The following is a 72,089-nucleotide window of genomic DNA, read 5'->3' as shown; positions in this document are numbered from 1 at the left end:
TGCAAGCTAGGTACCATTCCTAGAGAATTGACTAAGCAGTACTCCTCGCTGCTTTCTAAGATAATAAAAAAAAAGTCAAGACATTCCACTATGAAAATAATTTTAATCTTATAAATGGTAACACCAAGAAAACATGGAACACTATTTCCCATATATTTGGGTCAAATAAGAACTTGCATAATAAATTTCCTAGCTGAAAATTGTGGAATGTTATCAGCCGCTGACACGGCTACAAAGTTCAATAGTTTCATTTCTTCCTTTGGCACCTCCCTTGTAAAGGAGGTCCCAACATCCCAAGTACATGTAAGCGACTACGTCTCCTCAGATAATATAGACATAATCCTCTCACTTAAAACTAAATCCTCTAACTCTTCTGAGATACCAACCCTAATCTAAGAAAAGGCCTCAAGGTCTTTAGCTGCTGCAATAGCGTTGTTAGACAATAAATTACTGGAGCTGCAAGCCTTCCCAGATGCTCCTTAAATGGCCAACGTCATTACAGTCCATAAGAGTGGAGATCTCACTGAAATCCACAACTTTAGACCAATATTAATCCTTCTCACCTTGTCCAAGATCATTGAGAAACTCATAAACAAACAGCTCTATTATTTCTCGATAAGCACAATATATACTCAATTTAAACCAGTATGACTGCAGGCCCTATAAAAGCACCAATAATGCTCTTATAAGTACCCCCATAGGTCTGTTTGTTGACCTATGTAAGGCTTTTGACCCTGTTAACCTCAATAACCTTTTTCTCAAACTCCAACACTATGGGGTCAGGTCACTTCCTTCAGTACTTGCAATCTTACCTCAGTGACAGGCAACAGTATGTTTCAGTGGACGATGCTATTCCTCCCACTTAACATTGACATTCCGCAGGGTAGTATACTTAGTCCACTCCTCATTCTGATATAGATATATATATATATATATATTATATTATATATATATATATATAATTATATTATATTATATATTATATATATATATATAATTATATTATATTATATATTATATATATATATATATATATATATATATATATATATATATATATATATATATATATATATATATATATATATATATATATATATATATATATATATATATATATATATATATATAACTAATGATGGTCGTGATGGTCAAGTGGATTAAGGCGTCTTGTACATACCAGTTGCGTTGCTCCTGGGAGTATGGGTTCGAGTCACTTCTGGGGTGTGAGTTTTCAGTTGCATATTGTCCTGGGGACCATTCAGGCTTGTTTGCATATATATATATATATATATATATATATATATATATATATATATATATATATATATATATATATATATATATATATGATCATCCAAATTCCACAAAGCATTTGAAGTGAATTCTATTTCCTCTTGATTCAATCATCATTTTTTTTCACATGTTAACCCACTTATTCTATATGACACGGTGAAAACTTAATTAAGTCCATTTGTGGTTGACTTCTAACAGTCTTACCTTTAACATCGACAAGACATTTCACATTTTGTTTGGTAACAAGTCCATCACTCAAATTAATCTAAGCATTAACAATACCCAAACAGCGAGCTAACGTAGATGGGAAGTTCTTTGGTGTTCACATTGACAGCAAATTAAATTTCCATTCCCATTTACAAAATAATAATAAAATGAGTTCTAAAACAGTAGGCATTCTCTCCAAAGTCAGATACTATGTTCCTCGCCCTGCCCTAGTTACTCTGTATTATTCACTCATTTATCCATATCTCGTCTATGATATCTGTGCCCCACTCTTAACTTCCTCCGACCCTTAAATTACTGAACAAAAATCAGCAATTAGAACAATCACACATTCCAGTCCCAAACACCACTATGCTCCCTTACTAAAATCCTTGAACATGTTAAATATCAAGTCTCTGCACATACTATCACGTGTTCTCCAAATTTATAAAACCCTGATTTGTATTGCCACTCCTGGCCTTAAGCGCTTCATAGAAGGCTATAATAGAACTCACGGTCACCACATGAGAAACAAATATCTCTTTGATATTCCTGGAGTGAGACTCAACAAAGCAGAAATGCAATCCAAATCAAGGGTCCCAAAGTATGGAATGACCTCCCAAATGTAATTAAACACTGTATGTCTCCCAACCAGTTTAAAAGAGAGACTAAGAAATATTTTCTTGATAGCCTGTAATTATTATCTTATAATCAATACCACGTAACTAGTTTCACTCAAAATTTCCCTGTAGTAAGTTATTTTAGTGGTATTATTCTCTTACATTTTTATTTACTAAGTATAATGTACTCTCTACATTTTGTTGTCATCTACTTTTTTACATTTCTTTCTTAAAATGTTTACTCATGTGCTTTATGTCCCTTGTTAATTTTAGTGTTGGCCTTATTAACATTAAATTACTACTCTGTTTTTTGTAATGTTCCAAACAAAATGTTATGAGAAAGAGACCAGTTCCTGTTTTAAACTACACCGTGTATTTCCATCCTGTTATTAATGTAAATAAACTACTGTACTATTGCTAGAACTACTGACTCCATATTGTTAAAGTCTATGACTGTCACCCCTCAAGTATCACGTTTTTAGCATTCATTTGTTATTTTCCCATGATCGTTCTCATTTTGTAACTCACTTCTTAATATTAAGTGTTTTTCCCCTTCCAACATTTAGTTAAGTTTCTTTTGTCTATGTTTATGTTTTGCAGGAAACGCTTTCTATAATAGTGGCTTCATTAGTATGTGTAACTCTTGTCCCTACAATTGTACATTACTCTTATGTTCTTTGTACACACATTATTTTGATTAAACATTAAATTTAATTTAATTGAATTTCTGTTAACGTCTCCATCTCTCCGTTTTTATTCGTTTCTCATAATATTAATACTTTGGCCACAACTATAATAACTTTTTCTCCTATTATAAAATTGCATATAAATATAAGTAAAAGGCAAGGTACGAAAGCACCATAACAAAGTTATACACCACAGGATACATCACCTCCAACACAGCACTAATTCAATGCAAAAACAAACACTAATAAATACATAAATACAATAACAACATGGAAATACAAGTACACGAATGAGAGCATCGAGCAAATGCGCACTTAAAGAGGAACAGAACTACACCAGGGAAACTCTGGTAAGGCACTGCAAAGTCAGAACCCGGACCACACGACACGTAAATACAAAATACACAAAAGAAAATTAAACACATAGAGAAAGGCCCTCAACAAACAGAGTCTGGCGCCTCCAAAATACACGGAAAAATATAACACAATAAGTCCCAACAAGGGAATGCAAAAAAAAAAAAAAATAGCATTACAAGGATAAATAAAATAAAACAACTGACTGAGGTCATAGGATAGAGGCACATACAAGAACGGAATGAGCAAATTCCAAAGTCAGAACTGCACCATGCACACCACATATGTACAGCTTTGTCGAAGCCAGCAAGAGTGGTAGACACTTCCGACCCTCACAACAGGACACACTCATACGAAATATAACAATAAACCACACACTTCCAGCTCTCATAACATACAAGCAAGCAACAGATAGAACACCATGCTAGTTCAACCTGAGCCACACCTCCAGCACACAAGCCAGTAGAACCCCAACTAAACATGCGGCGGTAGCCCCTATCAGTACCAGAACATCACCTCAGAAAACACTGCAAAATCCTAAACAGCAGGGGGAGGGGGGGATTCTGTGTTGAAGGAGGATAATCCCCCAGAGGAGGGGGTGACAGACCCCTGCAGCAACACCATCCGTGCAGCAGCCACTCCAGTACAGGACCATCACCTATTTAAACGCTCGCAAAACCCTGAATTGCAAGGAAATGGTTGAAAAAGGGGAATCCCCCTAGAGGGACGACGAGATCCCTCTTCAACACTAACTTCAAATCATGGCTATCGCGACCACTGCTACCAGGTTCAAGAACCCTCCCCCACCCCGACCCACCCTCACAGGGAGCTCTACAGGCCAGACCAGTGAGGGAAGGAGGGAGCTACCTCACCCTGCTCTGCTACATTCACAGCCTCAACCACCACATCCTGCTCATCCTCCATTTGCTCCACCACATCCAATTATTAGATATAAATTAAACAATCTTAACCACATAATCCCACAATGCGTTAGGTCTGGAAGCAACGAGAGGAGGGGACACTAGTACGTACTTAGCACACAGTACTTACATAACAATGTCTACGTGGAAGTGAGGTCTAGTTCTTTATACCAAGAATACTAGCCTTGTTGTATGTGTTGTGTTACTAGTTAACAATATTGTCGTTCAAATTCTTATTTGCATCTGGTCATAAAGTTGTGGATGGAGGTGGCTTCCACAGATTCTACTTCGTTACGGCCACTTTGGGCCTGTAACCGGGCTCTTGCTGTTAATGAATCTTATAACCTCTTCCGCTGTAGCCTAACCCAAGTTGTGGCAAGTTTTCAAAAACCGGCTGTGGTAAGTAATAGTGCAAAGGACAAAGGGGGGCATAAATAATACACAATTACACATTCACCGATATATTAACACCTTCATCACTATATATACTATAATAAAGTATTGCTACACCTTTTTAAACAGTGTCACTTTCACTCAGGACACTTTATAGATCAGAAATGTTCATCAAATCCCGGCAAGTCCACTACTTCCAGGTACCCGTCGTCCACACTTAATGGCAATCGCCGGCCAGTTCACCTCCCTCAACATTGGCCAGTTCACACGCACACCGTATCGTCACGATGTGCCTCACCCAACCTCCGCTCTCCAGATATACACAAGCAGAGGGTTTCAGCACCACGCTGACAGGGGTCTCAAACACTCACATACAGGGGTAGCAAAACACCCTGGCAGAAGTCTCTAGCAGCTCACTAGTATCACTTCTCAACAGACGCACCACCGTTGTCGCGTTACTCTTTCTGGCCAAATCCCGGGTACGTCGGTCCATACAACACTGCATAAATCCAGCAGCTAACACACTGCTATAACCGATGGCAGCCACTTTGTCCTCTCACAGAACCAAGTCAAGAGTTCTGGACTGCCCAAGGTGAACTTCCCTCCACAGCGTAATCGCCTCTTTACGTCATCTGTGTGAACATAAAACGTCGTTAGCTAGACGGACAGTATACTGGGTGACCTTAGGATAACACTCTTCCACCGGGGACCTGAAATTGTAATTGTAATCGCAACATAGATGGCATTGATCTAAATGCGCCACCCACCAAAGGTCATCATCATCGACCTCACCTTCTAACTGAGGCAGGAAACCAGAACCTTTCACCGATGCCCCGCCACCACCAACAGATGGTGTTGTCCCAATACCTGGGGGTTGGAGTGCAGGTCCATAGATGGCGCTGAAATCGCCACTCCACACTCCAGCGATGGTGTCGATACTGTAACATACTTTTAGTGAATTCCACTTGTTGACCACCCCTGTCCACCTTATCTATTACCTTCACAATGTAGTATGTTGTAATCATATCCTCTCTGTTCCTTCTATCCTCTTGGGTTGTGAGATTCAGTTCCATAAGCCTGTTATCATAGCTTAACCCTCTTAGCTCTGGCACCAATTTTCCTGCAAATGTTGTGGGCCCGTATGCACAATTCGGACAGCTATTTATAAGCAGTTACTAGCAATTAGTATTTAGTTCACTTAATTCTTGGTAGATGTCACAAGGGATTTTCCTTTGGCCATTCGGAGAGAAGGTAACATTATTCGTCTTATTGTTAAGCCAGTCACATTGCCGGCTCATCTGGGGAAGCGACCAATCGTATATGTGTGTCCGGCAGCCCGTCCTCTTAAAAACAATGTCGCTTTTTGCTTGTATGATCGCTATGGCCAAAAATGGGCATAATTTTAATTGAAATCCGCTCACGAAAGTGATGTATTGTCCCGTTTTCTGTTTGAGTGCTCTGGCTTACTTGGAAAGGTTAGGAGAGGAAACTTTCAATTAACATTTTTTATGACGTTTTGAAAATTAAGGAGAATTTCCTACCACCTAACCTACCAGAGGGCCATTATCTTACTGTTTTGAAAAAAAAAATCCAACATTTATTTTCAATTTTCAAATTACGTCCATATTCGGCAATACGGGCAAATGGCCAATTCAGCCGTAATTTGTAAAAGGAAAGCTGTGCAGCGGTGCAGCTGTGCAGCCGCTGCACAGCTGCACAGCTGCACAGCTGCACCGCTGCACAGCTGCACCGCTGCACAGCTGCACCGCAACTGTACTCTCACCTGTCACCTATTAACGTCGAATTTTCTTATAAAATGAGTTTATTTCGAAGTAAAATCATTGTGTTTTCATGTTCTTCATCCAGCACCTACAATGTAACCCGACCACCTGGACTAGATGGTAGAGCGACGGTCTCGATTCATGCAGGTCGGTGTTCAATCCCCGACCGTCCAAGTGGTTGGGCATCATTTCTCTCCCCCTCATCCCATCCCAAAACCTTATCCTGACCCTTTCCAAGTGCTATATAGTCATAATGGCTTGGCGCTTTTCAATAATAATTCCTTTCCGTCACATTACACACACACACACCTACATTGTAGTAAACAAATATTTGTTCTTTACCTTAATAATTTTAAGAGATATCGTGTGGCTGTCAATGGCTTCGTGTAGATGAACAGACGCGAAGAAACCCCTCATCAAAACGAGTATCTTTGCTCTCTGATAAGTTATATTCCCAATGTTGGATTAATAATTGTTATAACTCTGTCGTCCTGGTGGCATGTAAAACTTTTAGTATTATTAGCAGATCTCTGTTCGTTGCAGAATATATCGGAGAATGTGTAGGGTACGGCCCAATGAGGGTTGCGACGGGTAGCGCTCATAATCACTTTATATATTTACCTGAATTTACCCGATGGCCACTAACACTAGTAGCCTCGACGGGGACAGGAAGCCGACGGTTTGTTAAAGGTCCCCACCATTTGACGTGATGATCTTTTCAAGGAAGATTTTAAAGTTCAACAGTGTTTTGGCATTTATGACTTCAGCTGGAATTCGGTTCCATGGGTTTATAATCCTGTGGCTGGTAAAGCTTTCTTTTGCTTTCAGTCCTACTTGAGATAGTTGGCATCCATGAGTCTCAGGAGACTATGAACTTGCGCTCTGGTTGTCGGTCTGGAGTGACCTCTCCAGGGCGCAAAGCCAGGGTAGGTTGATACGGAGGAAAAGCTGTTACCCATGCAGCAGGTTTCCCCCTCTCCACGGCGCCGAAAGTCTCCAATGGAAAGGCAAACGCCAATACGATTGGTTCCAGCGCCGTCGCAGGAACTGTGAGTTCCGGGGTTGACCTCGAAGTTGGTGAAGGAAGGCACAAGGACTCCAACCCCGGAGACCGCCGTGGTCGGGGCCGGAGAAGAACCACCCCATCAAGGGCAAGAACATCCCAGCCTCCCTAAATATTACTTTATTACCTTAGTAATAAAGCTTTTAAATTGCAGCTTGTATTTCTGTCTTTCTTAAGACATAAAACATATATATTTTTAATGTCTAGAACATAAATTTATATGACAAATATTATAAATTATTCGGTTATATCATTCAGATTAATTTAATATCAATTTAATTCAATGGTTTGAGCAAATTATCAAATTAAATTCACCTTCAAATAGACAGTGTTAATAAAACATTAAAAATGAAGGAAAGTTTCTTGGCCTATACATAGACAGGAGACTAATTGTCAACACCCACATTCAACACACAGCCCAAAATATCTCAGAAACTGTTGGTATACTTTCTTATATCAGATATTATGTTTCCAACTCTGCTCTTCTTTCACTGTAATACTCGCTAACCTATCCCTATCTAACATATAATATATGTGCATGAGGTTCAACCACTGCAAATTGCCTCAAGCACATCAACGCCCAGCTAAAATCTGCTGTCAGAACTATATCTAACTGTCTCCAGACAACACACAACCCGCTCTGTTTAAATCTCTAAACATACACTCACTACACACATTCTCTTGTGCTATTTACACATACAAAATCATTTTCCTAAATGTTAATCCTGATCTAAAACTCTATCTTGATAGATATAACCCATGAGCATCACAACAGAAATAAATATCTTTTTGAAATTCTTAGAGTCAGACTGAATCTCTGCAAACACTCTATTCAAATAAAATGACCCAGAATATGGAATTTATTCCATAAAGAATTAAAAAAATAATCCTATATTTTATTCTAAAGTAAAACAAAAAAGTACCTAATTTCGTCCTAATAGTTTTCCACCAACTGTGGTATCCACTCATCCAATTTTGTACTTAAGACACTCACGTTCTATCACCCTTATTACTTAGCTGAAGGAGTTGCAGGAAATGCTACGTGTGTTACTGACTTTGCAAGAATGGTACACTCATGCCCCCATTGTAAGTACTTTCTCAACCCAATGGACCTTCCTGTATCTAAATAAATATAGTAATAATAAATATAATATAGTCAAGGTGTGAATATTATTGGTAACTGTAGGAGCTACACAACATTAGCTACTTTAAGTACAGTACTTTATATATCTCTTACAGAAAGTATTTTACCACATTAAAATCTGCAGTGTACATTGGTCCGGATGAGGTTAGGTAAAGTTTTAGTCCTTATCACTTAGTGTTTTGTATTTTTTACACATTATATTATTAAGCGATTTAAATTATAAACTGTATATGTATGCAACAACTAAGTTAGATAAGACTAAATCTGATTCAAATTCTTTGTCATTGAATCAGAATTCATTCTCGATCAAATTCAAATTTAAATTCAATGTTTAATTTTGTCATGAATAATTCCATATGTAGGACTCCAATTACTAGCATACTTTACAGTTTAAATTATGGGTGTACAATTTCCATTAGAAAAACAAAATGGGTTTGTCGAAAAAACTCATTTAACTAATGCTTCTCTTAGTTTAAATGAACAGCAGTTAATATTGAAAATTACTAAATATTTATTTAATAACTTGATATGGTAATTATTATTTGCTCTTCATAAAATACATATTTAACACAAGTTACGGACACACAAAGAATATATTGCTGGCAGGACGGGAACCGACCGTCATCATCCATGTATTTTGTTGCCTACGCTTGTACTCTCGAGACAAACTTATCTTATATACGGTTTACGAAAAGCTACGACTGGTCTGTAGGCGTCGTACAGTGAGGCGAGGTTATTAGGGAGATTGTCGCTCGTAAATAGCTTAGTGAATCTCGACGGATGTGCCACGACGAGGGTAAGAGCGAAAAGTTTCCTAAGTACTTGCTCAGTCGGTTCGAGAATCCGGCCCCAGGTTGCTTGAGGTCCAGGGTAGTCAGACGAGGAGCGGACGTCTGACGTCCAGAGAGGCCAGAGGGCTTCTGACGTCCAGAGGGGACCAGAGGACGTCTGACGTCCTGAGGGACCAAAGGACGTCTGGTCCAGAGGGACCAGAGGACGTCTGACGTCCAGAGAGGCCAGAGGAGTCAGATGACGGCAGACGTCCAGAGGGGCCAGAGGACATCTGACGTCCAGAGGGACCAGAGAACATCTGACGTCCAGAGGGGCCAGAGGACGTCTGACGTCCAGAGGGACCAGAGGACGTCTGACGTCCAGAGAGGACGTCTGACGTCCAGAGAGACCGGATGACGTCTGAAATCCAGCGGGACCAGAGGACCCCTGACGTACAGAGTGACCAGAGGACGTCTGACGTCCAGAGAGACCAGAGGATGTCGGACGTCTGACGTTCTGAGGGACCAGAGTACGTCTGACGTACAGTGGAGTCAGATGACGTCTGACGTCAAGAGGGGACCTGAGGACGCCTGACGTCCGGAGGGGACCTGAAGACGTCTGACGTCCAGATGGACCAGAGGACGTCTGACGTCCAGAGGGACTAGAGGACGTCTGCCGTCCAGAGAGGACAGAGGACGCCTGACGTCCAGAGGGACCAGAGGACGCCTGAAGTCCAGAGGGGCCAGAGGACATCTGACGTCCAGAGGGGACCAGAGGACGTCTGACGTCCAGAGATCTTCTTGGTCTAGAAGTGTGGGGGGGGGGGGTCAGAAGAGGGGAGTGAATGTTGCTATAAGAGTTAAGGGCTCAAAGTGAGCAAAGGGTTCAAAGTGACTGTTCAAGATCAAACACTTCCATAACTGGGAGTTCAGCTCACTTTTGAGGCACTTAATTCGTAGGGTTGTCCCCCTCTGGTCGTAAGCGAGAGGGTCGTCCCAGGCGCAGGAGGGTCGTTCCTTACAAATGTGGACTTTGACAGTTCCCGATCTGTGCACTTCCCCCTTTATATGGGCCATCTGCGGAATCCATCTAAACGGGGATTGGGATATCTGTCGCTATCCTGGAGGACGCCCTCCGTTTATGTGGCACACTCATGCACACATACGCACACACGCGCACACACACACACATACACACACACACGCGCACACACACACATACACACACACACACACACACACACACACACACACACACACACACACACACACACACACACACACACACACACACACACACACACACACACACACACACAGATTTAGATATTAGAAAGAACTTTTTTAGTGTCAGAGTGGTTGACAAATGGAATGCACTAGGAAGTGATGTGGTGGAGGCTGACTCCATACACAGTTTCAAGTGTAGATATGATAGAGCCAATAGGCTCAGGAACCTGTACACCTGTTGATTGACGGTTGAGAGACGGTACCAAAGAACCAGAGCTCAACCCCCGCAAACACAACTAATTGAGTACAACTAGGTGAGTACACACACACACACACACACACACACAATCCTCTTTCCAATCATCTTTTTAATTTACGTAAATGATATGTTTACAGGAGTGGAATCCTACATGTCAATGTTTGTGGATGTCGCAAAATTAATGAGAAGAGTTGTGACAGATGAGGATTGTAGGATCCTCCAAGAGGACTTAAACAGGTTGCAGAGATGGTCAGGGAAATGGCTACTGGAGTTTAACACGAGTAAATGTAAAGTTATGGAAATGGGATCAGGTGATAGGCGACCAAAGGGACAGTACACAATGAAGAGGAACTGCCTACCTGTAACGAATCGAGATAGAGACCTGGGAGTGGACGTAACACCTAATCTAACTCCTGAGGCACATATAAATAGGATAACGACAGCAGCGTACTCTACACTGGCGAAAATTAGAACTTCATTCAGAAAAACCTAAGTACCTAAGTGAGGAGACTTTTAGGGCACTTTACACTACCTACGTGAGACCAGTCTTAGAGTATGCCGCCCCATCATGGAGTCCCCATCTGAAGAAACACATAAAGAAACTGGAGAAGGTTCAGACGTTTGCGATGAGGCTTTTCCCAGAGTTACGAGGGATGGGATATGAAGAGCGTCTGAAGGAACAGAACCTTACGACACTAGAGAAAAGAAGGGAAAGAGGAGATATGATAGGGACATATAAAATACTCAGGGGAATTGACAAAGTGGAAATAGATAAAATGTTCACACGTAATAATAACAGAACGAGGGGACATGGGTGGAAACTGGAAACTCAGATGAGTCACAGAGATGTTAGGAAGTTTTCTTTTAGCGTGAGAGTAGTGGAAAAATGGAATGCACTTAAGGAGCAGGTTGTGGAAGCAAACTCTGTTCATAATTTTAAAATTAGGCATGATAGGGAAATGGGACAGGAGTCATTGCTGTAAACAACCGATGGCTGGAAAGGCGAGATCCAAGAGTCAATGCTCGATCCTGCAAGCACAAATAGGTGAGTACAAATAGATGAATACAGTCATCACAACACAGCCATCACAACACACACACAGTCATCACAACACACACAGTCATCACAACACAGTCATCACAACCCAGCCATCACAACAGTGATCACAACACAGAGTCATCACAAAACACAGTCATCACAACCCATCCATCACAACACACAGTCATCACAACAGAGCCATCACAACACATAGTTATCACAACACAGCCATTACTTGCCACTATTACTGGCATAACAATCTTCCTTTAGATTTTCAATGAATCTGTTAATAAACCCATTTAAAGCCAGGTGGTGTTTCGTCACATTCCAGCATCAAAACATCGACTAAGTGCTTATCTTGCTTCATGAGTTCGTAACACATTGCAGTAACTGTTTCGCAATTTTAATGTAATTGGGAATAAATCAGCCAAACACTGGCAGGGCTCCCATTGACCTGGTCGCCGACTCACAGGTGGTGGCGTACCAGCATTACTAGAAGAAGCACTCAGTACTTATTTGTACCTGCAGTACAAATGTACCAAAACAGTACTATTTGAAGCTACAATATTATAAGGCACAGTTTAAACAATCTTGTAGATCAACATGTTAGGATGACAGCTCGCGAACTTCTCGAAGTTGACATTTCAGTCTTTATACCGTAACGACATAAGACTTAGTATTAAAATTTTACCACCTTGCTAGATTTTAAGTTTACCTTTGATAATGCTAACCAACATGTTATCTTGAGTGAGCTTACGAGAATGAATATTGGTGGTCGGCTTCTTTGTTGGATCACAGGTTATTTATTGGCGTCATCTGTATTATTCCAAGGGCATGGGAGTGTACCAAGAGACGTCGAACTAGGCACTCCACAAGGAGGTCTCCTCAGTCGTATCTTAATAAATATCTTTAACACATTAACACCAAGGGTAGTCTAGTTCCGACCAACACACCAGACGCTACAGCCGGCTACAGACCAGACAGCCAACCCACGCCTCCCTCAAGCTCTCCACCCCGGCTACTACGTATGTCCTACCGCCCGTAAACTCCTCTCCCCAAGCTATCACGACACATCCCACTGCTGTAACCTAACTATATTAAATAAGCATTAACAACACCATACTCATTTACTTTTCTCACCCAAAATCGAATACGTTAAAAATCATTACACATTTCGACTGCAAAACTAATAACCATACTGTGACACTATGTTGTTATGGCATGTTAAACACTATAACATCCAAATTTGTCTTTAAGTTTTCTTGAAAGTTATAAAAGTAAAAAGTGATAATAAAAGTTATGACATTGTTCTTGTTCATAACAATAACGCAGGAATTCGCAGAGTTTTCCTGACTGACTTCACTTTCAACGGTATTTTATCGTGGAATGGTAAATGTTTACATACTGCATTTACTTTTGCCTTAAACGTATTACCTCCAGATGGCGTCTACTCCTCACAGGGTGGAGTACTGTGGAGGAGTCTGTGGACCACAGACGAGCGGACCACACGAGTCTGTGGACCACAGACGAGCGGACCACACGAGTCTGTGGACCACAGACGAGCGGATCACACGAGTCTGTGGACCACAGACGAGCGGACCACACGAGTCTGTGGACCACAGACGAGCGGACCACACGAGTCTGTGGACCACAGACGAGCGGACCACACGAGTCTGTGGACCACAGACGAGCGGACCACATACCACTCGTCTGTTGTCGAGTTACGTGTTAAACTTAACACCTTTAGCATCGCTGAGGACACAATCTGCCTTAGAAATGCCACAAGTTTGTCAAGAACAATGAAGATTCAGGCCTAAATATGAAGGCCTTTCAGGAAACGTAATATTATTAGGTAATTATAAAAATCATTAAATGGCTTCAGCGCAGAAAATTCTTGATCCCCATTGGTTGAGTTTTGAAGATGAGAGTTGCCAGGTGATGAGACACGTGAAGATGATGTATTTCGTGCACTAGGCTTCGGCTGTCTCTGAGTATACTCACCTGGTTGTGCTTGCGGAGGTTGAGCTTCGGCTCTTTGGTCCCGCCTCTCAACCGTCAATCAACTGATGTACAGATTCCTGAGCCTACTGGGCTCTATCATATATACATTTGAAACTGTGTATGGAGTCAGCCTCCACTACATCACTGTCTAATGCTTTCTAGTTGTGAATTATACTGATACTGAAAAAGTTTGTACTAATGTTTCTGTGGCTCATTAAGTACTAAGTTTTCACCTGTGTCCCCTTGTTCGTGGTCCGCCCATGATAAATAGTTTGTCTTTGTCTACACTATCAATTCCTTTGAGATTTTGTAGGTGGTGATCATGTCTTCCCTACTTCTTCTGTCTTACAGGGATGTGAGTTTTAATTTCCGTAGCCATTCCTATTGACTCATACCTCTCAGCTCTGGCACTAGTCTGTTGGCATACTTCTGAATAGTCTCTATCTGTCTTGTATTTAACTCCTGGCTTGAGTTCCATACTCCATAACTAGGCCGACATATGTGACATACAAGGTTCTGAATGACTCCTTATACATGTTTTTAAAATCAGTTCTAATGTTGGTCAACCTTGCATATGCCGCTGATAATATCCTTTTGATGTGAGCTTCTGGGGACAGGTTCAGTGTGAAATCAACCCCCCCCCCCCAGATCTTTCTCTCTATTTGACGCTTGCAGTATTTCACCTCCCAGATGGTACGTTGACCAGACCACACACTAGAAAGTGAAGGGACGACGACGTTTCGGTCCGTCAGCCACGTTATTGTGACTCATCGCCTGCATATGGATACTCCCAGATGGTAACTTGTGTTCAGCCTTCCCTTCACCTAATTTCAATTCTTTACATTTACTTGAGTTAAACTTTAGTAACCATTTTCAAGACCATTCCTGCAGTTTGTCCAGGTCGTTCTCTAGTCTCTGTCTATCTTCATCTGTCTTGATTCTTCTCATAATTTTTGCATCATCAGCAAACATTGAGAGCAATGAGTCAATAGCCCTCTGGAAGATCGTTGACATTTAACAGAAAGAGGATGGGTCCCAGTACAGAGCCCTGTGGGACTCCGCTGGTGACATCTCGCCACTCTGAGGTCTTCCCCCCTCACAGTTACTCGCTTTGTTGTTTGTTGTTTTAGATTTAGGTACTCGGAACTCATATTTTTAAGTTACACTGGCTATGGTAAACCCATAAGTTACTCGCTGTTTCCTGTTGCTTGGATACTCCCTTATACACTGCAGCACCTTACCTTTTATTCCTGCCCGTTTCTCCAACTTTTGTAACAGCCTCTTATGGGTAACTATGTCAAAGGATTTCTGTCAGTCACAGAAAATGTAGTCTTCCCACCATGCGAGCCACGCTGACATTCGTAGCAGAGTGAATGATGAGAACAGGATATATATATATATATATATATATATATATATATATATATATATATATATATATATATATATATATATATATATATGTGTGTGTGTGTATATATATATACCGAGAAAAGTATTTTGTAATAAGTGCATATGTGGCCTAATGCTTTGGTTGAAGGGAGATATTTAACCTAAGCTTTGGCTACTCTATATTTTATATGTAGTGAGAGAGAGCTCCTTCCCCTTATGTGTGCTCGATAATAAAAGGGGCTTGGAGGGTGATAAGTACTTGTTTACAATTAATTCTACCACTATGAAGTCTGAAACTGTGAAGGAGGTAATGATCAATTGTCTCTGGAACATGACAGTCGAAGTTCATATACATCTACACTGTATTTGTAGCCGTGTGATGCTAGTTTGGAGTGTCAGTCAACTTTGGCGTATTTGCAAGTAAATCAGATCAAACTTTTTAATGGTTCCATAGTATACTAATGTTTTCCATTCAGCTGCAAATTCATGGGTGATGGTAGATTTTAGTGTTCTTTTCCATGCAATATGGGGATCTGCATATGGAACCATGCAAACATTATATTGTCAGTTGCAGTAACCGAGCACCACGCTGGCAGGGATATTACAGCCACAACAATACCCTATTGACCAAGCTGCAGGAATAATTTTCTCTTGGACATAGTCCAGGGCCAAAATATACTTTCAGTATTTACACTGAGAAGTAGAGTAATGTTCAGAGAATATATATACAGAATACTTTGTGATTCATAGTTTTCTTGCCACACGCAAACCTTTTCTCACACTATCACCTTTCCAAATGTTATATTTACGGTCATTTTTTTTACATTTACAATTACTAGCTGATACTGTCTGCAAATAATTGTACGTGTTTTAATGTGTATGTTTAATTGTATTTGTAATCATACCTTTGGATCTGTAATATTTGTATTTTATATTTTTGTTATTTATCTATACAAAAGTTCTTACATTCTTGTAAAGCCACGAGCACGTATAGTGTCTGCTTCACGCTCGTGCTCTGCTTGTTCCCCTGAGTCTGCTCCACGCTCGTGCTCTGCTTGTTCCCTGAGTCTGCTTCACGCTCGTGCTCTGCTTGTTCCCCTGAGTCTGCTTCACGCTCGTGCTCTGCTTGTTCCCTGAGTCTGCTCCACGCTCGTGCTCTGCTTGTTCCCTGAGTCTGCTTCACGCTCGTGCTCTGCTTGTTCCCTGAGTCTGCTTCACGCTCGTGCTCTGCTTGTTCCCTGAGTCTGCTTCACGCTCGTGCTCTGCTTGTTCCCTGAGTCTGCTTCACGCTCGTGCTCTGCTTGTTCCCTGAGTCTGCTTTACGCTCGTGCTCTGCTTGTTCCCTGAGTCTGCTCCACGCTCGTGCTCTGCTTGTTCCCTGAGTCTGCTTCACGCTCGTGCTCTGCTTGTTCCCCTGAGTCTGCTTCACGCTCGTGCTCTGCTTGTTCCCCTGAGTCTGCTTCACGCTCGTGCTCTGCTTGTTCCCCTGAGTCTGCTTCACGCTCGTGCTCTGCTTGTTCCCTGAGTCTGCTTCACGCTCGTGCTCTGCTTGTTCCCCTGAGTCTGCTTCACGCTCGTGCTCTGCTTGTTCCCCTGAGTCTGCTTCACGCTCGTGCTCTGCTTGTTCCCTGAGTCTGCTTCACGCTCGTGCTCTGCTTGTTCCCCTGAGTCTGCTTCACGCTCGTGCTCTGCTTGTTCCCCTGAGTCTGCTTCACGCTCGTGCTCTGCTTGTCCCCCTGAGTCTGCTTCACGCTCGTGCTCTGCTTGTTCCCTGAGTCTGCTTCACGCTCGTGCTCTGCTTGTTCCCTGAGTCTGCTTCACGCTCGTGCTCTGCTTGTCCCCCTGAGTCTACTTCACGCTCGTGCTCTGCTTGTTCCCTGAGTCTGCTCCACGCTCGTGCTCTGCTTGTTCCCTGAGTCTGCTCCACGCTCGTGCTCTGCTTGTCCCCCTGAGTCTGCTCCACGCTCGTGCTCTGCTTGTTCCCTGAGTCTGCTTCACGCTCGTGCTCTGCTTGTCCCCCTGAGTCTGCTTCACGCTCGTGCTCTGCTTGCCCCCTGAGTCTGCTTCACGCTCGTGCTCTGCTTGTTCCCCTGAGTCTGCTCCACGCTCGTGCTCTGCTTGCCCCCTGAGTCTGCTTCACGCTCGTGCTCTGCTTGTTCCCCTGAGTCTGCTTCACGCTCGTGCTCTGCTTGCCCCCTGAGTCTGCTTCACGCTCGTGCTCTGCTTGTCCCCTGAGTCTGCTTCACGCTCGTGCTCTGCTTGCCCCCTGAGTCTGGTTCACGCTCGTGCTCTGCTTGTCCCCTGAGTCTGCTTCACGTTGTCTCCTGACGCTGAGTGAAGCAGCCTCATTTGAAACAGCATCAGGAGTGAAGCAGTGTGTGTGGGGGTGAAGGGTGAAGAAGAGGCAGGAGTGAAGCAGTGTGTGTGGGGGTGAAGGGTGAAGAAGAGGCAGGAGTGAAGCAGTGTGTGTGGGGGTGAAGGGTGAAGAAGAGGCAGGAGTGAAGCAGTGTGTGTGGGGGTGAAGGGTGAAGAAGAGGCAGGAGTGAAGCAGTGTGTGGGGGTGAAGGGTGAGGGAAGAGGCAGGGTGAGGAGCAATGTGATTGGTTAAACACTTCTACCAGAGGACCAGAGTCACAGGGAGGACAAGCACGTGCGTGTTACACCACTAATATCTTTATTTAATACTAGCTGTACCCGCCCATGCGTTGTTGTGGCTGAGCAACGAATGCGCGTTGCTGAGCCATAGTAACCATTTTCCTATCCCCTCGTTATCCCCACCATTCCCTCCTCCCCCATCCCCTCGTCCTCTCCACCATTCTCCCCTCCCCGTCCCTTCATCCTCCCAACCATCCCCCACTCCCCTGCCTTCTTATCCTCCCCTTCATTCTCTACTCCCCTGTCCCCTCGTCCTCCCCACTAACCCCCATTCCCCCGTCCTCTCGTCCACCCCAACATTACCTCCTCCCCCGTCCCCTCGTCCTCCCCGCTATCCACCACTCCCTTCCCCTTGTCCTTCCTACCATTCCCCACTCCCTCGTCTGACCATTCCCAAATGATCAGATGTTCCCTTCTATAAAATGGGAAACTCAAATGATCTAATGATCCCATCATTGAAAAATAACAAGAACAGCTAAAAAACAAAATGAAAAAAATAACAAATAAAAAATAAACTATACTCATGAAATAAACGGTATGGTAAACAACACAGCTCAATTCCAATGCAATGTCACACAAAATAATTAAGTCAAAATGAAAATAAATCTAAATATATGAAAATTCAATTTATCAGTGCTATAAAAAACAATGGAATCAATGGAGTTTCAATGGAATCGTAACATATTTAGTATAGCGTATGTTGCTATTACATCCAACAGATGACGCTGTTTTTTAAAAAAAAACTTATTTTTACCTGTCACAGATGTGGCATGTATATAGTAGGTATATAAAAACACGTGCTTATTCAAATGCATTCAAGTGCAACGTTGTGTCAAAATTTCCAAGCAATCGGCGAAGAACTTGCGGAGATTAGCGGGTTGGAACAAACTTACATATACATTTTTATTTATATAGATATTCACTGATACAAGTAGAGTCACTTCACACTGGGTGGCGGGAGGAGGTCGGCCCTTGACAATACCAAAGTTCACACCTCACAAGTGTTAATGTCCTCAGGTCAGGTAGAGGTCAGGTAGAGGTCAGGCAGTGGTCAGGTAGAGGTCAGGTAGAGGTCAGGTAGAGGTCAGGTAGTGGTCAGGTAGAGGTCAGGTAGAGGTCAGGTAGAGGTCAGGTAGAGGTCAGGTAGTGGTCAGGTAGAGGTCAGGTAGAGGTCAGGCAGAGGTCAGGTAGTGGTCAGGTAGAGGTCAGGTAGAGGTCAGGCAGAGGTCAGGTAGAGGTCAGGTAGAGGTCCGGCAGAGGTCAGGTAGAGGTCAGGTAGAGGTCAGGCAGAGGTCCGGCAGAGGTCAGGTAGAGGTCAGGTAGAGGTCAGGTAGAGGTCAGGTAGAGGTCAGGCAGAGGTCAGGTAGAGGTCAGGTAGAGGTCAGGGAGAGGTCAGGCAGAGGCCAGGTAGAGGTCAGGTAGAGGTCAGGCAGAGGTCAGGTAGAGGTCAGGTAGAGGTCAGGTAGAGGTCAGGCAGAGGTCAGGCAGAGGTCAGGTAGAGGTCAGGCAAAGGTCAGGTAGAGGTCAGGCAAAGGTCAGGTAGAGGTCAGGCAGAGGTCAGGTAGAGGTCAGGTAGAGGTCAGGCAGTGGTCAGGTAGAGGTCAGGTAGAGGTCAGGCAGAGGTCAGGTAGAGGTCAGGTAGAGGTCAGGCAGAGGTCAGGTAGAGGTCAGGCAGAGGTCAGGTAGAGGTCAGGTAGAGGTCAGGTAGAGGTCAGGCAGTGGTCAGGTAGAGGTCAGGTAGAGGTCAGGCAGAGGTCAGGTAGAGGTCAGGTAGAGGTCAGGTAGAGGTCAGGCACTGGTCAGGTAGAGGTCAGGTAGAGGTCAGGCAGTGGTCAGGTAGAGGTCAGGTAGAGGTCAGGTAGAGGTCAGGCAGAGGTCAGGTAGAGGTCAGGAAGAGGTCAGGTAGAGGTCAGGTAGAGGTCAGGTAGGGGTCAGGTAGAGGTCAGGCAGAGGTCAGGCAGTGGTCAGGTAGAGGTCAGGTAGAGGTCAGGTAGAGGTCAGGCAGAGGTCAGGTAGAGGTCAGGCAGAGGTCAGGCAGAGGTCAGGCAGTGGTCAGGTAGAGGTCAGGCAGAGGTCAGGCAGAGGTCAGCTAGAGGTCAGGCAGAGGGCAGGTAGAGGTCAGGTAGAGGTCAGGTAGAGGTCAGGTAGAGGTCAGGCAGAGGTCAGGCAGTGGTCAGGTAGAGGTCAGGTAGAGGTCAGGTAGAGGTCAGGCAGAGGTCAGGTATAGGTCAGGTAGAGGTCAGGTAGAGGTCAGGTAGAGGTCAGGTAGAGGTCAGGTAGAGGTCAGGCAGAGGTCAGGTAGAGGTCAGGTAGAGGTCAGGTAGGGGTCAGGTAGAGGTCAGGCAGAGGTCAGGCAGAGGTCAGCTAGAGGTCAGGCAGAGGGCAGGTAGAGGTCAGGTAGAGGTCAGGTAGAGGTCAGGCAGAGGTCAGGTAGAGGTCAGGCAGAGGTCAGGCAGAGGGCAGGTAGAGGTCAGGAAGAGGTCAGGTAGAGGTCAGGCAGAGGTCAGCTAGAGGTCAGGCAGAGGGCAGGTAGAGGTCAGGCAGAGGGCAGGTAGAGGTCAGGTAGAGGTCAGGTAGAGGTCAGGTAGAGGTCAGGTAGAGGTCAGGCAGAGGTCAGCTAGAGGTCAGGCAGAGGGCAGGTAGAGGTCAGGCAGAGGGCAGGTAGAGGTCAGGCAGAGGTCAGGTAGAGGTCAGGTAGAGGTCAGGCAGAGGTCAAGCAGAGGTCAGGCAGAGGTCAGGTTGTGTCAGGTGATCAGGTGACCTTGCTCTCTGCTAAGGTGACAATTGCAAACCATTACCTGTGTCTATCAATCAACAAGCCGCCGTCTAGATATGATAGTAAGGCAGGCGGAACTTAGCTCTTGGCCCCTCTTAATATACTCGAACAGTTGTTTATTAGAGGATATAAATAGAGCGTTCTTCCTCTACACTGAGGTTCCAGCTCTGTAGGTCACGTACTACACTGGCCTCTCTAGGACTGTAAGGGGTCTTGGTTGTGTCAGCTGTTCCCTCTCCCCTTATCTAACCATCGTATGCGCTGAGGCCTTGATCAATTTGATTGTTAGGTGATGCTTTCTGTGTTTCCTAAATTATATGTTGTGAAATTTCTAGTGCCAGTCAGTCCTATTTCCTCTCAGTTTCCTGTGTAGTGACTGATTTAGAGTCCGTTATTACCATTCCTTATGTTATAGTCGAGGAAAATATAATAATTCATTTGGCATCATCCCTGAACATATTTAATAAATGAATGTTCTATATATATCACTCTTATTTATATTTAATTCTGCTCCCCTTAAGATCTTGGATACAAATTTACTCCTTTGCAAATTGCAAGTATTGTGGAGAGCACTTGAGGTTACTAGAGACGCAGATATGATGGTGCATGTGTGACTGGCACTTTGATACCTCTTAACATTGGTTATAGAGACGAGTTCTGTTCCTTATCTGGTAAACTATTGAATGGATGATGGTAACACTACCTCTGTCTACTTCTATATAATCTACTCTCTCTTCTCCTTCTACCCCTCTGTCCCTCTCCAGGAGTCCCCCCGTCATCTCCCCCGTCTCTCTCTTCTCTACACTGTCTCTTTCACTCTCCTCCCATCTCCCTCACTCTCCCCACTCATTCTCTTGGATCAAGGGTGAAGCACCGTCAAGGGTGAAGCAGGGTTATCTTGAGGTTATCTTGAGATGATTTCGGGGCTTCAGTGTCCCCACGGCCCGGTCCTCGACCAGGCCTCCACCCCAGGAAGCAGCCCGTGACAGCTGACTAACACCCAGGTACCTATTTTACTGCTAGGTAACAGGGGCATAGGGTGAAAGAAACTCTGCCCATTGTTTCTCGCCGGCGCCTGCGATCGAACCCAGGACCACAGGATCACAAGTCCAGTGTACTGTCCGCTCGGCCGACCAGCTCCCCAAGCAGCGTCAAGGGTGAAGCACCGTACATGAGTGAAGCAGCGTCAAGGGTGAAGCAGCGTCAATGGTGAAGCAGCGTCAAGGGTGATGCCCTGTACATGAGTGAAGCAGCGTCAAGGGTGAAGCAGCGTCAAGGGTGAAGCAGCGTCAAGGGTGAAGCAGCGTCAATGGTGAAGCAGCGTCAAGGGTGATGCCCTGTACATGAGTGAAGCAGCGTCAAGGGTGAAGCAGCGTCAAGGGTGAAGCAGCGTCAAGGGTGAAGCAGCGTCAAGGGTGAAGTAGCGTCAAGGGTGAAGCAGCATACATGAGTGAAGCAGCGTCAAGGGTGAAACAGCGTCAAGGGTGAAGCAGCGTACATGAGTGAAGCAGCGTCAAGGGTGAAGCAGCGTCAAGGGTGAAGTAGCGTCAAGGATGAAGCAGCGTCAAGGGTGAAGCAGCATACATGAGTGAAGCAGCGTCAAGGGTGAAGCAGCGTCAATGGTGAAGCAGCGTCAAGGGTGATGCCCTGTACATGAGTGAAGCAGCGTCAAGGGTGAAGCAGCGTCAGGGATGAAGCAGCGTCAATGGTGAAGCAGCGTCAAGGGTGATGCCCTGTACATGAGTAAAGCAGCGTCATGGGTGAAGCAGCGTCAAGGGTGAAGTAGCGTCAAGGGTGAAGCAGCATACATGAGTGAAGCAGCGTCAAGGGTGAAACAGCGTCAATGGTGAAGTAGCGTCAAGGGTGAAGTAGAGTCAAGGGTGAAGCAGCGTACATGAGTGAAACAGCGTCAAGGGTGAAGCAGTGTCAAGGGTGAAGCAGCGTCAAGGGTGAAGCAGTGTCAAGGGTGAAGCAGCGTCAAGGGTGAAGCAGTGTCAAGGGTGAAGCAGCGTCAAGGCTGAAACAGCGTCAAGGGAAGCAGAATCAGGGATGAAAGAATGAAGCAGCTTGAGGTGGTGAAACACCTTCTAGGGTGAAACACCCTGAGAGTTGAAGCTGCGTCAAGAGCAAATGACTTTCACGGGGCAAGCAGAGTCCGGGACTTATACAGTGTCAGGAAAGAAGTAGAGTCCAGCGTGAAGCTGAATCTGGAGTGAAGCAGCGTCAGGGGAAGAATAACGTCAGTTTTGACGTAGCGTCAGGAAAATGGCAGCGGCAGAAGTGAATCATTTCACGGGATGACTCAGCATCCGGGCGAGGAACAGCGTCTGGCGCGAATCACCTTCATGTGTGAATCACCTTCATGTGTGAATCACCTTCATGTGTGAATCACCTTCATGTGTGAATCACCTTCATGTGTGAATCACCTTCATGTGTGAATCACCTTCATGTGTGAATCACCTTCATGTGTGAATCACCTTCAGGTGTGAATCACCATCCTCGACCACTGGGAACATGACGAACAACCCACACATTACACTGTGGAGAAACAACAACAACAACAAGTTTCGGTCCGTCCAGGACCATTATCAGATAGTGTGATAGTGACCATTATCACAAGACTTGGTCAAGAACGGACAGAAATGTCGTCGTTTTGTCACTGCCACGTGTGTGGCTTGGTCATAATATCTTCAGGCACGTTATTCTGACGCATAGTCTACGCTGGTCTATTATTGTGATTATGGGTTTATCTTTGATGCATATATGGGCTTATATTTGATGCATATATGGGCTTATCTTTCGTGCATATATTGGCTTATATTTGATGCATATATGGGCTTATCTTTCGTGCATATATTGGCTTATATTTGATGCATATATTGGCTTATATTTTAGGCATATATGGGCTTTTATTTGATGCATATATGGACTTATATTTGATGCATATATGGACTTATATTTAATGCATATATGGACTTATATTTGATGCATATATGGGCTTATCTTTCGTGCATATATTGGCTTATATTTGATGCATATATGGGCTTATCTTTCGTGCATATATTGGCTTATATTTGATGCATATATGGGCTGATATTTGATGCATATATGGGCTGATATTTGATGCATATATGGACTTGTATTTGATGCATATATGGGCTGATATTTGATGCATATATGGACTTATATTTGATGCATATATGAGCTTATATTTGATGCATATATGGGCTTAAATTTAATGCATATATGGGTTTATATATGATGCATTTCTAGGGCTTATATTTGATGCATATATGAGGTTATATTTTATGCATATATGGGCTTAAATTTGATGCATTTATGACCTTATATTTTATGCATATATGAGCTTAAATTTGATGCATATATGGGTTTAAATTTGATGCATATATGGGCTTAAATTTGATGCATATATGGGCTTAAATTTGATGCATATATGGGCTTAAATTTGATGCATATATGGGCTTAAATTTGATGCATATATGGGCTTAAATTTGCAGAACACGGAGGAAGCAGAAGACATTCAATATTTTTAAATAAGTGTTTTGGCGGCAGCTGAATTATTCAACACTGGGCATGGATATAAGGACGTGTTCCTCAGGCTGTCCTCGGCCAAGCTGCGGCCAAACCCTGTGTTACAGTCCTCGGCCAAGCTGCGGCCATCCCCTGTGTTACAGTCCTCGGCCAAGCTGCGGCCAACCCCTGTGTTACAGTCCTCGGCCAAGCTGCGGCCATCCCCTGTGTTACAGTCCTCGGCCAAGCTGCGACCAACCCCTGTGTTACAGTCCTCGGCCAAGCTGCGGCCAACCCCTGTGTTACAGTCCTCGGCCAAGCTGCGGCCAAACCCTGTGTTACAGTCCTCGGCCAAGCTGCGGCCATCCCCTGTGTTACAGTCCTCGGCCAAGCTGCGGCCAACCCCTGTGTTACAGTCCTCGGCCAAGCTGCGGCCATCCCCTGTGTTACAGTCCTCGGCCAAGCTGCGGCCAACCCCTGTGTTACAGTCCTCGGCCAAGCTGCGGCCAACCCCTGTGTTACAGTCCTCGGCCAAGCTGCGGCCAAACCCTGTGTTACAGTCCTCGGCCAAGCTGCGGCCATCCCCTGTGTTACAGTCCTCGGCCAAGCTGCGGCCAACCCCTGTGTTACAGTCCTCGGCCAAGCTGCGGCCAACCCCTGTGTTACAGTCCTCGGCCAAGCTGCGGCCAAACCCTGTGTTACAGTCATCAGTTAATGTGCTGATGAATAATACAAAAAAACGATATGAAGTCAGACATTCTTATATGAGTAAACTTCATTATTTTATGTACTTGTAGACTTAAAGTAAGTATTTTGGGTCCATTGGCAGTTGTGCGTATTAGCATCGCGTAGGTGAAACGGTGAACAGTCAGATAGGAAGTCTGAGTTCTGTCAGTGTTCACAGTCTGTCAGTGTTCACAGTCTTTCAGAGTGTTCACAGTCTGTGAAAAGTGTGAACTTGTGCAGGTGAGAGTCAGGTGTAAAGTGATATACACTCATAAACTGTGGCTTGGTGACTCAATTAATAAGTATTTGGTCATTGTTATGACGACGGGGACCCTTTAATGATCAATAATTTGTGAGATTCTCATGAATAGCTTTCCGCGCTTCTAATGGAAATTATTGTAAGCAGAACCAAAATGCCTGACGTAATCTATTCTATTCTTACCTATATTTACTTCTTAACATAAATAATTACCAACGGGAGTAAAACACCAAACTTTACAGTGGCCTAGTCACAAAATAATATATATATAATAAAATATAACAATGTTGGATAAAGAGTAGTTGTTCAGTTTATCTGAACAAAATTGCGCCTAAGAACTCCAGTTGTTTAACATTTAGACTGTTCATGTGTTGTACCTGTGCAGTTATTGAGGAGGTATATTCAGGATGTTGACTAGGAATGTTACTTAATTAACAATGTAAACTGTGTTCAGTATGCGTGCGAAACGTTCCTTAAATATAATAGATATATTAGGTAAATGTGTGGCAATATGGTCTAACCGCTGCAGAAAATGTTGGATTTTCGTTTTAAGTCTGGCAAAAAATATCCAAATTTAGTGGCTCCTGGCGGCCGTAACTTGCACCTCCTGCTCCTCACAGAGTGGAGCTGACCATCCATTATGGCAACTTACGCCCACCGATTCCTCTAGTGGTGAAATATTATCTATATTTCCTTGAGAGTTGCCTGTAGTGAGCGCCATGTTATGAACCTCGGGGTCTCCATGGGTGATAAACTGGGCAGACAGTGCTCCGGGGGAGACGATCAACCATGCCCGGTGTGAGGCTGGGGCCATCAGTAGGCGCTCCTCACATACAAACAGTTACTGTGTGAGGCATATGTACCAGTCCTGGAAACTGGGAACCACTAGACGAACATCACTGACACAATCCGTCAGTCTAACTGAGAGATGAATGCTAGACAGCTCACAAAGGTCTCCCTTACAGTAGAAGGAGGGGAACGAGGCACCAGTGGTTAATATATTTATCAGCCGGCCCTCATGAACTCATCCAAGATGAGTTGGGAGCCGGTCGGCCAAGCGGACAGCACGCTGGACTTGTGATCCTGTGCTCCTGGGTCGATCCCAGGCGCCGGCGAGAAACAATGGGCAGAGTTTCTTTCACCCTATGCCCCTGTTACCTAGCAGTAAAATAGGTACCTGGGTGTTAGTCAGCTGTCACGGGCTGCTTCCTGGGGGTGGAGGCCTGGTCGAGGACCGGGCCGCAGGGACACTAAAAAGACCCGAAATCATCTCAAGATAACCTCAAGAAGATGAACGGACCGTCGTATCCGGCCCAGTTGCGTTAAACTTTTACACACTGAATATTTTCATGACGAAACGTACTTAACATTACAAAAATAAATGTTAATTTTCATTTAGTTGAATTTAGAACTTGATGCTTTTGTGATTCACACGCGATAGTAAAATAACAATAACATTTTCAATATGATTTTCAATAGAAATTCAATATATCACTTTGCGATAATTTATAAATATTAAAAGAGAATATATTTTATATCGGAACAGCTCAACGGAAATTAAACCTGCTCTCATAGTTATAAAATACGAACAAAGTATTTTATCACTGATACCTTGAGGCTAAGATTAATGAACGGACTACATCCTGGAGCTGAGGTCAGTCAGTGAACACCTTCCTGGAGCTGAGGTCAGTCAGTAAACACCTTCCTGGAGCTGAGGTCAGTCAGTGAACACCTTCCTGGAGCTGAGGTCAGTCAGTGAACACCTTCCTGGAGCTGAGGTCAGTCAGTAAACACCTTCCTGGAGCTGAGGTCAGTCAGTGTACACCTTCCTGGAGCTGAGGTCAGTCAGTGAACACCTTCCTGGAGCTGAGGTCAGTCAGTAAACACCTTCCTGGAGCTGAGGTCAGTCAGTGAACACCTTCCTGGAGCTGAGGTCAGTCAGTCATCACCTTCCTGGAGCTGAGGTCAGTCAGTAAACACCTTTCTGGAGCTGAGGTCAGTCAGTAAACACCTTCCTGGAGCTGAGGTCAGTCAGTAAACACCTTCCTGGAGCTGAGGTCAGTCAGTCATCACCTTCCTGGAGCTGAGGTCAGTCAGTCATCACCTTCCTGGAGCTGAGGTCAGTCAGTGAACACCTTCCTGGAGCTGAGGTCAGTCAGTCATCTCCTTCCTGGAGCTGAGGTCAGTCAGTAAACACCTTTCTGGAGCTGAGGTCAGTCAGTAAACACCTTCCTGGAGCTGAGGTCAGTCAGTAAACACCTTCCTGGAGCTGAGGTCAGTCAGTCATCACCTTCCTGGAGCTGAGGTCAGTCAGTCATCACCTTCCTGGAGCTGAGGTCAGTCAGTGAACACCTTCCTGGAGCTGAGGTCAGTCAGTCATCACCTTCCTGGAGCTGAGGTCAGTCAGTAAACACCTTCCTGGAGCTGAGGTCAGTCAGTAAACACCTTCCTGGAGCTGAGGTCAGTCAGTAAACACCTTCCTGGAGCTGAGGTCAGTCAGTAAACACCTTCCTGGAGCTGAGGTCAGTCAGTGAACACCTTCCTGGAGCTGAGGTCAGCCAGTAAACACCTTTCTGGAGCTGAGGTCAGTCAGTAAACACCTTCCTGGAGCTGAGGTCAGTCAGTAAACACCTTCCTGGAGCTGAGGTCAGTCAGTGTACACCTTCCTGGAGCTGAGGTCAGTCAGTAAACACCTTCCTGGAGCTGTGGTCTGTCAGTAAACACCTTCCTGGAGCTGTGGTCAGTCAGTAAACACCTTCCTGGAGCTGAGGTCAGTCAGCGAACACCTTCCTGGAGCTGAGGTCAGTCAGTGAACACCTTCCTGGAGCTGAGGTCAGTCAGTAAACACCTTCCTGGAGCTGAGGTCAGTCAGTGAACACCTTCCTGGAGCTGAGGTCAGTCAGTAAACACCTTCCTGGAACTGAGGTCAGTCAGTAAACACCTTCCTGGAACTGAGGTCATGGGGGTGAAGTTGTTCCCTGCACAGAGGCTAGTGGGTGGACAAGTTACAATGATACAAGTTCCACTCCTACACACACACATTATATATTATACTGGTGGTCCCTGTACTGTGTATATTATACTGGTGGTCCCTGTACTGTGTGTATATTATACTGGTGGTCCCTGTACTGTGTATATTATACTGGTGGTCCCTGTACTGTGTGTATATTATACTGGTGGTCCCTGTACTGTGTATATTATACTGGTGGTCCCTGTACTGTGTGTATATTATACTGGTGGTCCCTGTACTGTGTGTATATTATACTGGTGGTCCCTGTACTGTGTGTATATTATACTGGTGGTCACTGTACTGTGTGTATATTATACTGGTGGTCCCTGTACTGTGTATATTATACTGGTGGTCCCTGTACTGTGTATATTATACTGGTGGTCCCTGTACTGTGTATATTATACTGGTGGTCCCTGTACTGTGCATATTATACTGGTGGTCCCTGTACTGTGTATATTATACTGGTGGTCCCTGTACTGTGCATATTATACTGGTGGTCCCTGTACTGTGCATATTATACTGGTGGTCCCTGTACTGTGCATATTATACTGGTGGTCCCTGTACTGTGCATATTATACTGGTGGTCCCTGTACTGTGTGTATATTATACTGGTGGTCCCTGTACTGTGCATATTATACTGGTGGTCCCTGTACTGTGTATATTATACTGGTGGTCCCTGTACTGTGTGTATATTATACTGGTGTTCTATGAACTATGTATATATTATACTGGTGTGTATACTGTGTATAGTATATATACACAGACACTATACACATTTTGGGGAAAGTGTAAACTTCCCCAGAACTCAGTGCTTAACTTCACCCTTGAACTAGGCATCGACGATGCACTCCCTTGGGCTGGCCGGTAGAGCAACGGTCTCGCTCCATGCAGGTCGGCGTTCAATCCCTGACCGTGCAAGTGATTGCAAGCACCATTCCTTCCCCTCGTCCCATCCCACATCCTTGTCCTGACCCCTTCCCAGTGCTATATTGCCGTAATGGCTTGGCGCTTTCCCTCTCCTCGATGAGAGAGGGAATCTATGGGAGCACCAAAGACATCATTCTCACTACACAAGATTATACTACACCCAACGTCACTGCGATGTGTATCAATTGTCACTCTGTATGCCCAGGTAGATATAAGACTAGTGTGATATATTCATTTGTACTTTGAACGTTTACTCGTTGTTCTGACTGGTTGTTCTGACCATCATAACATCCACAAGAGCCCTTACTCATTGTTCTGACCATCATAACATCCACAAGAGCCCTTACTCATTGTTCTGACCATCATAACCTCCACAAGAACCCTTACTCATTGTTCTAACCATCATAACATCCACAAGAACCCTTACTCATTGTTCTGACCATCATAACATCCACAAGAGCCCTTACTCATTGTTCTGACCATCATAACATCCACAAGAACCCTTACTCATTGTTCTGACCATCATAACATCCACAAGAGCCCTTACTCATTGTTCTGACCATCATAACATCCACAAGAGCCCTTACTCATTGTTCTGACCATCATAACATCCACAAGAGCCCTTACTCATTGTTCTGACCATCATAACATCCACAAGAACCCTTACTCATTGTTCTAACCATCATAACCTCCACAAGAACCCTTACTCATTGTTCTAACCATCATAACATCCACAAGAGCCCTTACTCATTGTTCTGACTGGTATAACCTCCACAAGAAACTGGATGGAAGTCTTCAGGTATTAATAAAGAGCAAGATCAGACTAGAGAAGCCAACACCCACATCAGAAGATATTTAGACAAATGGTATAACAGAGAACAACAGCCATAACGCCTTCTTTCAAATTCCATTACAAATCCACTCTGAGCTCTCAGTATAAAACTGATGAAAGAGTAATTTAAAATACAATTCGAAATGGAGTGAACCCGCCAGCTCCAGACCGAAGATTGGAACTCATTGTGATTATGTTATATCCGCTACAGTGTAGAGCCGCTGTTGTGGCTCCTCGAGACGCCATGATTATAACCAACTGGTACAGACGCTCAAGATGATCTGAGCTCTGCGTAGCCAGCTAGAGAGAGAGAGAGGGGAGAGAGGAGAGAGTAGTGGAGAGAGAGAGAGAGAGAGGAGATCAAAGAGAGAATTGAAAGAGGAAGTGTGAGAAGGAGAAAGAGGTTCAGAACATAACAGGGAAGAGAGGAGAGGTAATCGCTCCTTCTCTATAAACACAGAAGCCAACACCGCCCCGAGGTACCAGACAGGGCCCAAGAGAGATGCCAGGACAATTCTGGTTAATAGTCTGCCAGGGGAGGTGTGTGTGTGTGCCTTAATTAATGGCATAAAGACCCTGCCTGGCACCCGGATAATCCTGTAAGCATCATGGCTACTATACAGAATAATAGGAGTAGAATAGGGGACTGAAGGGGAAGGGATACAGAAGAATTAGGGGCACTAGGTCACGGGGTAAGGGGTAAGCCCAGTACCACGTAGACAGGGATCATTAATATATAAGGGGATGATAATTTAAAAAATTATTTTATTTACCACTTTAGAAAGGTGATCGGTAACTATGGTTCCATAATAAAATGAAATTTAACTGAATGGTTTAAGGTGCTGGGTACAAGAGTGTCATACGTACATCTCCAGGGAATTGTACTCGACCTTGAGACCTTGAGGTACACGATGTTTGTACTCCAGAATTTTGGATCACCTCCACCCCCCCCCCCACCCCCCACCCCCCCCGCTAGCAGTCTAAACCCTCTCTATCCTCAATCTGAACTTTATCTTATTTACAGCTGTAAGGAAGCATGCGAGATCCTCGATATCTTTTAATGAAGAAGTAGTAATCTAATTGGATTAGCTTGGCTGCATCATAACTGATAACTTCATGACCTCCTGCACCGATGACCCAAGTTGACCTGACTCGGCATACACAGATCATCAGATTGATCATCATCATCACATAGAACAGAGACCGCTACAATGCGCCACAAAATTTGGACCACCATCTACGACGACCATGATGCGTAATCAAAGATCTTTTGAAGGTTCTCAAAAACAGTCGCCAAGGTGAAACCCTTCGACCTCGGACAAGAAGGAGTGGAAATTGTGCTCTACTTCTCGAGCGAAGATGACCTCGAAAAGCTGCTGGTTGCCGATGGAGAACTATGCCAAGCGCTCCTCTGCCTCAACTATCCACGTTCATGGCCGCACGAACCGTCTTTATCAGCGAGACCAACCATTGGATCACAGACCAAGACATGGAAAATGTCAACGTCGAAGATGAAAGGCAGAACGTGTTGGTATTCCGAGTTGCGTTCATCGGCCGTGACTGCCGTACAAGGGAAGCATCCAACCATGAAGCTAACCTTCACCACATCAGCCGCGGCTACCCAGGCTACCACACAAGGATTCAACTGCTTAGGCATCAAGATCTCGCCCTACCATGTGAGGAAGGAGCGCTTCTATGAGATACAACAGTGCTTCAAGTGCTATGAATACATCCACTCAACCAGAAAGTGTCAGCAACCCATCGTGAAGTGCAGCATCTGCGCCCAGAATCATCACTACTCAACCAGCAAAGCGGAGATCAAATTCTGCCAAATTCTGCAAAGGCGATAATTCCGCGGTTTCCCATTGCTGCCCTCTCAGACAGGAAGTCACCAAACACCTGGTTGGGTCAAAGAAAACCAAAAACCTTATCATGCCACAAGTTCAGCACCCTCAGCTCCCAGCAACCAACCAGAAGCCTGCCCCGGCTTACGAAACAGTGCCCGCCAGGCATCCCAGCCTCCTCCTCATTGGGGAACCAACATCCAATCAACACCCTCCCAATCCTTCGTCTCATGTGAAGGAATCACTCCCGGTCTCATTCGTCTAGCAGAGAGGATCGCTGGACCAGATAACCACCGGTTCGTCACTGAACTCTGCATCTTGCCAACGGCCTGGACCCCATCATTGCCTCTGATGACAGGTTCACTGTCTATCCTACTACCACAGGGATTACCAAAAGGACGACTACGAGGACAACCTCAACCCAGACTCCAGCACCACCCAAGACCCAGGCTGCACAAGCAGTAGCATCTTCCACTCACCATCTCAGCTGACGCGGTCGCCGACATCCTGTCTACGCCTGCTGGTAACACCACCAACGCTCACGCGGTCGCTGCCACCACACCTCCACCACACCAAACCATCGGCTCCAGACGAGCCTTCGGACTCATCAGACGAGGAAATCTCAAAAGAAACAGCATCACCTCACCACCAATTCAATAGCTACACCGTGCTGTTGACTCCTCATGGAGGCCTCCTCACCAGGCTCCAACGACAGCACGGTCAGATCAACATGCAACAAGTCCCAGTCGAAGAAGAAACAGAAGACCCATAAGTGCGAGAAAACTTAGAACACATGGACACATCCACCTGCGTGTCCCGGAACTAAATCCCAGAACTAAGAGGCATGAGTTACGAGGAAAGGCTGTGTGAAATGCACCCACGACACTGGAAGACAGAAGAGTAAAGGAAGACATGATCACTACTTACAAAATTCTCAGCGGAATTGACAAGATAGATAAAGATAAACTGTTTAACACGGGTGGAACGCGAACAAGGGGACTGGTGGAAAATGAGTACCCAAATGAGCCACAGGGACGTTAGAAAGAACTATTTTAGTGTCAGTAGTTAGCAGACTGGAATACATTAGGCAGTAATGTGGTGGAGGCTGACTCTATACACAGTTTCAAATGTAGATATGACAGAGCCCAGTAGGCTCAGGAATCTGTACACCAATTGAATTACACTTGAGAGGCGGGCCCAAAGAGCTAGCACTCAATCCCCGTAAACAAAACTAGGCGAGTACCTGCAGCCGAAGTAAGAATCCCGAAGAGAAAAGTCAGATGAAGAACCAAGACTGAGTCAGCACCCAACGCCGGCACACCTCGTCACTCTCCACCTCACCTCCAGCCCTGGCACAGCCACCACGCCCACCCAGCCACCACGCCCACCCAGCCACCACGCCCACCCAGCCACCACGCCGCCGCCTCCCGCCGCTCAAGGACACGTCAGAATGACAAAACCATGATCAAGTTCCTCGAAAAATATCCAACGTCAACCGCGGCGGATGGGCCACCGAACATTTTTAGCCTTCTGTTCCCGCACCCTCTTCTTGAATGTCAACTCCTCACCCTTCTTATAACCCGCCTTTTCCAAACCGTTTGGGCATAGAAGCGAAGGGACCTGGCCCCTTAATTAGCACCTATTTGAGGTGCGAGTTTTCACTGTGTACAGCCTACTGATAGGCGCCTCTTCCCGACCCCTACCTGTTGCTGTTCTCCTGTACATTGTACTCTTGCTTAAACAATATTAAATTTAATTTATATTAAGTTCGAATATGTATTAGCTTTATCTTATACAATTTAAATTTAACATGCATATTATGGTGCTAAACGAAGTATTTTTGATATGGTATATAAATTTTCACATGTACATAGATTTGTCTCAAATTATCCGGAGAACCTTGGCAAAATATTGCATCGAAACATTCTGATTGTGAGGAAGTACCAAGTGATTAAGTCTGAGTTTGCCTCACACTGTCAGAGTTTGAACAATGTGAGGCATAATTCCTCGGCTGACAGCCAAATCGTTGTATAGAGAACTGGTTAAACTCTGTGGAAGAGACGGATGGAGTGTCAGGTGGCTGGTGGTGAGCGACCAACTGTGCTGACCAGATGGTGGTGAGCGACCAACTGTGCTGACCAGATGGTGGTGAGCGACCAACTGTGCTGACCAGATGGTGGTGAGCGACCAACTGTGCTGACCAGATGGTGGTGAGCGACCAACTGTGCTGACCAGATGGTGGTGAGCGACCAACTGTGCTGACCAGATGGTGGTGAGCGACCAACTGTGCTGACCAGATGGTGGTGAGCGACCAACTGTGCTGACCAGATGGTGGTGAGCGACCAACTGTGCTGACCAGATGGTGGTGAGCGACCAACTGTGCTGACCAGATGGTGGTGAGCGACCAACTGTGCTGACCAACAAGTATGTATACTTGAGTCTGAAATATAGTTCAGGTGTGACTTAAACGCTCAGTGTAAATACACTCAATTGTTGGGTACTCCTTTCGGTATATAATTGTTGGGTACTCCTTTCGGTATACAATTGTTGGGTACTCTTCTCGGTATACAATTGTTGGGTACTCCTCTCGGTATACAATTGTTGTGTACTCTTCTCGGTATACAATTGTTGGGTACTCCTCTCGGTATACAATTGTTGGGTACTCCTCTTGGTATACAATTGTTGGGTACTCCTCTCGGTATACAATTGTTGGGTACTCCTCTTGGTATACAATTGTTGGGTACTCCTCTTGGTATACAATTGTTGGGTACTCCTCTCGGTATACAATTGTTGGGTACTCCTCTTGGTATACAATTGTTGGGTACTCCTCTTGGTATACAATTGTTGGGTACTCCTCTTGGTATACAATTGTTGGGTACTCCTCTTGGTATACAATTGTTGGGTACTCATCTCGGTATACAATTGTTTATTTCTCAAGTTCTAATAAACTTTTTGTTGCTTTGACCGTTTGCACTTACATTAACCTCATTACACTGTTAATGACTATTATGTTGCCTTGTCTCTTGTTTACACATCACAGGAGTCAATACAGAAGTTTAAAGAGTAACGTGAAAGCTTCTTCAGCTTGATTACCAAACCTATAAATAAGTTCCTCAAGATAAAGCTTCGCATATTTTAAAACAAATTATTTCTTACGTTGTATAATTGTATATCTTTGACCAATTTCACCGTGGACGCCGACCAAGCCATTCAACTGCCAGCATTTATCCACACTAACTGCTGCATTAAGTTTGATTTAATTTCCACTTTACAATTTAGCCCGAAATTTACGAACAAGGGACCACGTATCTCGGACCAAGACCATGAAGATAACTGAACCGGTTATCATGTACAATAATACAATAATTGTATTATTATTGCGTGTTGTGCATAACACTTTCTTGCATAGCAGTCACACAGGGTGATCTGTTTCCGTGGAACTCCAGTCTATTGCACATGCCATGTTGCAAATTACATTAAATATATATTGGAAAGTCTCTTGCAAGACACTTCCGGATTCCTTCGCTTGAATTGCTTTACTTTATTTGTTAGAGACAACGAGGGCATCAGGAGAGCTTACTTCACTCCCGAGAACTGACTTAATTTAAGCCGGTGACTAATCCCGTGTTGTGTTGCATACAGCCCCCGAGGGGGGGGAGGCACGGCCCTGCACTCTCACTCTAATGAAACTTTGTGTGTGTGTGTGTGGGTGTGTGTGTGTGGGTGTGTGTGTGTGTGTGTGGGTGTATACTCACCTAATTGTACTCACCTAGTTGTGCTTGCGAGGGTTGAGCTCTGACTCTCTGGTCCCGCCTTTCAACTGTCAATCAACTGTTACTAACTACTTACTATTTTTTCACACACCCCAGGAAGCAGTTCCGTAACAGATATCTAACTCCCAGGAACTTATTTACTGCTAGATAAAAGGGGCATCAGAGTGAAAGAAACTTTAGCCATTTGTTTCTTCCTTCTCATCGAACCTTGGCCACAGGATTACGAGTCCTGCACGCTGTCCAGTCAGCTACCAGATGCCCAGTCATCTACCAGACCCTAGTGTACCAGTGTATCATCCTAGACTCGCAGTACCGGTGCGAGTCGTGGATGATCTCGTCCTGGAACAAACTGTTTGTACTCTCACACCAAGAGATCATGGATCTTTGCCAGAGGTGCAAGAGCTGCACCTCAGTCCTACTTATTTCCCTGACTTTGTGGTTCAGCTTTCGGAAATTTTGAAAAGGAATAGAGCCTCATTACTACCAGGAGAAAAGGAGAAGGCTCTACCAGGAGAAAAGTTAGGTCTCCTCATATTACACATAAAATTCCCCATTGAGTAAGGAACTATGACTATTTATGTAACAGCATACCGTTTACCCCATTCTCAGAGAGTAGAAGCTGATAGACCAACCCGTTCTCGCAAATTTAATAAGTCAATATTGACTTATTAGTTGCGTGCATAGGTGATATACTAAACATAATAGTTTCTATTGAAAAGCTTCATAGAAAACACCGACCTAACCTAACCTACTTAGTATGTTAAAGTAAGCATCTTATAGCTTCGTAATTACAATTGTTACTTAACCTATTATAGGTATAGGTTAGGTAATAATTGTAATTACGAAGCAATAAGATGCTTATCTTAACATACTAAGTAGGTTAGGTAAGGTCAGTGTTTTCTATGAAGCTTTTCAAGGGAAACTATTATGTTAAGTATGTCACCTATGCACATATTTAATAAGTCAATATTGACTTATTAAATTTGCGAGAACGGGTTGGATAGACTCATAGAGGAAATGTTACAGATTGATGTAATTGAGTCGAGTAATTCGCCATGGAACGCTCCATTGATTCTTGTACCAAAGCGAGATGGGACTTGGAGACCTGTAATCGATTATCGCAAGCTTAACAGAGTAACAATACCTGATCGTTTCCCACTTCCAGTTCTAAATGATTTGTTGCAAAGTATTGGTCGAAACAAAGTATTCTCAACGTTAGATTTGTTGCAGGGATTCTGGCAAATCCCCCTTGATGAGGAAAGTAAACAATTGACAGCCTTTAGTACTCCCAATGGTCATTTTCATTTCAAAAGAATGCCGTTTGGTTTGTGTAGTAGTCCAATAACCTTTTCACGGCTCATGACGAATCTATTTCGTAGATTGATAGGAAGTACTCTTCTAGTTTACCTTGATGATCTCATAATCATGTCGCAAGATGTTCAGACTCATTTCCAGAATCTTGAGAAAGTACTTGCAAAGCTCGTAGAAGCTAATTTAAAAATAAAACTTGCGAAATGTTCATATTTAAAGAAGAAGATTAATTTCCTCGGTCATACAGTTACACCTTCAGGTATTACATTGAATGAATAGAAAATTATTGTTGCCCGTGATTTTCCAATGCCTCGTACCGCAGAAGCCGTAAGACAGTTCACAGGTCTTGTAGGATTTTATAGTTCGTTTATTGCTGGATTCTCTATTATAGCCGCTCCACTTTACAAGTTGCAAGGAAAAGATAAACCCTTTGTTTGGGAAGAAGCCCAAGAACAGTCATTCCAAAAACTCAAGGCAGCCTTGATCTCCTCACCTGTCCTTAGGTACCCAGACTTTTCTAAACCTTTTACATTGTTTACAGATGCTAGTAACATTGGTTAAGGTGCCGCATTACTTCAGACAGACGGTCACAGAGATCACACAATAGCTTATGCTAGCCATACATTACCTTAAGAAGAGAAAAATTATAGTGCAACAGAACGTGAAGCCTTGGCAGTTGTCTGGGCTCTTAAACATTTCAGGGATACAATTTATAATTACCCAGTTCATGTTCTTACAGATCAACAACCATTATTTCTTTTGTTCAAAAATAAGAATCCTGTTGGAAAGTTTGCTAGATATTTGCTCACAATTCAAATGAGGCCTTCGTCAACCAAGGCCACAGGTAAACCAGGGCCACAGGTCAACCAAGGCCTCAGGTCAACCAAGGTCTCAGGTCAACCATGGCCAAAGGTCAACCAAGGCCACAGGTCAACCAAGGCCACAAGTCAACCAAGGTCTCAGGTCAACCATAGCCAAAGGTAAACCAAGGCCATATGTAAACCAAGGCCTAAGGTCAACCATGGCCACAGGTCAACCAAGGCCTCAGATCAACCAAGGCCACAGGTCAACAAACACCACAGGTCAACCAAGGCCTCAGGTCAACCAAGGCCTCAGGTCAACCAGGGCCAAAGGTCAACCAAGGCCACAGGTCAATCAAGGTCACAGGTCAACCAGGGCCACAGGTCAACCAGGACCTCAGGTCAACCGAGGCCACAGGTCAACCAAGGCCTCAGGTCAACCAAGGTCTCAGGTCAACCATGGCCAAAGGTCAACCAAGGCCACAGGTCAACCAAGGCCTCAGGTCAACCAAGGCCTCAGGTCAACCAGGGCCACAGGTCAACCAAGGCCACAGGTCAGTCAAGGTCACAGGTCAACCAAGGCCACAGGTCAACCAAGGCCTCAGGTCAACCAAGGTCTCAGGTCAACCATGGCCAAAGGTCAACCAAGGCCACAGGTCAACCAAGGCCACAGGTCAACCAAGGCCACAGGTCAACCAAGGCCTCAGGTCAACCATGGCCAAAGGTCAACCAAGGCCACAGGTCAACCACGGCCTAAGGTCAACCATGGCCACAGGTCAACTAAGGCCTCAGGTCAACCAGGACCACAGGTCAACCAAGGCCATAGGTCAATCAAGGCCACAGGTCAACCAGGGCCATAGGTCAACCAGGACCTCAGGTCAACCGAGGCCACAGGTCAACCAAGGCCTCAGGTCAACCAAGGTCTCAGGTCAACCATGGCCAAAGGTCAACCAAGGCCACAGGTCAACCAAGGCCACAGGTCAACCAAGGCCACAGGTCAACTAAGGCCTCAGGTCAACCATGGCCAAAGGTCAACCAAGGCCACAGGTCAACCAAGGCCTAAGGTCAACCATGGCCACAGGTCAACCAAGGAATCAGGTCAACCATGGCCACAGGTCAACCAAGGTCTCAGGTCAACCATGGCCAAAGGTCAACCAAGGCCACAGGTCAACCAAGGCCACAGGTCAACCAAGGCCACAGGTCAACTAAGGCCTCAGGTCAACCATTGCCAAAGGTCAACCAAGGCCACAGGTCACCCAAGGCCTAAGGTCAACCATGGCCACAGGTCAACCAAGGCCTCAGGTCAACCAAGGCCACAGGTCAACCAAGACCACAGGTCAACCAAGGCCCTCAGGTCAACCAAGGCTTCAGGTCAACCAGGGCCACAGGTCAACCAACGCCTCAGGTCAACCAAGACCTCAGGTCAACCAAGGCCTCAGGTCAACCAAGGCCACAGGTCAACCAAGGCCACAGGTCAAATAAGGCCTCAGGTCAACCAAGGCCACAGGTCAACCAATGCTTCAGGACAACCAGGGCCTCAGGTCAACCGAGGCCACAGGTCAACCAAGGCCACATGTCAAACAAGGCCTTAGGTCAACCAAGGCTTTAGGTACACAAGGGCCACAGGTCAACCAAGGCCACAGGTCAAATAAGGCCTCAGGTCAACCAAGGCCTCAGGTCAACCAAGGCTACAGGTCAACTAAGGCCACAGGTCAACTAGGGCCTCAGGTCAACCAAGGTCTCAGGTCACCCAAGGCCTCAGGTCAACCAAAGCTTCAGGTCAACCAAGGGCACAGGTCAACCAAGGCCACAGTTCAACCAAGGCCACAGGTCAACTAAGGCTACAGGTCAACTAGGGCCACAGGTCAACCAAGGTCTCAGGTCACCCAAGGCCTCAGGTTAACCAAAGCTTCAGGTCAACCAAGGGCACAGGTCAACCAAGGCCACAGTTCAACCAAGGCCACAGGTCAACGAAGGCCTCAGGTCAACCAAGGTCTCAGGTCAACCAGGGGCTCAGGTCAACCAAGGCCTTAGGTCAACCAGGGCCTCAGGTCAACCAAGGCCACAGGTCAACCAAGGTCTCAGGTCAACCAGGGCCACAGGTCAACCAAGGTTTCAGGTCAACTAGGGCCTCAGGTCAACCAGGGTCACAGGTCAACCAAGACCTCATGTCAACCAGGGCCACAGGTCTACCAAGGCCTCAGGTCAACCAAGGCCACAGGTCAACCAAGGCCTCAGGTCAACCAAGGCCTTAGGTCTACCAGGGCCACCGGTCAACCAGGGCCACAGGTCAATCAGGGCCTCAGGTCAACCAGGGCCACAGGTAAACCATGGTCACAGGTCAACCAGGGCCTCAGGTCAACCAGGGCCTCAGGTCAACCAAGACCTCAGGTCAACCATGGCCTCAGGTCAACCAGGGCTACAGGTCAACCAAGGACACAGGTCAATCAAGGCCTCAGGTCAACCAAGACCTCATGTCAACCATGGCCTCAGGTCAACCATGGCCTCAGGTCAACTAAGGCCACAGGTCAACCAGGGCCACAGGTCAACCAAGGCTTCAGGTCAACCCAGACCTCAGGTCAACCAAGGTCACAGGTCAACCAGGGCCACAGGTCAACCAAGGCCACAGGTCATCCATGGCGTCACGTCAACCAAGGCCACAGGTCAACCATGGCCACAAGTCAACCAAGGCCTCAGGTCAACTAGGGCCACAGGTCAACCAGGGCCACAGGTCAACCAAGGCGTCAAGTCAACCAAGGCGTCAGGTCAACCAAGGCCGCAGGTCAACCAAGGCCTCAGGTCAACCAGGGCCACAGGTCAACCAGGGCCACAGGTCAACCAAGGCGTCAGGTCAACCAAGGCGTCAGGTCAACCAAGGCTTCAGGTCAACCAAGGCCTCAGGTCAACCAGGCCCTCAGGTCAACCAGGGCCACAGGTCAACCAAGGCCACAGGTCAACCAAGGCCACAGGTCAACCAAGGCCACAGGTCAACCAAGGCCTCAGGTCAACCAAGGCCTTGTAACAAACTAGGCTGGTTGTAAGAATTATCCAGAGTGGTTTATCGACAAAAGAAAATGGGAAGCTGGGCCCGCGTGGTGACCCGGGACCTGACCCCAGGGAATTCGCTGTGAAAATAATCGACGCCTTGTTCATAGTTGCGTATAATGAACCATTCTATAGTATTCACTTACTTAGAGAAATTAGCCTTTATTCGTTTTGTAATAAAATTGTATTGTATAATATTACTGGGTACAATATCAAGAGTATTCTAATTATTGAGTTAAGTCACCATCAGTGACGTCACGAATCAGATCTAAGTTGTAAGGCGGAGTGATCTGGCGGTCATAGGTCATCGGAGTTGACATGTCCACTATTTCTCCAAATTCAAATAACCCTTTTGGGGATCGGGAACAGCTCTGCCGTTAGATGCTTGTGTAATTTAACTTCAGTAAAATAATTCAACCAGTCTGGATCAATTAAGTACAACAGAGGTTAATTCTTATAACTTAAACCTTGCTAAATAACTTGGTAAGCGATGCGGAACAATACAATGCGCTAGTCTGGGGAAGACCAGAGAGAGGGAGATCAGTGTGGACTCGAGATCAACTGGGAGAGGTCAACCATCTTACCTCCCTCAAGATCAGCCCCAACATCTGAGCTGGTCGCCCAAGGTAGAGTTGCTTTATGAGTTCTTATAGGGATAGTCAATTCATTGCCGTTCAGGTCAAGTAGGGAGTGATAACCATTTACATTTTGTTTTAGTTTTCTTTTAATAAATTAATTAGTTAATAATTTGCATTTTTATTATTTCCATGTGTATGTATATGTATATGAATTTGTCCTGGTCACGTGGTCCCTACGAGGCAGAGCTGAATTGGGCGCCGATTCCAACACCAAATCGGGAGTCATCTTTACCGTGTAATTAATTCCACACTCAAGGTCATCGGTTATAGTGGGGATCAAGCCCCAAGGTTGATTAATTAGCATGATCGATCCAGACCTCGATTATTGCTCAGTGTTACTGGTCTGGTGGTGGCGGCGGAGGCGACTCTAGGGTTTTGCTCAAAGCCTAGGTCACATCATACTGGTTGTAGAATCCTAAGTCGGTCAATCGTCTTAGGACCACGTGGCGTGGAGTCAGCTTTAGTAAAAGTTTTGGAGTCCCTTGTAGAGAATAAATAGTAAGAATACGGGTAGAGGGAGAAAAAGAAGGAAAGATAATTCGAGAAACCCTCCCCATGTTACAGCCTCAGGTCAACCAAGGTCTCAGGTCAACCAAGGCCACAGGTCAACCAAGGCCACAGGTCAACCAAGGCCTCAGGTCAACCAAGGCCACAGGTCAACCAAGGCCACAGGTCAACCAATGCTTCAGGTCAACCAGGGCCACAGGTCAACCAAGGCCACAGGTCAAACAAGGCCTCAGGTCAACCAAGGCTTCAGGTCAACAAGGGCCACAGGTCAACCAAGGGCACAGGTCAACCAAGGTCACAGGACAACCAAGGCCACAGGTCAACTAAGGCCACAGGTCAACTAGCGCCAAAGGTCAACCAAGGTCTCAGGTCACCCAAGGCCTCAGGTCACCCAAGGCCTCAGGTCAACCAAGGGCACAGGTCAACCAAGGCCACAGTTCAACCAAGGCCACAGGTCAACGAAGGCCACAGGTCAACCAAGGTCTCAGGTCACCCAAGGCCTTAGGTCAACCAGGGCCTCAGGTCAACCAAGGCCACAGGTCAACCAAGGCCTTAGATCAACCAGGGCCTCAGGTCAACCAAGGCCACAGGTCAACCAAGGTCTCAGGTCAACCAGGGCCACAGGTCAACCAAGGTTTCAGGTCAACTAAGGCCTCAGGTCAGCCAAGGCCTCAGGTCAACCAGGGTCACAGGTCAACCAAGGCCTCAGGTCAACCAGGGCCACAGGTACACCAAGGCCTCAGGTCAACCAAGGCCACAGGTCAACCAAGGCCTCAGGTCAACCAAGGCCTTAGGTCTACCAGGGCCACCGGTCAACCAGGGCCACAGGTCAACCAGGGCCTCAGGTCAACCAGGGCCACAGGTAAACCAAGGTCACAGGTCAACCAGGGCATCAGGTCAACCAGGGCCTCAGGTCAACCTAGACCTCAGGTCAACCATTGCCTCAGGTCAACCAGGGCCACAGGTCAACCAAGGACACAGGTCAATCAAGGCCTCAGGTCAACCAAGCCCTCAGGTCAACCATGGCCTCAGGTCAACCATGGCCTCAGGTCAACCAAGGCCACAGGTCAATCAAGGCCAAAGGTCAACCAGGGCCACAGGTCAACCATTGCCTCAGGTCAACCAAGACCTCAGGTCAACCAAGGTCACAGGTTAACCAGGGCCACAGGTTAACCAAGGCCACAGGTCAACCATGGCCACAAGTCAACCAAGGCCTCAGGTCAACCAAGGCCTCGGGTCAATCAGGGCCACAGGTCAACCAGGGCCACAGGTCAACCAAGGCGTCAGATCAACCAAGGCGTCAGGTCAACCAAGGCCACAGGTCAACCAAGGCCTCAGGTCAACCAAGGCCACAGGTCAACGAAGGACACAGGTTAATCAAGGCTTCAGGTCAATCAAGACCTCAGGTCAACCAAGGCCTCAGGTCAACCATGGCCTCAGGTCAACCAAGGCCTCAGGTCAATCAAGTCCACAGGTCAACCAGAGCCACAGGTCAACCAAGGACACAGGTCAATCAAGGCTTCAGGTCAACCAAGACCTCAGGTCAACCGTGGCCTCAGGTCAACCATGGCGTCAGGTCAACCAAGGCCACAGGTACACCAGGGTCACAGGTCAATCAAGGCCTCAGGTCAATCAAGGCCTCAGGTCAACCAGGGCCTCATGTCAACCAGGGCCACAGGTCAACCATGGCCTCAGGTACACCAGGGTCACAGGTCAACCAGGGCCTCAGGTCAACCAGGGCCACAGGTCAACCAAGGCCACAGGTCAACCAAGGCCACAGGTCAACCAAGGCCACAGGCCAACCAAGGCCACAGGTCAACCAAGGCCACAGGTCAACCAAGGCCTCAGGTCAACCAGGGCCACAGGTCAACCAAGGCCTCAGGTCAACCAAGGCCTCAGGTCAACCAAGGCCACAGGTCAACGAAGGCCTCAGGTCAACCAGGGCCACAGGTCAACCAAGGCCACAGGTCAACCAAGGCCACATGTCAAACAAGGCCTCAGGTCAACCAAGGCCTCAGGTCAACCAAGGCCACAGGTCAACCAAGGCCACAGGTCAACCAAGGCCTCAGGTCAACCAAGGCTTCAGGCTAGCACTCTAAAGATCTTTACAAGATGTTGAGTTCTACAAAATCGGTGTAGGTGAAAGGATGTCCATTTACTCTTTACAGCTATATCGCTCTAAGCTGTCATTAACTCTTATAAACGTCTTCAGTGTGGTCGAGAAGGGGGAAGGAGGAGGGTGGTGGTGAAGGGAGAGGGTGGTGGTGAAGGGAGAGGGTGGTGGTGATGGGAGAGGGTGGTGGTGAAGGGAGAGGGTGGTGGTGAAGGGAGAGGGTGGTGGTGAAGGGAGAGGGTGGTGGTGAAGGGAGAGGGTGGTGGTGAAGGGAGAGGGTGGTGGTGAAGGGAGAGGGTGGTGGTGAAGGGAGAGGGTGGTGGTGAAGGGAGAGGGTGGTGGTGATGGGAGAGGGTGGTGGTGATGGGAGAGGGTGGTGGTGAAGGGAGAGGGTGGTGGTGATGAGAGAGGGTGGTGGTGAAGGGAGAGGGTGGTGGTGATGGGAGAGGGTGGTGGTGAAGGGAGAGGGTGGTGGTGATGGGAGAGGGTGGTGGTGAAGGGAGAGGGTGGTGGTGAAGGGAGAGGGTGGTGGTGAAGGGAGAGGGTGGTGGTGAAGGGAGAGGGTGGTGGTGAAGGGAGAGGATGGTGGTGAAGGGAGAGGGTGGTGGTGAAGGGAGAGGGTGGTGCTGAAGGGAGAGGGTGGTGGTGAAGGGAGAGGGTGGTGGTGAAGGGAGAGGGTGGTGGTGAAGGGAGAGGGTGGTGGTGAAGGGAGAGGATGGTGGTGAAGGGAGAGGGTGGTGGTGAAGGGAGAGGGTGGTGCTGAAGGGAGAGGGTGGTGGTGAAGGGAGAGGGTGGTGGTGAAGGGAAAGGGTGGTGGTGAAGGGAGAGGGTGGTGGTGAAGGGAGAGGGTGGTGGTGAAGGGAGAGGGTGGTGGTGAAGGGAGAGGGTGGTGATGATGGGAGAGGGTGGTGGTGAAGGGAGAGGGTGGTGGTGAAGGGAGAGGGTGGTGGTGAAGGGAGAGGGTGGTGGTGAAGGGAGAGGGTGGTGGTGATGGGAAAGGGTGGTGGGGAAGGGAGAGGGTGGTGGTGAAGGGTGAGGGTGGTGGTGATGGGAGAGGGTGGTGGTGAAGGGAGAGGGTGGTGGTGATGGGAGAGGGTGGTGGTGAAGGGAGAGGGTGGTGGTGATGGGAGAGGGTGTTGGTGAAGGGAGAGGGTGGTGGTGATGGGAGAGGGTGGTGGTGAAGACATCATAAGAAGGAAGGGGAAACGCCATGCAACCTCTGAAGTGACAACTAACACAACACCTATACCCCCTATTAGACTATTTTACAGGAACTTCTTTTCCACAGCTCATAAAACGGAGGAAAGGGTCCTGAAAGATATTGTTAATAGGAACGTTATCCCTACAGACAAAAGTCAGAAGATACAACTAACGATTTGCTATAAAACCGAAAAAACGGCCAACCTACTCATGAGAAACTCTGCAGACACAAATCAGAACGCCTTAAAGGAGACCAACGTCATCTATACCTTCAAATGCCCACTTGGGGATTGTAAGTCCCAAAGAACTCAGTATATAGGCAAGACAACACAACCAGACCATCACCAGAGAAGTCTTAACAAACAACACACAAATCATCGATAGATATAGCGATAGCAGGTGGCTTGACATCTGCAAGGCACTACACATCAAAAAGTCAACACCATCAATCAACAGCCAATTAATGCACAACTATATTCTACTCACTTCAAGACTCCGCACCAAAACAGAAGCATCAAGAGGAAGTATGAGCCAATAGCCCCTTTGCACTTACTTCCATTTTCCCTATCATTTATCCAATTTATACCCATTGTTGTTTTGTCTTGTGTTGAAAGTTTGTTCACCTCATCCAAAACTGTTGCAACATATCACCTCACCCAAACGCGAGTATATAAGACAAGCTGTTCAGTGTAAGCATAAGTGAAACTCTGTTTAGTGTTTCCAGGTTACAGTTGTGTGTGTGTAAACTAAAGTCTTTGAAAATGTAATAAGTTATCAGGAAACGCGTTCAGTGTCACGTCAGACTAGAAATAAAAATTAATTTTGGAGATTTGTTTTTTCAATTACCATCGAAAGTAAACACAAACATAAGAAATATTGAGAAAATTCGTGTTAGAATTATTAATCTTACTTTTTCGGTCATATTTAACAATGTGAAATAATCTCCCGCAACCCAGACATCACTGGGCAAATACAAAATGTTCTTCCATACATTCTCATTGTCGAGCCACCGGACTGCACTCTCCTGGGTGCCCCCATTGGCCCATGAGCAATCGAGGAGGTCCTGGCTGCAAAAATCACTGATCTAAAGAGAATGCTGGACAGGATTGACAAGATTGATGGCCATGATGCTCTCTTTCTCCTTACAAGATGCCTGTCTCTCCCTAAGTTGACCTACTTTCTGAGATGTTCTCCATCCTACAGCAGCCCTAAGTTAAATGTGTATGACACCCTTCTGAGGTCCATGCTGGTGAAAGTCCTGAACTTGCCATTGGACGACTCTCAGTGGGAGCAAGCAACCCATCATGTAAGACTCGGCGGCCTTGGTGTCCGCACAGCCTCCCAAATTGCTCTACCAGCCTTCCTTTCCTCCTCTCATGCATCGCACGACCTCGTCAGAGATATCTTCCCTGCAACCCTGAGAGATTCAGCAGGAATACACGATCCTGCTTTCACTGAATGTTCAAATCAGTGGGATATTCTTGCAGCCCCAGCAACCATTATAGAGCCAACAAAACAACACAAACAGTCCGGCTGGGACCACCCTCTAGTGGAAAAAGTAGCTGATGCCATGCTCAGCACCGCAACATCAGACAAGGAGAAAGCCCGCCTCAGAGCAGTGCGTGCCCCCCATGCAGGAGACTTCCTCCCGGCAGTACCCATGTCAGCAATGGGCACGTGCCTAGATCCAGAATCCCTTCGTGTAGCAGTGGCCCTCCGCCTTGGTGCCCCAATTCACACTGAATACAAGTGTATTTGCAACAGGGTGGAAGCAGACCAATATGGACTGCGTGGGTTGCATTGTGGAAGCACAAAGGGCTGGCATGCAAGACACAACGAGGTCAATGACATCATCAAGAGAAGCCTCGTCTCAGCTAGGTGCCCAGCAGAGAGAGAACCTCGCATCCTAGGGGTCCAAAACCCGGATTTCCCCGCACTCCGCCCTGATGGCATCACCATATACTCATGCTAGGAGGGTAGACAGTTGGTGTGGGCCTACACACGTGTATCCACCCTGGCTAACACCTATGTACACTTTGGAGCTGATCAAGCAGATGGGGCGGCCAACCACAGGGAAACAGCTAAATCACTCAAGTACAGGCGACTAGAAGGTCAATACCTCTTTGTTCCCATAGCGTCTGAGACGCATGGCCCCTGGGGCACGAGTGCCTTGGGATTTCTCAAGCAATTGGGTTCCAAGCTCATTGACGTCACAAGAGACCCAAGGGCTTCCAGTTATTTTGTTTCAGCGCCTCAGTGTGGCGATCCAGAGGGGAAATGCTTGCTGCGTCCTCGGTTCCTGCCCGGAAGCGGAGGAGCTTCAAGAGATCCATAACCTTTAGACATTTGTCTTGTATGTTTTGTAAACTTTAAATACACAATAACAATAAAGCAAAAAAAAAAAAAAGGGAAGGGGGTGGTAGGAGAAAAGCACACAGAAACTGTATTGGAGGGGACCTACATTCCCTCCAATGCGTTATGTGTAGTTTCCTCTGAGGCTATTGGTCCCCCTTCTACCAGCCAGAGATGGTACTAACTTCCTATATATATATATATATATATATATATATATATATATATATATATATATATATATATATATATATATATATATATATATATATATATATATATATATATAAATATATATATATATATATATATATATATATATATATATATATATATATATATATATATATATATATATATATATATATATATATATATATATTAGTATATTTTGGTAGCAGTCTTTCCTGTAGACATATATTATTAAATATGACCGAAAAAGTAAGATTAATAATTCTAACACGAATTTTCTCAATCATTCGTACATTTCTTTTCACTGCTGGTGGTAATTCAAAAATCAATTCTCCAAAATTTATTTTTATTTCTAGTCTGACGCGACACTTGAGCGCGTTTCGTAAAACTTATTACATTTTCAAAGACTTTAGTTTACACATACACAACTGAATAGAACTTACACATCTCCGATTTGTTTATATCTACATTTGAGTGAGGTGGATGGGGGTGAGGTGGTATTAATAGGGTATTAAATTCATCAACACAAAACAGAACACGAAACAATGGGTATTGAATGGAAGTAATTGTAGAAAGCCTATTGGTCCATATTTCTTGATGCTTCTATATTGGAGCGGAGTCTTGAGGTATGTAGAATATAGTTGTGCATTAATTGGCTGTTGATTGCTGGTGTTGACTTCTTAATGTGTAGTGCCTCGCAAACGTCAAGCTGTCTGCTATCGCTGTATCTATCGATGATTTCTGTGTTGTTTACTAGGATTTCTCTGGCGATGGTTTGGTTGTGGGAAGAGATTATATGTTCCTTAATGGAGTCCTGTTGCTCATGCATCGTTAAACACCTAGAAAGAGATGCTGTTGTCTTGCCTATATACTGGGTTTTTTGGAGCTTACAGTCCCCAAGAGGGCATTTGAAGGCATAGACGACGTTGGTCTCTTTTAAATCGTTTTGCTTTGTGTCTGGAGAGTTTCTCATGAGTAGGCTGGCCGTTTTTCTGGTTTTATAGTAAATCGTCAGTTGTATCCTCTGATTTTTGTCTGTAGGGATAACGTTTCTATTAACAATATCTTTCAGGACCCTTTCCTCCGTTTTATAAGATGTGGAAAAGAAGTTCCTTTAAAATAGTCTAATAGGGGTTATTGGTGTTGTGTTAGTTGTCTCTTCAGAGGTTGCATGGCGTTTCACTTTCCTTCTTATGATGTCTTCGACGAAACCATTGGAGAAGCCGTTGTTGACTAGGACCTGCCTTACCCTACAGAGTTCTTCGTCGACTTGCTTCCATTCTGAGCTGTGGCTGAGAGCACGGTCGACATATGCGTTAACAACACTCCACTTGTACCTGTCTGGGCAGTCGCTGTTGGCATTTAGGCACATTCCTATGTTCGTTTCCTTAGTGTAGACTGCAGTGTGGAAACCTCCGCTCTTTTCCATGACTGTTACATCTAGAAAGGGCAGCTTCCCATCCTTTTCCATCTCGTAAGTGAAACGCAGCACGGAACTCTGCTCAAAAGCCTCCTTCAGCTCCTGCAGATGTCTGACATCAGGTACCTGTGTAAAAATGTCGTCAACATACCTGCAGAATATGGCCGGTTTCAAGTTCATGTCGACTAAGACTTTTTGCTCGATGGTACCCATGTAGAAGTTTGCAAACAGGACACCTAAAGGAGAACCCATTGGCGACCCCATCTACTTGCTTATACATGTGCCCATCCGGGCTCAAGAAGGGTGCCTCTTTAGTACAAGCTTGGAGTAGTTTCCTTAGAATATTTTCTGGTATGTCAAGAGGAGTACAGGCTGGATCACGATACACTCTGTCGGCTATCATCCCGATTGTCTCGTCCACAGGTACGTTGGTGAACAGTGATTCTACGTCCAACGAGGCTCTTATCCCTGTGGCCCGTGTGCCCTGCAGTAAGTCAACAAATTCCTTTGGAGACTTCAGGCGGAAGGCGCAAGGGACATAAGGAGTCAGCAGGCCGTTGAGTCGCTTCGCCAGTCTGTACGTGGGTGTGGGTATCTGGCTAATGTTTGGCTGAAGTGGGTTTCCAGGCTTGTGTGTCTTGACATTTCCATACGCATATCCAGGTTTATATTCCCCAATAATTTTTGGCAGGTGGAGTCCTGATTTCTTGGCGTTCACAGTTTCGATCAGTTTGTTGACCTTTGCTTTCAATTCGGCTGTAGTGTCCTTCGTTACCCTTTGGAATTTAGTTTGGTCAGAGAGTATGAGGTTCATTTTCGCCAGATATTCGTCTTTTTTAAGAATGACATATATTGGCGACATGTCACCTCTCCTGACAACTATCTCCTTGTTCTCACGAAGGCTTTTAGCTGCCGCTTTGAGCTCGGGGGACAGTATGGTGCTTCTGTAATTGCCTCGATTATTTCCTCCTTCCGCAATAAGTTCTGCTTGTAAGGTATCTTTGGTAGTGACCTTCTTTTGTGTCTCGAGGTCGAATATGTCGTTCAACAGAATTTCCAACTCCACTTTCCGGGCCATCTCACTCGGTCTGGACATAACGTGACAGTTTATGCCCAGATTTAGGAGAGTGACTTGGTCCTCAGTGAGGTTAATTCCTGCAAGGTTCAGGAAGCCATCTCTTGGTCGTGGAATTGCCATAGGTCCTCCATCTAACGTTGTACTAAATGTACTAAATACAAACTAAATTCCAATGGGTAACGAAGGACACTACAGCCGAATTGAAAGTAAAGGTCAACAAACTGATCGAAACTGTGAACGCCAAGAAATCCGGACTACTCCACCTGCCAAAAATTATTGGGGAATATAAACCTATATATATATATATATATATATATATATATATATATATATATATATATATATATATATATATATTCATAAACTTGCTTATCAACCATAATTTTGAAATAACTTCTAGACACACACCCACCAGGGGACTCGAACACTGGTCAACAAGGTGGCAGTTACTCACTGTATACACTACACTATACTACAGAGCCGTAAAGAGGTAGGAATTCTGGGGTATTTAACCAACCTGAACTCCAATCCTCTCCAGGCAATGAGTCTCCCAGATACACGGGTGTCCGAGATACACAGGTGTCCTGGATACACAGGTGTCCCGGATACACAGGTGTCCCGGATACACAAGTGTTCCAGATACACAGGTGTCCCGGATACACAGGTGTCCCGGATACACAGGTGTCCCGGTGAATCAAACCCTCATGACGGTCTTCCTGTCTATCGGAATTGAGAAAGCATCGTGAACTCAAAATAAATACCTCAATTATGGCGTGCCAGGATTGGTATAATATGATGATGGTATAATAAGTTTATTTCACAAGATTAAAAACATATTAGAGATCCTGGTTCAAATATGGTGTATGTTTACCTCAAGATAATAATAATATTCCTTGTCATTCTTTGGGAGCGCAAATACGGCTGCTGGTCTAAACTCCTGCGCTGCAAACATTTTGACAAAACTTCCACATGGTTTGAGGGCCTGTGAGGAAGTTGATGATTTTTGTATCAAACATCATGATAAAATTACAGCGAAGGGAAGGGATTGTTTTTTTCCTTTGGATGCTTTTCATCTGCCAAGTATAAATGAAATAATACAATTGTATTCAGGTATAGAGATTGTATTTAGAGTGTTCTTAACATCTTGACAATACGATTAAAATTTATATCGTCAACTACAGGTAATTTTCAGCTGAATGTTTACTTGTTATACATAATATCTGAGATGCTTGGACAAGCTTACTTTGTTTAATTATGAAAGTTGGAATTTATAACGGGAAAAATATTTTCTTTAAAAATAGAGGAAAAACTTTGCTAGAGAACAGTCAGTAAAATACTGAAACTTTCTCTCCGGTGAATATACCGCAAACACAAGTCCTGGATGGCTTAATTATTATTTGCGGAAGACGCTTCAGGGCACATGCATGCGCGCCTGCACACACACACACACACACACACACACACACACACACACACACACACACACACACACACACACACACACACACACACACACATGGAGTCCATATCTAGTCAAGGATAAGACTAAACTGGAAAAGGTTCAAAGGTTTGCCACCAGACTAGTACCCGAGCTGAGAGGTATGAGCTACGAGGAGAGACTATGGGAATTAAACCTCACTTCGCTGGAAGACAGAAGAGTTAGGGGGGACATGATCACCACATTCAAGATTCTGAAGGGGATTGATAGGGTAGATAAAGACAGTCTATTTAACACAAGGGGAACACGCACAAGGGGACACAGGTGGAAACTGAGTGCCCAAATGAGCCACAGAGATATTAGAAAGAACTTTTTTAGTGTCAGAGTGGTTGACAAATGGAATGCATTAGGGGGTGATGTGGTGGAGGCTCACTCCATACACAGCTTCAAGTGTAGATATGACAGAGCCCGATAGGCTCAGGAATCTGTACACCTGTTGATTGACGGTTGAGAGGCGGGACCAAAGAGCCAGAGCTCAACCCCCGCAAACACAACTAGGTGAGTACAACTAGGTGAGTACACACACACACATACACACACACATACATACACACACACACACACACACACACACACACACACACACACACACACACACACACACACACACACACACACACACACACACACACACACACACACACGCACGCACAGACACTCACACACATACACACACGAACACACACAGAAGAGAGAAGAGTTAGGGGGGACATGATCACCACATTCAAGATTCTCAAGGGAATTGACAGGGTAGATAAAGACGGGTTATTTACCACAAGGGGCACACGCACTAGGGAACACAGTTGGAAACTGAGTGCCCAAATGAGCCACAGAGATATTAGAAAGCACTTTTTTCGTGTGAGAGTGGTTGATAAATGGAATGCATTAGGAAGTGATGTGGTGGAGGCTGGCTCCATACACAGTTTCAAATGTAGATATGATAGAGCCCAATAGGCTCAGGAATCTGTGCACCAGTTGATTGACAGATGAGAGGCGGGGACCAAAGAGCCAAAGCTCAACCCCGCAAGCACAATTCGGTGAGTACAATTAGGTGAGTACACACACACACACACACACACACACACACACACACACACACACACACACACACACACACACACATACACACACACACACACACACACACACACATGGATTCAGGGAGGGTAAATCTTGCCTTACAGGCTTGATAGAATTCTACGATCAGGTGACACAGATTAAGCAAGAAAGAGAGGGCTGGGCGGACTGCATTTTCTTGGATTGTCGGAAAGCCTTTGACACAGTACCGCATAAGAGGCTGGTACATAAGCTGGAGAGACAGGCAGGTGTAGCTGGTAAGGTGCTCCAGTGGATAAGGGAGTATCTAAGCAATAGGAAGCAGAGAGTTACGGTGAGGGGTGAGACCTCCGATTGGCGTGAAGTCACCAGTGGAGTCCCACAGGGCTCTGTACTCGGTCCTATCTTGTTTCTGATATATGTAAATGATCTCCCGGAGGGTATCGATTCATTTCTCTCAATGTTTGCGGACGATGCTAAAATTATGAGAAGGATTAAAACAGAAGAGGACTGTTTGAGGCTTCAAGAAGACCTAGACAAGCTGAAGGAATGGTCGAACAAATGGTTGTTAGAGTTTAACCCAACCAAATGTAATGTAATGAAGATAGGTGTAGGGAGCAGGAGGCCAGATACAAGGTATCATCTGGGAGAGGAAATTCTTCAGGAGTCAGAGAAGGAAAAAGACTTGGGGGTTGATATCACGCCAGACCTGTCTCCTGCAGCACATATCAAGCGGATAACATCAGCGGCATATGCCACGCTGGCCAACATACGAACGGCATTCAGAAACTTGTGTAAAGAATCATTCAGAACTTTGTATACCACATATGTCAGGCCAATCCTGGAGTATGCAGCCCCAGCATGGAGTCCATATCTAGTCAAGGATAAGACTAAACTGGAAAAGGTTCAAAGGTTTGCCACCAGACTAGTACCCGAGCTGAGAGGTATGAGCTACGAGGAGAGACTACGGGAATTAAACCTCACTTCGCTGGAAGACAGAAGAGTTAGGGGGGACATGATCACCACATTCAAGATTCTGAAGGGGATTGATAGGGTAGATAAAGACAGTCTATTTAACACAAGGGGAACACGCACAAGGGGACACAGGTGGAAACTGAGTGCCCAAATGAGCCACAGAGATATTAGAAAGAACTTTTTTAGTGTCAGAGTGGTTGACAAATGGAATGCATTAGGGGGTGATGTGGTGGAGGCTGACTCCATACACAGTTTCAAGTGTAGATATGACAGAGCCCGATAGGCTCAAGAATCTGTACACCTGTTGATTGACGGTTGAGAGGCGGGACCAAAGAGCCAGAGCTCAACCCCCGCAAACACAACTAGGTGAGTACAACTAGGTGAGTACACACACACACACACACACACACACACACAAAGAAGTAAGACAGAGGAGGACAGTTTGAGTCTTCAAGAAGATCTAGACAAACTGAACGAATGGTCGAAAAAATGGTTGTTAGAGTTTAACCCGACCAATTGTAATGTAATGAAATAGGTGTTGGGAGCAGAAGGCCAAATACAAGGTATCATTTGGGAGATGAAATTCTTCTCCCAAAAGAATTGTGGTGCGAACAAAATTCGTCAGTGAATCACTTGTTCCGGAAGTATTCGAACGAAATCAGTTGTGAGTCGTGTGTAAACAGGTTTTCATTCATAAGTAGGGAGTTTGGTGGATACTTGGAATTACTTTTGGGTCATTGTTTGGAGGACGGGCTGTTCACTGAAGAATCTTGTTCAAACCACAACGCTGTAAATGCTTCACCCACGTACTACAAATACAAATAAACGCCAACAGAACCTAAACACCAAATATAACCAGTGCCTATTGTCACGGGGGGTGGGCCGGGGCTCTGCTAGCACTCAGCTGCTAGGGGCTCAAAAGGCCGAATACTCAGCCACTCCGACTCCCGGGATTCACCGGAGTCTCCTTGTAACGGGGGGTGGGGGAAATAGCTCTCTCTTGTCCATTATTCCACCCCACAGTTAACTAACGAGGCCGGGGGAAACAGCTCTCTCTAGTCCATTATCCCGTCCTCAGTTAGCTAACTATTCTAAAGCACCTCCAGAGTTCCTACGGCAGCCTCTCTCGTTCAACACCTTGTAAACTAGGTATTTGACTACCTAGGTGCGGGTACTACAAGGCGCCGTAACTTGATCAGCTACCCGAAGCTCTAGAGAACTCTAGAATACATTTCACTGCCACAAACGTATAAGAGAAACGAAAGGGAAAATATGAATAATGAAGTAATTAGTGAGGGTCTGGGGTGAGAGATATAGAGAGGTGGGAGGAGCGAGGAGGGTCGTCAGTTGAAAGTGAGAGTTTGGGAGAGGGGTGGAGGGAGAGGAGTAGACAGGTAGAAGTAGAAGAGTAGATAGTAGAAGTAGAAGAGTAGATAGTAGAAGAAGAAATGCTGCCACCATCCATTCAAGACAATTACATACAAGACAAGGAATGGAACTTGTCTGTATCACAATATTCTCAAATGTTATCAAGAGGTCATTATTAGTCTGTTCCATCTGTATCAGGTACTCATTAAAATCATGAACCCAGTAACAGCAGAGGCTTTCTCACCTCAACTCAAAAACTCTAGGGAACAAAGTTAAAGACAATTTAAACAATAAATTCAATTATATTTCTCATGATAAGTATCATAATTTAAGCAATTCAAATGTTCAAGTTTAATATGCAAAGTGAGTCATCATCCAAGAATTCGAGAACCCTACAACTTGACTGCCCCTGATCCTCACACAACAGTTGTAAACACGACCAAGTCACCTTAATGTTCAACTCACCAAGTGTCTGCCTATACCTGGATAGAGGGGGAGGGGGGAGTCTGTAGTTGACAGAGACTGTCCCGTCCCGCCGGCTGACAGCCTCCCTGGCTAGGCTGTCCTTCTGTTCTGCTCCGCTGGCTCCTATTCCTCTCTATGCTCTGCTCTCCGAGTATATATTGGGGAACCTAGTAACTAACTCCGCCCACAAGTAGATAGCCTCAGGCACTCTACCAAGCCACTCCTTAAACGTCGGCATGTTTGAAGGCCAATTATCAGAAGCAAGGTGGAATTCGCATGACTTGACCTCAGGTCAACTTGAGGTCATTAATGCTCAGAGGTGTGAGACTCAGGCCGACAACCTGGCGCCTCTCAAATCCTTGTGTGTTACTCATGAACTATATATATTTTTAAATAAAACTAAACCAAACACCTTTATGGTGTTATATCCTTGGTCACACAGGAGAGGACCAATAATGCCCACCGCCGCAGATCTTTGTTTCCACCACAAAAGGGGGTGCCACTGATTCACCCTGGAAGCCCTTCAGTCAAACACAGGGAAACTGCTGTTAACAGTTCTGGCCTAGACCCGTGGAGGAGTGAAGGAAGACTCAGGCTTACCTTATAACAATAACATCCCTGAGTCTTCCTGCCAGACAAAAAGGTTGCAGGAACTCCATTCCCGCCTGTCTTCTCTATCTTCTTCTTAACAAGGTCGCCGGCTGGGTTATTATATCTGCACCCCAGCGATGCAGTTCAGTGGGTGTATTATATATTGTGTGTTGCCAGACGGTTGCTACTCCCATAGATCTGCTATTGGACTGTCGGCCCAGGCTACTCTCCCAGGAAGGTCTGTGTGGCTTTACCTCTCTCTAGCCACTACGTTACTAGTTGCCACCATTCAGGCACTGATACTGATCGGATGGCTTAGGGTACACTTTTATATAAGTCTGTGCTGTATTTACCACTCTCCAGGCAATAAGAACTTCTATAGAGAATGTGGTGTTCCCTAGGGGGTACTATGATAACCTTCGTGTATGCTCATAGAGAAATATTATAATGGAGGCACACTTAAACACAATGATAAAATGTGTGAATTTACTGACCCAAATTACATGATCACACATACAATCACAAGTAATACATGAATATGAAAATAAGGATAATAAATTTGGAAATCGTCAGCCTCTTCTTCCACGACCTCCAACACTCCTTCAACTGAGCAGAAAGACAGGAGTCCCACACTCTCTCACAGGAGGGCCTCTTCACCACGTCGGCGTCTCTTCTTCACTGTCCTGCCATCCATACACACTGTTCCCTCCAACAGTCTTGGACACAAGCTGCCCTGCAGCCTATTCTACTACCAAAGTATTAATGTCCTATTGCCACATACATAAGTGAATATTGTGGCCTATCTAGCCTACTCACACAAGGGGTAATGGGAGGGAAAATGATCTACCTTACATTCCTGGCTCACGACGCCTGTCCCTCGATGGTGTGAGGTTTCCACGCTTCCTGAGTCGATCCTTGACGATCCAAAAACATTCCACAGGTCGTCAGGTGTCGTGAAGCCTTCGCGTCGTCGCCGTTCCAATCCCTGAGATTCAGCTACCCCAATCCTGGTTCATCAATGGGCACTGAGCTAATCACTATTTTCCCACACTCGCCCCTTCCACAAGGCGTTGCTCCTTGTCCTAGGAACGGTGTCGTCCCTCCAAAACCCTCAGTGGATGTGATCCGGTCACAGCTAGGCCTGCCCGCCACACCTTCCAGGCCCTCAACGTCCAGCGTCGCCGTCCAGCGTCGTCGCCGAATATTTTCCAAGTTTGGAACTCCTTTGCTCAAAGAACTTGGATCCTTTCTGCTTCCCAGAAGCGCGGGGTCTCCAATATATAAGGTGGGCTGCGATGGCTAGCTCTAATCCACTAAGAATGGCTTGTAGAGCCTCAAATCCTTGAGAGCTGACCGAGGTGCGTCCTCTCGCATCCACGGTCAGGTCAACTCTCACGTTGGCGCCGCCCGGGGCACTCGATGACGTCACGGCGTGCTCCGATTGGTCGCCCGCGACCTAAGTCGGCCAATCCGCGATCGGCTAGTGTCTCTTACAAAACGTCATATCTGCAGTAGGGGATACTCTTTCATTTAATATCAGGGCACCACTTTCCCCCTTACCTACAACTTGTAATGTAATTTTCTCCCTTATCTGGCGGCTGGTCTGGTCGCCACATATATCAACAGACTCCCTGTACCTCAGAGAATCAGTAGGGAGAGCTGATATGACTCTTTAAGCAGGCAAATGAAAGAAATAGGAGAGGGCACCGTAACACTATATATGCACAATATGCTAATCTATATAAATAAAAATGGAAACGTTCGTTTGTCCAAAATTGCTAATCTCCGAAAGTTCTTCATCGATTGCTTTGAAATTTTCACTTAACGTTCCATTCGCATCCAAGCAGGTTATTATATACATTCTATATAGATGTCACGTCTGTGACGGGAAAAACATGCTTTTTTTGAAAAACTGTGTTTTTCATGTGTTTTTCATGTGAGGGGAAATCTTCGAAACCTCTTTACCGATTGCTTTGAAATTTTGACACAACGTTGCATTCAAATATAGGAGTGTTTTTATATACCTACTATATACATGCCTCACCTATGACAGGAAAAAACATGCTTCTTTTGAAAAACAGCGCCATCTGTAGGACGTAAGAGCAACACATGCTGTAATCTCCAAAAGTTCTTCTCTGATTACTTTGAAATTTTGACACATCGTTCCATTCGAATACGTGTATGTTTTTATATACCTACTGTTTAGATTCCACACCTGTGAGAGGTAAAAACATGTTTTTTTTTAAATAGCGCCATCTGTTGCATGTAAGAGCAACACACGTTATTCAAAATACGTTACAATTTCATTTCAATGTTTCCAATTGCATTGATAAATTGATTTTTCATAGATTTTGATATATTTTCATTTGGATTCAATTATTTTGTGCGACATTGCATTGCAATTGAGCTGCACTGTTTACCATAGTGTTCATTTCGTGATTATAGTTTATTTGTTTTTTTTTTCATTGTTTTTCATTTCGTTTTTTTAAATGTTCTTATATTTCAGTGCAATTCGTGGTGAAATTAAGCTGTGTCGATTGATCTGTGTTTGAATTGAAATATTTCGTTAGTATTTTTTGTTTTGTTTTGAAAACAAGAAAATGGAAAATACGTTTATTTCACAGCTGCAAATGTGCAACAAACAGCTATGAATCCACCGGCTACAACATTAACTGCATTGTTTTATTCGGAAGTGCCTACGTATTACATGTGGAATGCCAGTAGAAAATCATTTGAATGACGTAAACGAGGAGAGCGAGTTGACGGACAACCTGGCATATTGAAATAAATTACGATAGGCGGACTGTACACCATGCATCCCAATCAAGATGAATGCTTCTTTCTTCGCAAACTGTTGGTATATGTGCCCAGTCCAACGGCTTTCCAGCCATTGAGATTTGTCAACGGCGTAACACATGCCACTTTCCGTAGTGCATGTCAAACTCAGAATTAATTGGAGAACGACTGACACTAGGATGTATGCATTAATGACGCGTCCAACACGTCACATCCAAATCAAATTCGTGTATTGTTTGCAATCATATTAACCACCGGCTCTCCTTCATCTCCAATAGAGTTATGGGAGAAATCTGAATCGCACATGCTTAAGATATTGTCGGTCGAATATGCAAGGAAAATTCAAATATGAACATGGATTTTACAACAGAAATCTACAACGAAGCGTTGATAATGATTGAAGATTTGTGCTTATAAATCGCGAACAAAGTTCTCCATCAATTGGAAATGCCATCACCGAATCGATCTGCTGCTGCTTCGTTCGATGTAAAATTGCGTCGTGAACTCATTATTCTTATTTTTCCGTGATGGAACCATCAGATCACTTGATGTTCCCAATTTTGTGATGGGAACATCAGATTATTTGGGAAGGCATTGGACGAGGGAGTGGGGAATGGTGGGGAAGACAAGGGGACAGGGAAGGGGGGTAATTGTGGGGGAGGACTAGGGAATGGGGGAGTTAGGGGATGATGGGAGACAAGGGGACGGGGAAATGGAGAGTAAGTAAGTAATTATCAAAAGAAGGCACCAAACCGGGAAGGCTATGTAGCACCATCAAATGTGCGGAATAATCAGAGGGCGCTAAATATCACCAAGGATGCCAATACGAGAACAAAAATGCATAAGGCAAACGATATCAAAAGTATCCGAGCCACCAAGAATTCTATTGAGGGACAGGTGACCGCGAGGGGCGGTTGGAAAGCAAGACACTTACTCGTCCTGGAAGTCAGGACATTCAAAAAGGACTTGAATGACCGTAAGAGGGACAATGCAATTAGGACAATAAGGAGCAGGGCGGCGCTCCATCAAGTGACCATGTGTTAAGCGAGTATGGCCAATATGCAACCTCGCCAGAGCCGTTTCCCATCGCCGGTTATGGTAGGAGGACAGCCATGAGGAAACACAACATTTAAGAGTACGTAGTTTGTTACCAGTAACAGATGACCAAGAAGCCTGCCAACGGGTAAGGATGGAGGAATGAATAACCGGGTAAAAGTCGGAATATGGAATACCTTTAAGAGAGAGACGGGACAAGAGCAGACAGCCTTGGCGGCAGCATCCACATGCTCATTTAAAGACACACCAATATGGCTGGGAACCCAACAAAACTAAACCGACTTAAATTTACTGTGAACAAGAAAGAGCCAATACTGGATCTCGGCAACTACTGGATGAACTGGATTATAGGACCCGAGAGCCATGAGGGCACCACGAGAGTCAACAACAACTACAAAGGAAGACTGACAACGAGAAAGCAGGAGACGAAGAGCATAGAGAATAGCATAAAGTTCCGCTGTGAAGATGCTAGTCTCCAGAGGTAAGCGACACTTATAAGTGCGATCAGGAAAAACAACAGAGTAGCCAACACCGTCCACAGACTTAGACCCATCGGTGAAGACAGAAACAGAGCGGGAATGAGAAGAAAAGTGCTCAAGGAAAAGGTGTTTTAGAACCGTAAGAGGGGTAAAAGCTTTAGTGATGCGGATCAAGGATGTACAAAACTGCGGAAGGGGGACTCTCCACGAGGGCAAAGAAGGAACAACACGAGGAGAAACATTAGAAATACGAATGGAAAGAGAATCCTGTAAGCGAGTTAACCGGACAGAAAGAGGAAGGTGGTGAAGAGGAACAGGAACCACTGGAGGGGTAAAAGTTAAAGCACGACAGAGGCCAGAGGAAGGATGTTGTAAGGACCGCGCAAGATAGCGAAGACAGTAGCAATCACAGCGGTTCTGGAGAGACAGGAAGTCAGTGTCAACATACAAGCTAAGGACGGGAGTCAAACGAAAGGCACCAGAACTGAGGCGCAACCCAGTATTGTGCAAAGCATCAAGACGGCGAAGAGTAGAAGGATAAGCAGACCAGTAAGCAGGGCAACCATAATCGAGCTTAGACAGGACGAGAGAGGAATGTAAATCAAGGAGAGTGCGCCTATCTGCTCTCCAAGAAGTATGGGACAATACCCGAAGGAGGGTAAGGGCCTTAGAGCACTCAACACGGAGGTAAGAGATATGGGGAGACCAAGACAAACGAGTGTCAACGAATAACCCCAAAAGTTTCACGGAATCTTTGTACTCAAGGGGATGACCATAAAGTGACAAAGAGGGACGAAGAACAAACCGTTTCCGAGTAAAAGTCATGGCATAAGTCTTAGTAGTAGAGAACTTGAAGCCATGATCGGTGGCCCAAGACGACACGGCATTAATCACAAGTTGAAGCCGGCGTTGAAGGAGAGGCGAATCATCACCCTGACAGCAAAGGGTAAGATCATCGACATAGAGAGCAGAGAAGACGCCTGAAGGAAGAGAGGAAAGAAGACCATTGAGGGCAACTAGAAAAAGAGTAGTGCTCAGAACACTACCCTGGGGCACACCTTCGTATTGTTGAAAAGAAGCAGAGAGAGCGGTACCAAGGCGCACCCGAAACGAACGACGAGAGAGGAAGCTGCGGAGAAAGAGAGAGAGATGATCACGAAAGCCAAAAGAATGAAGCTGGGATAGAATATGATATCACCAAGTGGTGTCGTAAGCCTTTTCCAGGTCAAAAAGGACGGCAGCAACGGAGGTCTTCGCAGCAAAAGCAGTACGAATATAGACCTCCAAGTTCACCAGGACATCTGTCGTGCTGTGGCACTTGCGGAAACCAAATTGAGAAGGGGAGAGGAGGTGATGGTGTTCCAGGAACCACATCAGACAAACGTTAACCATACGTTCAAAGAGTTTGCAGACACAACTTGTGAGGGCAATAGGGCGAAAGTCCTTAGGGGATGTTCCCAGAGACTCTGGTTTGCGAACAGGGAGGACAATGGCATCGAGCCAGTCCTCAGGGACGACTCCCAGATCCGATTATACAGACTCAGTAAATACTGAGACTTGCACGGAGAGAGATGGCGAAGCATCTCATAATGAATACCATCGGAGCCCGCTGCCGTAGAACCGCAGAGGGCCAGGGCAGAACGAAGTTCAGAGAGAGAGAAGGGATCGTTTTAGGGAATTCGAAGACGAGTGCAGAAATCTAAAAGAAGAGACTCATGGACAGGTTTACGAAGAAGGAAAGATTGGGGAAGATGAAGACCAGAGCTAACAGAAGAAAAGTGGGAACCCAGTTCAGTATTGACCTGCAACAGGTCCGCCACAAGAGTACCACGGAGGTGAAGGACCGGTGAAATATCGGGAACGAACTTACCCGCCATCATGCGGATACGCTTCCAGATCTGTGGCAGAGGAGTTTTGGACATAATGGTGGAGACATAAGATGCCTAACATTCACGTTTAGCCGTACGGATGGCCCGACGAGCCACAGCACTCACCTTCCGAAAGAAAAGAAAAGAATCGGCCGTCTGCCGACGGCGGTGTCTCTTGCAGGCTGCACGCTTACAGCGGAAAGCCAGAGCACACTCTGCATTCCACCAGGGAACGCACTTCCGTGGACCCCCTAGAGGAAGAGCGAGGAATAGAGCAGAGGGCAGCGTCGAAGACAGTGTCATGAAAAAGGAGGAGAGAGCGAGGGGGAGGTAGAAGGGAGAGGTCAGAGAGAGCAACGCTGAGGGTAAAGAGGTCCCCAGTCCTCCAGTCCTTTAAAAAGTTAAAGACATGAAAGGGTGCGAGTCCGAGAGTCAAAATGCATGGGTTCATCAGAATTCAGAAGAAACAGGGAAGAAGAGAGGATAAACGGCTCAAGAAGGCAACCCCGGGTTTTCGTCAGAACATCACCCCAAAGGGAATGACGACAACTGAAATCACCCAGTAGGAGCACAGGCTCCAGCAAGGAGTCCAGTAAGTGTTTCATATCAGGAAGAGAAAGCGGGACACTCGGGGGTAGATAAATGGAACAAACAGTGTACCATTTCCCCACAAAGAAACGAGCAGCAGAACAATGGAGAAGCGAAGGAAAAAGTAAGGGGACAAAGGGAACATCAAAGCGAATCAAGAGAGCAGAAGAATTAGGAGCCCCAGCAACAGCTGGGGAGGGGGGGAGAAAAAGGAATTGCCACGAAAGCGACCAGGACAAGCACAAAACATCGGCTCCTGGAGACAGACACAAAGGGGCGAAAACCGCGAAATCAGAAGTTGGAGTTCGAGGAAATTGGCGTAATAACCTCGAATATTCCATTGAAGAATAGACATCCACGAGAAGAGAAAGGACAACAACAGAGAACAAGGAAGAAACAAAGGCGAAAGAGCAACAGAGCTCGTTAAAGAAGATCATGGTTGGGATCAGGGTCAGCAAAGTCAGGGTTAAGGGGCATGGGTAAACTGAGCAAAGATGGAGGGAAGGAAGCGGGAGAACAGACCAGAGGTGGGCAGGCGGGGTCCGGAGGAGGAGGAGGAAGAGGAGGAGACAACAGAGAGGAGCAGTCAAGGACAGCAGCAGGAAGAGGAGGAGTAGAAAGAGGGGAGCGCACCTCAGGAAGGGCAGCAACAGAGAGGGAAGCGGGGACTAAAGAAACCTCCATAGCAGGAACAAGGGGGCGCAACTACCAAAGGAGGGGAAGGAGCAATAGAGTCAGTAGTAGGGGCCGAGGAAGAGAGCGAAGCCTTCTTACCCGCCGGGGAGGAGGAAGGAGAGGAGTCAGGCTTAACCTTCTGACTTAAAGAGACCGGTGTCCCAGCAACTACGTACCGGGCAACGGATTCCAGCGTCTCAACAGGAGACGCTGAACGTGAGCACACACGACGGCCGTTAGGAAAGCGATGGACATCAACCCGCACCGACAGGCGGCGGGGAGAGTCAATAGACGGAGGAAAAGGATGGGAAGGAGGATCGGAGGGAGACGAGGAAGAAGACACAAGAGACATGACAGACCGGGTAGAAAGAAGGGGAACCCCAGACAGAGGACCAGGAGGGGGACCCTTCGGGACAGAACTCAAAGGAACAGAAGAGGGGGCAGTGGGCGTATCAGAGTCCAAGGCCCGGAAACGGTTGTGAGTCTGAGGAAGGTGGGAAGGACAAGGAGAGGAAAAGTGCAACACGTGAGCATAAGAGACGTTAGCATAAGGCGGGAGCCGGCGAACCTGGCACCTCGCCTCAGGAAAAGATAAACGCTCCTGGTGCTGCAAGGTGATGACGGCTGCCTCGAGCTTGTAATGGATACACACATGGGAGAAGGTAGGATGGGCCTCACCGCGGTTGAGGCAGCAAACCTGGGGAGAAGTGCACTCCGACTTAGAATGACCTTTGCCCCCACACAAAGGACAGAGAGAGACAGTCCCAGAGCAGTGGAGGGCACCATGCCCAAACCTCCAGCACTTGTTACAGAGCCTAGGAGAAGGAGGGGTTAACGGCGACGACCACGAGGCGGACGAGTAAACGTGTCCACCTGGAGGACAGAATGGCCCTGGGCATCGAGGATATGACGAATATCATCGTGGCAGTCCTGCAGATTCCGAACACCGGTCGCAACATGGGGCGGGAGGAGAATAGTGCCAACACTGGCATTCAACTGAGCGTTCTTTGAGACCTGAACAGGGGGTCTCGCCAAAGCAGGATAAGGCAGCCAAGCAGGAGGCTGCATCCTGAGAAGGAGCAGCAATGACATGTGTACCGAGACGAGTAGGGTTAAAGGTAACAGAGGCATCCACGAAATCAACAAGATGTCGATGGAGGGAGAAATCGTCAGGAGGCGCAGAATCAAGAGGGAGATCAAAGTATTTGGCACATGAAGCGGGACCAAACAAGGCTTGATAGGCATCAGAATGGGAAGGAATTGAGCGAGTGCGTCCGTGTTGAGGACGGAGTTGAGAACCCCCAGAGAAAGAGGGGTTGAAAGGCGCAGTAGTTACAACTAGAGATGGAGCCATGCTAGGGGACGAGGAAGTCACCACTGGGGACTTGGGGCTCGACCCAACCACAGAGGAGGGAGGGGAGCCGAGGGGAGTAGTCAGAGAGGTCAAAGGAGGAGCAAGGTCGGGGCCCAATGCAGCGGAGGCTACAGAGCCCGGTCTTCCAACACGGACCGACTCGGGGGCTTGGACGCCCACCCCACGAGCCTGAGAAGGTAAAGGAGGAACAGAACACAACATAGGTACGAAACATAAACATTCATTCACGAATGTGCCCCCACACCCACCATAGAGCCACAATTAGAGACAGGACACCCAACAAGAAGCTATCGCCGATCATGCCGGGGCCTCTAAGGGGTGGGTCTTGAGTATACGCCCCACAAACGCCACCTTAAGAACTGTCAGTCTGTCGAAATCGGGTTCAGTGACAAATGGGGGATTGACAATAAAAGGTTGCCCTCGCTCTTGACGTCGGGTACTACAAGTCTATGGGTGCAAGAGTATGCCTCCTCAAGCACCCGGGCGTCAAAATAGAACAAGTCCAAAGGAATAACCAAAACAAGCAACAGGTCGGCAGGAAACAACAAGCAAATAGGAGAAGAGGGGAGAAAAACAAAACGGAAGGAAAAGGAAAAGTTGCTCAGCAAAATTGGAGAGGACAGCAGCAGGAGCACAAGGCTACAAAAGGACAGAGGACTGTCCCAAGGATCATCACACTCCGGCAGCCGTCCACTAAACCCCCCTCGCGGCATCAACGAGCTGAACGGGGAGGGGGGGGGGATGGAGAATGGTGGGGTGGACAATGGGACAGGAAAGTGGAGGATGCTGGGGACTGGGGAGGGGGAAATGGAAGGGAGGATGAGGGAATGGGGGAGGATGAGGGGATGATGGAGTGGGGAATGGTGTGGAGGACTAAGGGATGGGGGAAGGGGGAATGGTGGAGAGGACGAGGGGATGGAGGAGTAGGGAATAGTTAGGAGGATGAGGGGACGGGGAAGGTGGGAATGGTCGGGGAGGACTGGGGAACAGGGAAAGGTAGCTGTGGCTCAGCAACTCAAATGCGTTGCTGAGCCACAGCGACGCGTGGCCGGGTACAGCTAGTCTATATAAATAAAAATGGAAATGTTCGTTTGTGCATAACCACTAATCTCCGAAAGTTCATCACCGATTGCTTTGAAATTTTCACACAACGCTCCATTCGCATCCAAACAGGTTTTTATATACATACAATATACATGTGATGTCTATGACGGTAAAAAAAACCATGCTTTTTCTGAGAAACTGCGTTTTTCATGTGTTTTTCACATGAGGGAAATCATCAAAACCTCTTTACCGATTGCTTTGAAATTTTGACACAACGTTGCATTCGAATAGGCGCGTCTTTTTATATACCTGCTATATACATATCTCACCTATGAGGGGGGAAAAAAAAAGTTTTTTTTTTTTTTTTTTAAACAGCTCCATCTGTTGGACGTAAGAGCAACACATGCTGTAATCTCAGAAAGTTATTCACAGATTGCTTTAAAATTTTGACACAATGTTGCATTCCAATAGGCGCTTCTTTTTATATACCTACTATATAGATGCCACCCCTGTGACAGGTAAAAACATGCATTTTTGAAAAACAGTGCCATCTGTTGCACATAAGACCAACACATGGTATACTAAATATGTTAAAATTTCTTTTCAATGATTCAAATTTCATTGATAAATTGAATTTTAATAAATTTCGATTTATTTTAATTTTGATTTAATTATTTTGTGTGACAGTGCCTTGGAATTGAGCTGTGTTGTTAACCACACCATTCATTTCGTGAGTATAGTTTTTTTTTCATTATTTTTCATTTCATTTTTTGAACTATTTTTCTTATATATCAGTGATGGGAACGTCTGGGGCCTGATTCACAAAGCAATTACGCAAGTACTTACGAACGTGTATATCATTCCTCAATCGTTGATGGCTTTGGTTACATTCATTACACAGTTTACAAGCATGAAAACTTGTCAATCAACTGTTGTTATTGTTATAAACAGCCTCTTGGTGCTTCGGAGCTCATTAACTGTTTAATAACTGTAAAGAAAGCTGCCAAAGATTGAGAAAAGATGTACAGGTTTGTAAGTGTTTGCGTAACTTCTTCGTGAATCTAGCCCCAGATCATTTGATGTTCCCACTTTTATGATGGGAACATCAGATCATTTGATCATCAGTGTGGGAAAACCCTGTCGAGATTGATATGAGAGGAGAACTACCAGGGACTTATACTGAACTAAATTAAAAATTACTGTCTGTAATTTAATTAGACTAAAGTCTCTAGCTAGGGTCGTAAATCCTAGCTCCTCTTTTCCTAATGACAGATTGTGGGCTGTAAGGGGCAGGTGGGGTGAATTAGTTGATAGGTTGATTGAAAATCCACAGTCCACTTGCCGACAGGTATCTCACATCAGCTTGTATTTTATACAAGGATAAGATTTAATAAATTCAGTTCTATGACTGAAAACTGGTTCTGTTTAAATCAGAGATTTAAACATGTACATAGTCTAGCCTAGCACCATAACTATCAACAGCCAATATATTCTTATACTATAAACAACAATTTAAATTGTAGAAGTATGATAAATGACCTTAAATGTAGTCTAAGTACTGTCACTAAGTACAAAATTATATTCAATTAAATGAACTTATATGATAACTTAAAGATAATTAAGTAAGCAATTGTTAATTTAATTTATATATTCAAGTATATCTACAGATATATTCATATTCAATTTATATGAAGAGGTACAGTCAGCCTGATTGAATCTTTTCCCACACAATGGACACTCATGAAGTTTTGTGCTTAAAGAAGATTCAACTGCTGCACTACAATATTAATAAACTTACTGAAATATGAAGCGTTGCCTCGCTCTATTACCGACACAGACTTGTTGGAATATTAAAGTTATACAAGCATACAATTGACCAATTAATACACTACTGTAATAACATTCAATATACTTCTCTCAATGCCGGGGTGCCTGTCTGACGAGGGTGCCAGACTGGTTAACTCTCTTGTCATGAGTTTAGGCACGATATTTTATATCACAGCTTTGCTGTATGATGTTCTAGTAGCATTGCTACGTGATTGTCCTTAATTGCAGTGGCAGGAGGATGAGGGTGGAGACAGTATCACTGTGTGTTCCTCTATACACTCTTATTTGATATAAATGTTCTAGGAATTTTCCTTGCAGATATTGTCCAGGTACTCCCCCAGTTCTAGAGAGTAATCACTGGTGATAAAGATAATTCGATAAGGTGTCTTGAGCTAAGTAATGTTCTCTAAGGCACTGTCACTTGTTCACTGTTTTGTCAACAAACGTGTTCTCCCGGGGGCATCCCAGTCGGTCGCCTTGTTCCTGAGATGCCCCTCCTTCTTCCTTGAGAGGGGTAGCTTTCAATGAATATTGATTGATTATTTTTACTGTCTAGACATATGACTGAGATAAGTTGTGATTATAATATAATTAGATATAGGATATAAAGATTATAAGTAGTACTTGATAGTACTACTGATTCTCATTAAGGATTTGTTATAATCCCTAGCGGATGTTGATTATTTCGTTCCAATAATTTTTTAATAAAGAAATCCTTCTAGAAGCTTCTGGATCCTTGAGAGAACATGCACAAAGTCATGTAGGCATCTACAGGGCCCTATGCTGTACGTGATCCTAGTGGCATTGTCATCTAAGATCAAGATGTATAATGAATCTATAGTGATTCTGATATGACATAGAAATAATGCATTTCTTAGATGATAATATAGATATGGTGGGTAGAATTTCCCACATCTTCCAGAGGGAGAGAACTGGCACCGAGTCCAATACTAAGGACAATAGTAACCATATGTATTTATTTAGTCTCCATCAGATTGATTATATAAGTGCAAATTTTGCTTGCACTTTTGTGCGGCTGTCTGTTGTGGACGATTGTGTCTGTTAGGAGTCTGTGGGTCATGTGGAGTTAGAGGGTCTTGACATCTCTCAGGATCTAACTGTAACTGATGCACTGATTCCATGTGGATGAGTTTGTCCAATGTCTTCAGTGAAGTTGTTCCTTTAGACAGGATTTTGACTATTCTCAAAATCCCCTGGCTATCTGGATGGACTGAGACAACTTTACCTAATGGCCAGTCAGCCCTAGGGCCATCACTGTCTACCAAGACAATATCGCCAGGTTGGAGATTAGATATATTATGTGGGACATTGGCCCCAGAGGGATGTTCTCGTAGAGATGTAAGATATTCTTTTGTCCAAACATCATTCCATTTTTGGATTACGCTGGACAGATGCTTATACCCCTGAACCAATTCGCTCTGACCCACATATGAGGGATCTCTGATCTCATCATCCACTAGATATTGGTACTGGAGTTAGAAGTCTTCCATACATTAGGTGGGGAGGACTTAATGGCTCATGTTGAGTAGGATCATCAAACAAGTAAGTCAATGGCCGGTTATTCACGCTTGATTCTATTTCCGTGATTACTGTCTGGAGTTCTTGAAGATTGATTTTTTGACGGTGTAGAATTTTCTCAAGGATCTTTTGACATTTCCTATTAACCGTTCATAAAATCCTCCGTGCTATGGGGCTCTCGGAGGAATAACTTTCCATCTGCTATGATGCTGTTCCAGTGTGGAAGTAACTGTAGGATGGGAGCAGATTTCCCGTAGACATGCTTCTCCAGCTACCAAGTTTGCTCCGTTGTCTGAAATCATCAGCTTAGGGCATGATCGGCGTGCTGCGAATCTGCGGAAAGCTTGAATAAATGATTGAGCAGTCATATCGGGTGTTACCTCTAGATGTACTGCCCTGGTGGTAGCACAGGTGAACAGACAGATGTATGCCTTGATAGGTTGCTTATCTGCAGTCCCTGTTAGATATATTGCTCCTGTATAATCTACTCCGGTCGTTTCGAAAGGGTGTAGATGGACCACTTGTTCCTTTGGTAGGGGTGGTGGCCCTGGATAAGAGCAAGTTCTTGTATCGTACCTTCGGCATATCATGCAATTCTTCAAGATTGATTTGACTGACTGTCTTCCCTGAGGAATCCAATACTGTTGTCTGATATGTGTGTGAGCGTGTCTAACACTCCTCCATGTTTGATGATTTGTTGAAGTGTATGTAACACAATCAACCTTGTGATCCAATGATTCTTTGGTAAAAGCCATGGATGCACGGTATCTAGATTGATATCTGCGTGTTTAAGTCTCCCTCCACAACGCAGAATGTTGTGATTTTCTTGGTCTATCCACAGACCGAGATTGTGTTTTAACTTATGCGGAAGATTTTCATAGTTATTCCCATAAGTTTCTCTCTGGGCTTGTCTTACCCAATAGATAAGTGCATCTGGAAAAGTGTATTTTATACCTTTTTTCCTGAGATAATGAAACACGTTCTGTGTTACATTGATTAATTTGATGAGCGAGGAGCAACGAGTACAATCCAAGACTGATATTTGAGCTTGCTGCCTGGTGGTAGTTATGGTTTGTGTCGTAATGACGTTTGGCTTTTGTTCCGGCCAACTACCATTCACTAACCATCGAGGCCCCTGAAACCAAATATCTGCCTTTGCAAACTGTTTAAACATCATACCTCTTGATAAGAGATCAGCTGGATTATCTTTTGTTGGTACATGCAACAATTGAAAGCCTGCAGAAATTTCTTTAATTTCCGAGGCGCGATTTTTTACATATGGGGTCGGACAGTTGTCGTTTCTTACCCATTGTAAGACAGCTTCATTGTCAAACCATATAATGACATCTTTGATGTTCATGGTAGACAAGACTTGATTGATATGCACAGCTAAGCATGTGCCAGTTAGCAATGCAGTTAGTTCCATCTGAGGCAAAGTCCTCTTTTTTAATGGAGCGACTCTGGCCTTAGAGGTGATAAAATATGATTGATTGGAAGTCATTAAGTAAGCACAAGCTCCAAAAGCTTTGGCTGACGAGTCTGCGAATACATGTAGTGATACTTCATCATTTTCCTCGACTATGTGTCTTGGAAAGATTATCTTTTCGACTAAAGTTTGTTCTTGAGCCACTTCCATCCAAGCTTTTTGTAACTGGAGTGGTAGTGGATCATCCCAACCAACTTTAGTCTTCCAGGCTTCTTGCACCAATAAACACCACTTGATAGTTAAAGGATTTAGTAGACCAAGTGGGTCGAATACTTTGCTAACTTGTGAAAGCAAATCCCTTTTTGTTGCAATGCAATAGTTTACTGGTATAGATTTGATTGATATTGTGTCCGAGATTAGATCCCATTCCATACCTAACACCTTTTGTGATTCTGGTACGTGATATTCAGGGTAATCTCTTGCTATTTGATTATTCAATGTTGCATTATTAGAGGCCCATGATTGTAGTGGCATGTTGGCACCTTGTAGCTCCTTGTTGGCCTCTTCATATAATTGTAACAGTTCAGTAGTACTGTTAACTGTCCCTTGAAAATTATCTACATATAGATTCTGACTGATTTCAGCCTTATGGGGACTTTATGATTTCTTCAGATGAGTATCTAGAGTTGCTTGCAGCAAAAATGGACTTGACATCGCACCGAAGAGAACAGAGGAGAATCTGTAAATCACTATAGGACTATTGATATCTTCTGGGTTCACTACCCATAGAAACTTAGTGAAGTCTCTATTTTCTTCCTGCAAGCCAACTCTTAGAAAGGCCTTACTTATATCAGCTGAAAACGCATATTTGTTAAGTCTAAACTTCAACAGTATGTCATACAATTTCTGAGTTAAACTTTGACCTGTTTGCAAACAATCATTTAGACTGATTCCTTGGGGTCCAGATTTAGAGCTACAATTAAAAACTATCCGTAAAGGAGTCGTTTTTTATTCTCTCATTACAGCCATGTGTGGTAAAAAATGGCCTGTTTTCTTATTGTTGTGTTTCACGACTTCGATGAATTTATTCTTTAATTGTTGAGCAATAATCTCATGATAGAGTTTTAAATGCTCAGACCTATTTCTTAGCTTTGCTTATTGAGATTTAAATTGACTGTAAGCCATGTGATAGTTGGTAGGTAAGGTTTTATGGTTGATTTTCCAAGATAGCCTTACCCAGTACTGTCCATCATGGTACTGTACAGTTTCTAAGTATTGATTGTATGTACAGACATCATCAGGACTTGGTTGTTCAGGAATTATTC

General features: G+C 45.3%; 5 protein-coding genes across 5 annotated transcripts in view; 3 read left to right on the top strand and 2 right to left on the bottom strand.

Annotated features, from left to right (window-relative positions):
• Positions 1-34,161: 34,161 nt before the first annotated feature.
• On the bottom strand, positions 34,162-37,347 carry LOC138365004 (uncharacterized). The gene is made up of 2 exons (XM_069325098.1): positions 37,287-37,347; positions 34,162-34,592 (listed from the first exon to the last, which is right to left on the bottom strand). Exons 1-2 carry the CDS (start codon positions 37,345-37,347, stop codon positions 34,162-34,164), a joined length of 492 nt encoding a protein of 163 aa, XP_069181199.1.
• Positions 37,348-37,814: 467 nt separating this feature from the next.
• LOC138365003 (germ cell nuclear acidic protein-like) lies at positions 37,815-38,453 on the top strand. Its single transcript, XM_069325097.1, has one exon. It carries the CDS (start codon positions 37,815-37,817, stop codon positions 38,451-38,453), a length of 639 nt encoding a protein of 212 aa, XP_069181198.1.
• Positions 38,454-38,528: 75 nt separating this feature from the next.
• Positions 38,529-39,185, top strand: LOC138365002 (germ cell nuclear acidic protein-like). Its single transcript, XM_069325096.1, has one exon. The coding sequence runs from the start codon at positions 38,529-38,531 to the stop codon at positions 39,183-39,185; it is 657 nt and encodes a 218-aa protein (XP_069181197.1).
• A 3,620-nt stretch (positions 39,186-42,805) lies between these two features.
• Positions 42,806-43,882, top strand: LOC138365001 (collagen alpha-1(XXVIII) chain-like). The gene has a single exon (XM_069325095.1). It carries the CDS (start codon positions 42,806-42,808, stop codon positions 43,880-43,882), a length of 1,077 nt encoding a protein of 358 aa, XP_069181196.1.
• Positions 43,883-71,421: 27,539 nt separating this feature from the next.
• Positions 71,422-72,089, bottom strand: part of LOC138365000 (uncharacterized) — a 2,520-nt gene continuing 1,852 nt past the window's right edge. The window contains exon 3 of the mRNA XM_069325094.1: positions 71,422-71,618. Within this exon, the coding sequence (XP_069181195.1) occupies positions 71,422-71,618 (197 nt within the window). The remainder of the gene's footprint in view (positions 71,619-72,089) is intronic.

The sequence above is a fragment of the Procambarus clarkii genome, chromosome 15, assembly GCF_040958095.1.
Source record: "Procambarus clarkii isolate CNS0578487 chromosome 15, FALCON_Pclarkii_2.0, whole genome shotgun sequence".
In the NCBI taxonomy this organism is placed as follows: domain Eukaryota; kingdom Metazoa; phylum Arthropoda; class Malacostraca; order Decapoda; family Cambaridae; genus Procambarus; species Procambarus clarkii.
The sequence above is the reverse complement of the archived record's forward strand: the minus strand, read 5'-3'. Positions and strand labels throughout refer to the sequence as shown.

What these genes read in the sequence shown, in the direction of transcription:
- LOC138365004 (XM_069325098.1), bottom strand. Translation starts at nt 37,347, where the DNA reads ATGTTACTAGCATCTGTAAACAATGTAAAAGGTTTAGAAAAGTCTGGG. An exon ending in GTCTGGGTACCTAAGGACAG is followed by an intron (nt 34,593 to 37,286) that starts GTGAGGAGATCA and finishes TTGTATACCAAG; the next exon opens with AGGAGTACCCAACAATTGTA.
- LOC138365003 (XM_069325097.1), top strand. Translation starts at nt 37,815, where the DNA reads ATGGCCACAGGTCAACCAAGGCCTCAGATCAACCAAGGCCACAGGTCA.
- LOC138365002 (XM_069325096.1), top strand. Translation starts at nt 38,529, where the DNA reads ATGGCCAAAGGTCAACCAAGGCCACAGGTCAACCAAGGCCACAGGTCA.
- LOC138365001 (XM_069325095.1), top strand. Translation starts at nt 42,806, where the DNA reads ATGGCCTCAGGTCAACCATGGCCTCAGGTCAACCAAGGCCACAGGTCA.